General features: G+C 44.2%; 1 protein-coding gene across 1 annotated transcript; it reads right to left on the bottom strand.

Annotated features, from left to right (window-relative positions):
- Nucleotides 1-1,110: 1,110 nt before the first annotated feature.
- nudt14 (nudix (nucleoside diphosphate linked moiety X)-type motif 14) lies at nucleotides 1,111-37,531 on the bottom strand. The gene is made up of 6 exons (XM_079526119.1): nucleotides 37,374-37,531; nucleotides 16,573-16,616; nucleotides 8,147-8,211; nucleotides 5,753-5,865; nucleotides 4,292-4,485; nucleotides 1,111-1,513 (listed from the first exon to the last, which is right to left on the bottom strand). Exons 1-6 carry the CDS (start codon nucleotides 37,452-37,454, stop codon nucleotides 1,264-1,266), a joined length of 747 nt encoding a protein of 248 aa, XP_079382245.1. The 5' UTR covers nucleotides 37,455-37,531; the 3' UTR covers nucleotides 1,111-1,263.
- Nucleotides 37,532-61,442: the final 23,911 nt, after the last annotated feature.

The following is a 61,442-nucleotide window of genomic DNA, read 5'->3' as shown; positions in this document are numbered from 1 at the left end:
TCTCTCAAGAGTTATGAAGATCTAATAAGGGTCCATTTGGTTACTACCAACTCTCCATCATTTAGCTGGGGGACCACCTGGAAACCCCTCCTCAAGGACCACTGGTGGTCCCCGGCCCCACTGGTTGAAAACCCCTGCGAATAAAGCAAATTAATCATGTACTACTACAGATGAAGAGGCGATTACGGAATGACCAGAGTAATCTAGTAGGAGAGTAGCGACACGCTTTGATCTCGCCGCAAAGCGGGCACCTAGGGGCTATAGTTCCAAACATTGGAACTATTCCATTGAGATAGAATGAGCACTTCTGCATTCCATTGTTACTATGGGAGTCAACGCTAGTGTCGCCACTCTCTTACTATATTACTCTGGGAATGACCAGAGGGGAAGAGGGTGGATTGGGTCAGACCAGCGTTAGGTTAACTGACTACAGGGATGGGGGGCATAAGAGGGGGACACCCTGAATGCTTCAGAGGGCCCAGAGCTGGACAGGGGGGCCCAGAGCTGGACAGGGGGGCCCAGAGCAGAGCTGGACAGGGGGGCCCAGAGCTGGACAGGGGGGCCCAGAGCTGGACAGGGGGGCCCAGAGCTGGACAGGGGGCCCCAGAGCTGGACAGGGGGGCCCTGCAACACGCCAGGCTAATAATATAAAATTTACTTACTTTTTTTTTCTTAAAAAAAAAAGAAAAGTGTACAATTTTGCCGCTTGTCACCTGTAAATACGACTTGCAAAGAGCTGTGTTTACAAGTGGCATTGCTCCCATAACCCCCGGGGATGGGATGGATGTGTGTTTCTAAAGGGACATCTTTCCCATAACCTGGAGGGACGGACACTTTGGGACAGGCACATTTGTAATTGGCTGTTTTCGTTGTTGAACAACTGCTAGGCCATACTGGAGGTTATGATTAAGTAGTTTTTGCAAGTTCCAAAATGGGGAAAATTCTGCTCATTAGACATTTAAGATAAAATGTAATCAGGTTTTTTTTTTGCATTTTTAAAACGGCTATATTATTGAAAATGCTTGCACTCGTACGTAATCAGTGATTACACAAAAAAGAGAAAAAAAATCACTTGCTCTTGGTCATTAAAAAGTGGTATCAACACACCCCTAATTTTGTATGCGTCAATTTAATTAATATAATTAGGGGGGAACCGGGGGGGGGGCCCGGGTGTCAAGGGGGGACCAGGTATTTCTAGCCGCGCCCCTGCAGACAGACAGACAGGGGGAGTTTTTAAACAGGGAACAAGTTTAAATGTTTGGGCTACACGTTGGTGGAGATCTTGTACTTTGGCGACATGTTGTTATGGAACCAGATGAAACTAAAGATGACGCCCATGGTCTTGGGGATGGTCTCGTCATAGGCGAACGTCATGGCCTCGTGGAGGGGCACCTTGACCACCTCGATGAGCTCACCCTCCTGCGGCGCGCCGCCACCCTCGCCCACTCGGTTCTCCTCCGACACCTCGGCGTAGAACATGGTCTGCTTGGATCCCGTCACACCCACACCCGACCTGGAAGTGGAAATAGTACTTGGTTTTTATATTAGAACCCATTTTAGACTTGAGACCAGATTCTACAAAATCTTGCTTGTTTCTATGTCAGTGGTTCTCAAACTATTTCATGTCAAGGACCCCAAAAATTATATAATTAGCCGCCGACCCCCCCATCTCAAAACATGTTGTTCCAGGGACCCCCCCACCCCCCCCCCCCCCCCCCCAGAAGCAAAGATTTGAGTTAAGAACTTTCCCTCTGAAAGAATATATATTCAAAGATTTGCTTGTAGTCTCTGTGACACATCTAGGGGCCGCAATCTGCATTCAAAGATGTTCCTAGAAGCTTTGTCATTGGTCGAAAAAAAAACCTGGTCGCAATGACTAACCAATCAGGAAGCAGACAGGCAAATCGACCAATGACAAAGCTTCTAGGAAAATCTTTGAATGCAGATTGCGGCCCCTAGATGTCACAGACTATTTTTTTTGGGAGCGTTCTACCCATTGCTGGCTGTCTGAATACCCCCCAAAAAATAAAAAAGGTCATTCAAATTTTGACAAATTATTGCTTATAGCAGCTTTAACACTTCAAGTAGACCCGAGTGTGTCTGCAATTTGCTCCATAACTCTTCGACTGGAGAATTGAGCGTTGGCCACTATTGACATATTTTTATTTGACCGGAGGCAGCGCACGCTTTAACATGTTCTCAAGTCAGCAAACCTCCTCATAAAACTTCAGATAGCAAAGCACACATGTACTGTACCCCCTCTGCTCGTATACGTATCATGGATGAGCGCCCGACATGCAGACGCACACGCACGCACGAACGAACGCACGCACGCACGCACGCACGCACGCACGCACGCACGCACGCACGCACGCACGCACGCACCCCAAGCTAAGCTTGAACATTCTCCAGGAATTTTATTTGTTGTTCCAGAGAGGAGCTGTAACACTCTGTGACCTTTGGTTTCCTGTTAACAAGTGCCTCTGTCAGATATGCCTTCATGGGGGTCATGGGGGTTGAGATGATACCCTTCCATTTAATGGAAGCAACCCACATAATACACCAATGGAGGTAGACACCACCAACACAGGGAGAGGGGATGTGCGAGTCAAATCAAACGCACACTTAGGGTGAAGTTGACAGTCAATACTGTACAGGTGCTGTTACTGAATGTGGGGCGCCTTTAACCCATTTTGGGGCGGGAACCCCTTTTGGTGTTAGCATTATGATATGCTTTAGCTATTGAAAAATAGCAGATCTACAAGCTCGTAGCGCGCCACCGAGTGGCGCGCTACGAGCTCGTAGGTCTGCTATTTTTGAAAAATCGAAGAACGACTGACATAGAAACATAGCTTTTTCAGAAAACTGTCAGGATGTAGAAGACATTTATAGAATCTGATCTCAGGTCAGAATGGGTAACTGTCAGGATGTAGAAGACATTTATAGAATCTGATCTCAGGTCAGAATGGGTTAGCTGCACCTCTTTGTTTTACTGTAGACTCGACCTGTAGCCTGATTGGTTGACATCATTTACATAACTTTTCATTTCTCTCTTTTCCTTGGCATGTAGGCTTTTTTTTCCTTTTCTTTTTTTTGTCTTGCTGTATATTCATTGCTCCCTGGTGATTTAGGAAGCTTTGTTTAAGTGCAGTTTGGCTTCAGGTCATATCACTCGCATATTGATACGATGTATTCACGTTTAAGGCATGGCAATAGGTTTTGTTTTGGCTGACTGGACTAGAGCTTTTGTGGTTCTCTAGTCTACTGTATGCTGTACATCAGGGGTTCTCAAAGTTTTTGGCCGGGGACCCCCGGAAATGCTTTGGCAATGTCTCGGGACCCCCGCCCTGCCCGACCCCCAATATAAATTGACTGCTACAATAACCTTAAACCATTTTGGGCGGGAACCCCTTTTGGTGTTTTAAGCATTGTTATAATTTAGCTATTGAAAAATAGCAGATCTACAAGCTCATAGCGCGCCACCGAGTGGCGCGCTACGAGCTTGTAGGTCTGCTATTTTTGAAAAATCGTGAATTTAAAAAAAAAAATATATATATATATATATATATATATTTTTTTTTAAATAATTTGGGGACCCCCTAAAATAATTTGGCGACCCCCCGAGGGGTCGCGACCCACGGGTTGAGAACCCCTGCTCTAGTCTACTGCATGCTGTACATGATAAACGTTTGTCAGGAGTTCGTCATAATTTCCCCAACAGTACATACACAAGCAGATGGAGTTGGGGAGGAGGCAGCAGAACTCTGATGACTAGAAAGAGCAGCAGGAGAGCAGCTAGATGGGAGATTCATGGCTGAACTTGTCATCCACATTTTCCAACACCTTAACCCCTCCAAGACAAGTAAAGATGATGGATATCATGGCCACGATGTTTTACCAAACTTCAAATATCACGTAATGGCCCCTACACACTGTAGGAGTTTTAAAGTTGTCGGCGAGTCATCAGATCGTTGTTGATGTATTTCACACTACAAGAGTATTTTTTTTTTAATCGGCTGTCATATTATCTTTGTGGCTTTCACGCTAAACGATTGATCGCCGACTAGGGATCACACGTTGCAAGAGTTCACCAAGATGCAATCCAGACCCGATACATATAGGCTACATCACACACACACACACACACACACACACACACACACACACACACACACACACACACACACACACACACACACACACACACACACACACACACACACACACACACACACACACACACACACACACACACACACACACACACACACACACACACACACACACACACCTGTAAGAGGTGATCCTCCTCAGCTTGGAAACAGGGACATCGTAGCCACACTCTTCCAGGATCTCCTGCCTGGCGATCTCCTCCAGGGAGAGGTCAGGCTTGTCCACCAGGCCGGCACAGAGCTCGTAGGTCACCCCTGCCGAGGCAGGCGGCTGGGCAGTGGAGCTCTCTTCACACTCTGAGGCCGCCTGGCTCTTCTGAGGTTAGGGGTGTGACAGTTAATCAACCTAATCGATTGAAATCGATCATAATAGAGCGTCGCAGTCCCGCCCCCTTTCATGACGACGCCAGGCCCAGGAAATTAATCACAATGCATTTTCCCCATTGACAACGAAGCCAACTCCAGTCGTGACAAATCATGACAACAAACACAATATTTTGGACCAAACAAATAATTACAAAGAAGAAAAACAACAAAAAAGTGTTGTAACCTGCCGTTTTTTTCTACTTTCTAATTATTTGTTTAGCCCAAAACATTGTGTTTATTGTCATGATTTGTCACGAGTCAAGAGTTGGCTTTGTCCGTGGCGTAAACGTCTTTAAATAAATACTTTCTTAAAAGTCTTTGAGGAAACTGAACGGGGATTTCTTTTCCGGGTCTCTCGAGGGGGCGGGACTGCGACGCTCTATATTGATATATAATATGATAATTTCACTAAAATAATCTATTAAAATCCAAAATAATCTATAAATAATGTATCCCTATTTTGTGCATGACATTATGTGAAAAGTTAAAATCAAATCAAAAACCTTCACATAGTGAAAAGAGGCAATCTACACACGCTCACGGTGACAAGATCTGCCATTTTTTGCATGTCACCGCTGTGCAAAGAAGTATGCCATAATGCTTAATTATTATAACCCGCGGTGCCGCCATGAATTTAAACTTTTGCCTTTTTTGAGTGGTGTAAACCACTCCTACAACTGGCTTTTGTGTGCAGAAAAAATGAGCATGGTTGCTATGTTCAAAATAATTTCTGACGTAATTAAATCACACCCGGGTGAACTGGATGACCGTAGCAACCATGCTCATTTTTTCTGCACAAAAAAAGCCAGTTGTGAAATCACATCCGGGTGTGATTTCATTACGTCAGACATGATTTCATTACGTCAGACAGACCTTACACCACTCAGTTCACACGGGTGTGATTTTTTGTCTATCCGCACAAATACCCAATTTTGAACAATCAGGCTTTCACATCAAATATGGGTTTTTATGGAAATTGCTCTCAGAACAGGCCAACTGATTTGGTGGTACCTGTGATGTCATATGTATCGCCCTACTTGGTATAATCCCTCCCCCTCTGGCCTTTTCAGCTCCAAAGCATCCAAGCATTTCCTCTTCATTTACAATGTCCGCCATTGTTGATTTTCGCTCGTGGGACGCAGTAATATCATATAGAGGCACTTCTCGACTATTGGATTCATCTAAAAAAGGTAATGGTAACGTTGCCGCCCTACCTGAGACTCTGGGTCAGCAGCAGCAGCCTCTGGTGCCGATGCGCTTTCCTCAGCCTGCTCGGCCGGCTGCGGTGGCCCAGGTTTGGTTCTCTCCCATTCACACATGTATACAGCTGTCCACAGTAGAGGGAACGAGGGAAAAGGGGAAAGACAATAGTGTGGTTTATACAGCTGTCCACAGTAGAGGGAACGAGGGGAAGGGGAAAGACAATAGTGTGGTTTATACAGCTGTCCACAGTAGAGGGAACGAGGGGAAGGGGAAAGACAAGAGTGTGGTTTATACAGCTGTCCACAGTAGAGGGAACGAGGGGAAGGGGAAAGACAATAGTGTGGTTTATACAGCTGTCCACAGTAGAGGGAACGAGGGGAAGACAATAGTGTGGTTTGAAGATAACATTCTTTAACACATTTTGAACTGAGATCAGATTCTACAAATGTCTTCTACATCCTGACAGTTTTCTGAAAAAGCTATGTTTCTATGTCAGTCGATTTTTCAAAAATAGCAGACCTACAAGCTCGTAGCGCGCCACTCGGTGGCGCGCTATGAGCTTGTAGATCTGCTATTTTTCAATAGCTAAAGCATAACATAATGCTAACACCAAAAGGGGTTCCCGCCCAAAATGGGATAATTCTGGTCTGTTATATTTAACCCATTTAGATCTGAGGCCGATTCTAAAAAATGTGCTTCTAAATCCTGAGTTTTCTGGAAAAAAAACTATGTTTCTATATCAGTGGTTCTCAATATTTCATGTCAAGGACCCCAAAAATGACATGCAATAGGCCGCCGAACCCCATTTGAAATTACATTGTTCCATTAGTTTAAAACTTTCGCTCTGCAAGAATAAATGTGACCAGATTTGACTGAGAGACTGCCATCGCGCACATTCCAGCTTTTCACCAGAGGAGAAAAACTTTATTTTCTTCTTTTTTCAAAATGAGTTAATAGCACAGGCAGACTTTTCACATACTAGAGCATGTCTGAAATAAGTGTCAGAGCTGAAATCGACATGTAAATATGAAATAAATGCTTAAACATGTAGCTAGGTGTAATGTTAGAGACCACAGAAGTGAACCTTTCAAGCCTGTTTTCTCAACTCGCTGTTTTCTGCAAGACATTACTCTATAGAGCGTCGCAGTCCCGCCCCCTACCCTGGCCCAGGAAATGAAACCCAATGCATTTTCCTCAGACATTTTTTAAAGTATTTATTTAAAGACGGTTACGCCGCGGACAAAGCCAACTCGAGTCGTGACAACTCATGACAACACAAACAATATTTTGGACCAAACAAATAATTAGAAAGAAGAAAAAAACGGCAGGTTACAACACTTTTTTTGTTGTTTTTCTTCTTTGTAATTATTTGTTTGGTCCAAAATATTGTTTGTGTTGTCATGAGTTGTCACGACTCGAGTTGGCTTTGTCCGCGGCGTAACCGTCTTTAAATAAATACTTTAAAAAATGTCTATGAGGGAAATGCATTGGGTTTCATTTCCTGGGCCAGGGTAGGAGGCGGGACTGCGACACTCTATAAGCCATATCTCCAAAACTGGTGGGTCAAACTGAACAACCAATGTCAATTTGAAGCTATGATTCCCTGCTTTCATATGACATAAAAAACGAAAAACGAAAATTCAAAAAAATCCAATGGCAGTCCCTCAGTGAAATTTAGTCACAAATATATTCAAAGATTTGCACCACATTTTCACGATTTGAGCTTGTAGATCTGCTATTTTTCAATGGTTAAAGTATATCATGCTTAAAACACCAAACCCAGAATGGGTTAAGCATGTGCCGAATCTTCCATCTGGTTATACAGTGCTCATGAGGGGAGTGTTGCAGTTCTGTTTGGCCACCAGTTGAACCCTTGTTTTGCAGTTCCTCAGACCCAACGCTGAGTGACATTCACACCAGTCTGAACTTCTTCTACTCGACAATCCTACTACAAAATTACTACTCTGCGTACGTACATGTATGTGCAAGTCTGTCACCACCAGCGGATCTCGAGAACCGCCCCATCGATGAGGCGGTTCTATATATATGCATACATACGTACACACACTGTACTAAAGGTTCGGCTCGCATACAACAATGGAGTCTGGAGGATGCTTTGTAATGGGGTGTCTTGCAGTCTATTTATGAGTCTACATTGTTGCTTTCATCCAGTTGAATAAACAGAGAGCACTGTGTGGCTGGACTCTTTTTTTTAGAAGACAGGATATTCCAACGAACCAGATATAGCCTGGCAAGAATTTGACTCGGATTAAACAAACAAATAAATAAAAAGAAAGAAGAAAAATAGGATAGTAGAGTGCAGTCTGAGGTTGCAGAGGGTTCAAAGTAGTGACGTTCTTCTGTCTGTTGGAACTTGGAACAGAAGCAGATGATGAGTTACCTACCTGGGCGGAACTGCTTGACCAGGATGAAACAGTGTGAGGTAGTGTTGAAGATCAGCACCGATACGCTGCGAGAGAGAGAGAAACAGAGATTAACCCATTCAGGCCTGACGTCGAAATTAAAAAAAAAAGTTTTCTAAATCATGACAATTTTCGGAAAGATTTGAGGCACATTTTAACGATTTTTCAAAAATAGCAGACCTACAAGTTCATAGCGCGCCACTCGGTGGCGCGCTATGAGCTTGTAGATCTGCTATTTTTCAATAGCTAAATTATAACAATGTTTAAAACACCAAAAGGGGTTCCCGCCCCAAAATGGGTTAATGGTTAATGTGGTTAAACGCTAACGTGACATGGATGCGTTCCAGGTCTCAATGGATTAACCCATTTAGACCTGGGAACCATTCTACAAATACCTTCTAAATCCTGACAGTTTTCTAGAAAAACCTATGTTTCTATGTCAGTGGTTCTCAAACATTTTCATGTCAAGGACCCCCAGAATTGGCCACCGACCCCCATCTGAAAAAAACGTTCCAGGGACCCCGACCCCCCCCCCCCCCCTCCCAAAAGCAAAGGTTCCCACCCAAAATGGGTTAAAGTGCGGTCCATACTCCTTCAGACGTCCAAAATTCACCCATTAAGGCGCGATGCCGATTCTACAAATGTTTTATGAAAAACTGTTGTGTTGCTATACGAGTGGTTCTCAAACATTTTCATGTGAAGGACCCCCACAATTATATCTACAAGCTCAGAGAGCAAGCTGTACTTGTATATCTGCTTTTCATAGCCAACCAATGTGCTACGGTAGATATATATATATATATATATATATATATATATATATATATACGTAGCTCAAATCTAAAATGACACCATTATTAAAACGTAGGTGATATATATAACTCCAAATGGACGTCATTGCGAGCTTCGGAAGGTCTCGCAGAACTTTTCCTCTGAACATTTATGTGTGTCCACAGCCAAGGGCATTATGAATTTGATTAGCTGCAGCTGTGTTGCTTACTTACATGACCACTGTGTACTATTTGTACACAGTGATGGCAGCCTGCCATGTTTTTATTTGACCCTGCTGTAGTTTAATTCACCTGAAGTGGAAAACAAACTCAGCCTAGGCTGCCTAGGGTCGTAGAAAGCCTTTTAGTCACGGAATATTATCAGAATAATCTCAAATCTTGGGAATACATTTCTTACCAAGACATTTCTTCACCAATGTATTTGTGTAAATGTGTCTACTAACATATCCCACATTGGTTTCTATTCAACCACCCTATAGGGGAATTTTTGACAGCTGCTGAAAGTTGGGGTACCATCTTGGCCATGCATGAGAAAGTTGTGTGTGTGTGTGTGTGTGTGTGTGTGTGTGTGTGTGTGTGTGTGTGTGTGTGTGTTTTGCTGCCAGTGGCGACTTGAGGCCCGGGGTCTGTGTTGGGAAAGCGGAAGCGTCTGAGCCAGCAGGAAACCCTGCCCTGTCTTTCCCATGACGAGAAAGTGTGTGAGAGAGAGAGAGAGAGAGAGAGAGAGAGAGAGAGAATAAGCCCAATTAATTTCATATAATTGTCACACACCGGTGTTGCACGTCAAAACCGCAGTTGCATTCTTGTCCACCATTCCCACTGTGAGCTTGTGGATCTGTTATTTTGGCAAAGGGATTTGTTCTAGGGGAAAACGCACCCAGGGTGCCGGCCCGATTCCGGCCCGATTCCGGCGAGCCGCCCGGTGTCCGAAACGGTTGAGAAATGACAGAGTTACCGTGTGGGGGTCCCTCTACTGTACTGTACTGACTGTCACTGTACTGGTACACCCGAAAACATATATATACAGTTAATGTGCGCGTGTGTGTTTGTGTGTGTGTTAGGTTGCGCACAGGTGGTGAAAAACAACCATGCTGTTTTCGTGCTCAGACGCACCCACCCACCCAGCCAGCCATCCACCCACCCACCCAGCCACACACATAGCTCCGTAAGGGAGTGGTTGCACCACTCAAAAAGAAAAAGATCATTAAAATCTTGACATATTATTGCTTATAGCAGCTTTAAAACAGTGCTTCTCAACTCCTGGGAGTCGGGACACTGACTTCACTACAGGCCATTTCAATCTGTACCAACCAAGTCGTTCACTGTCTTGGGTGTCACTTTCTGATCAGACAGACAGCTATAATAAAAAAATTAAACAGTGACAGTCTGGGAGTCCCTGAAGGATCTCGGTTCAACAATGTTCATGTAACCTTCAGTGAAATTAGTTCAAATCCCCCAATCCTACCGTTCTCCTACAATCTAACTTTCCAATGTTAAAGCAAAAAATGTTAGGCAGCCAATAGCAAGATATCTACAGTGTGTGTGTGTGTGGTCCTGTTATCAGCAGCATTATACTGTGTGAGAGGAAGAGGCGAGCTGATTAAAAAGCCCCCAGTCAATTCAGGGGCCTCTTATCTGGACACGGCCAACTATGGAAACCCCTGCCTGTCACTTCTCCATCCTCTTCCTTTCTCCATCACACCGCCATTCACACAGCCTGCTCCTTCATTCACATCCCCAGCTCCTAAGAAAGGCAGTGTACAGTACCATACCCATGATGGCGTGTTTTCTCTCTCAATGTCTAAAAACAGCCCTCCTAGATCACCCATACACAAAAATATACATGTATGTTTGTGTAAAAAAAAAAAAAGGAAAATGTGTCAGTCAGCTAGCAATATACCGTCCGCAGAGGCCTTTCGCTTTTTCACATTTTAAAAGACAAAAACGTTTGATTCTTCACATTTATCTCATAGCCACCCAGCAAGTCTGAGTTATACTTTGTGGCATGTGTGTTAATGCAGGGGTTCTCAACCCGTGGGTCGCGACCCCTCGGGGGGGGTCGCCAAATTATTTTAGGGGGTCCCCAAATTATTTTCAAATAAAAAATAAAAAGTTTTACATTTTATTTTCACTTTTTTTCAAAAATAGCAGATCTACAAGCTCGTAGCGCGCCACTCGGTGGCGCGCTATGAGCTTGTAGATCTGCTATTTTTCAATAGCTAAATTATAACAATGCTTAAAACACCAAAAGGGGTTCCCGCCCAAAATGGTTTAAGGTTATTGTAGCAGTCAATTTATATTGGGGGTCGGGAGGGGGCGGGGCGGGGGTCCCGAGACATTGCCAAAGCATTTCCGGGGGTCCCCGGCCAAAAACGTTGAGAACCCCTGTGTTAATGCACCGATCTGCGATACCTTGTGAGCTACTGAGCTTGTCGATCTGCTATTTTTGGTACGCAACACCAGAGTGCAACAAACTACAAGCATGTATGAAATAGAAAAACTCTCTAATTTGTGTGACAACAGCTTATAGTGGAGTACAGAAGTCTTAGCGCCAGAACATCTTTTCTGTATGTCTCCAGTACAAGCGGAGGTACAGATCCAAGCCAGAAGTGGGGGGGGGGAACGCAGGCCTGGGGCATGGAAGTTTTCCCGCGAGGGCAGGTCTGAGCCTTGAACCGTTTGTTCCGTGCCATTACTGCTGTGTGGCCCGCTTCCCTCCCCGAAAAACCTGCGCTAATGTTTAAACCAAGAAGCAGGCTGAACGGGTGCTCGGGACATTTCACGCGCCGTTAAGCTTGGAGTTCTCTCGGCGGGGCTTCCGGGGCCGGACAGCGGGAAAAGTGTGCGCGGCAGTAGACACACACACACACACACACACACACACACACACGAGAGAAAACAGAGGAGAGGGTCTTTCCGCGCTTCAGTGACCGTGTGTTGTTTGGCTACAGTACAGCGCGCTTGTCAAAGAGGGACATTTTGGCTTGGCGGGTTGACAATCTGTTGATGTGCTTTATTTTTTTTTAAACTTTTATTCAATATGTATTTCAGAGTCGATTTACAAGTTGACTAGACAAGAAACCAAATCAACTTAGAACTATGAATAATTATATAATTTGTTATTAAAAACAAACAAACATATATTTCATATATATATATATTTGACGACACTCGATCCAGAGCAATGTAATGACATTATACTTAATTACGTAGGTGAGAGGATTCCCACCCCCTGTAAATATATGTGTATATGTTGCTGAATTCATGTGGATGACCTATTTTGAGATTTAGTGGACTGCTTTGCCAGCCCAGGACACATGGTTGTCGGTTGATGCACAGAATATCTTCTGCGGGGGACTGAGCCTCTCACCTCTCCTTAAAAAGGATTCTCTCTCTTGTGCAAAGCAACCGTGCCAATAACCAGGTTTATTCTTTAGCACCACACCAGTATGAATAAGAATCTACCATGAATTATATTAGAATGATATATAAAGAATCAAGATCCCATCTCAAAACAGTTTTAAACATTATGTTATAATTTAGCTTTGAAAAATAGCAGATCTACAAGCTCATAGTGGCGCGCTACGAGCTTGTAGGTCTGCTATTTTTGAAAAAAATGTGAAAATATTTATTTCAGAAAACTGGAGGATTTAGAAGATTTTTTGTACATTTCGAGGTCAGGCCTAAATGGGTCCATGCACCTATGCTGAACCTTTTGAATCAGTCAGTAGGGGCTAAACCTACAAAACATTTTATTGCAACTGCGGTAAATCAGCCACCTTTAGTCAATCTACGTTAAAGTCAAAAGGAAGCACAGAAGGTTAAATAGCTACCCAACAACAGTAGCATTCCAAAGTGTCTCTCTGTGGGGTGGTTGGTGGCACACATTGTAGAAAGCATCATTGAATAATGATTCTGCTACCTTTGTCTACCAAAGAGTCAAAAGAAGTGCCTTGATACGAGACGTAACAATGTCATGCCCAGAGGGGATGTACTGTATTAGCATCCAGTGACCCAGGCCTACCCCGAACCCCCCTGGAGGTGAAGGGGGAACACGGCACAGTTCAACACAGCATGGCTACTGTCGTGCCACTAAAGACATCCACATGTGCCTGCTTCCAAATGACTTTACCTTTCAGTTGGCTCCAGGCCACACACACACAGAGAACACTAACAGGTCATAAACACATACCATTATTCCAGTGCTCCCAATAAACACGTAGGTGTCAAACTAACATACATCATGATAATTGTCAGTGAGGGGGACACACACATCTCTGAAGAACCTTAACAAAACCCCGGATTTGAGTTAGTTTCAAAACTATTTTCACATATATTTCATATATTCATAATAATCATTGTGTCACACAGATGATAGATAAAGTGATTTTGGTTCAAACAAACAACTTTTTTAATTTAAACAAATTTATTGTGGGAATTATACAGCAAATGTCTCGATGTGCCAATAAGTCTCGGGTGTTACAATTTTAAGTTATGAATTTGAATGAAGAATTCGGTTCCTATCAACATAGGTCGTTGCTGTCGACCAGAAACCTTGTATATCCATATTTCAACGTTCATGTTTTTTAGCTATATCTCGTCATACTACAGTGTCACAAAAGTGGAAAAAATGGCTCATCTACAAGCTGTCATAATGCAATGTGTTGTTGTGAGCTTGTAGATTTGAAAAATGGTGAAAGTGGTTACGTGTATGTATGGGTTTTATAAATGTTGAACCATTGAAAAGTATTAAAAGGAGAATTCCATGCTAGAAGGCTTTCTTACCTTTCTTTGTAGTCGTTACGTCCCCACCAAAGAGGTCCAGGTGTTATTTTGTGCAAAAGCACATTATTGGCTATTTCCCCTACCATAAGCCCTCAATTAATTGAATTGAATGGGGCATTGGGGTGTTGTGCTAATTTGCTTATTTCCATTGCTCAAAAATCAAAGCGGCACACTTACTTACATACTTATTTCGATGGAAATAAGTGAATTAGCACAAAAACCCAACCCCCATTGAGGGCTTATATTAGGAGAAATAGCCAAGAATGCACTTTTGCACAAAATAACACCTGGACCTTTTTGGTTGGGACGTAACAACTACGAATAAGGTAAGAAAGCCATGGTATTCTCCTTTAAAGAGCTTATAATAACTACATTGGAATGTATTGGAACACAGCTTCCTTTTTCCTGAAAAGTTAACAGTTTTGTTCTGGAGATAGCAGGTTTCCCCCCCTGACAGCGAGGCCATGGCTAGGGGCTAGCCGTCATGGTAGAATTACCTCCTAAAAGGTGCAGATCTGAATGCACCTCTGGGCTATTTTCTCAGGGAAATATGGGACTGAGGTTTATTGCTGCTTGTCTCCAAGGTACGATCTGTTACAGTTAAATAAAATGCCCTCTCTTGGGGGTCTTACAGAGGAAGGAAAAGCAAGCCGAAAGGGCTCGAGACCTACCTAGGGGCATTGGGATAACCTTTGGCTAAATATGTGGGTAATATAGCAAGCTCTTGATTTGACATAAATTATGTGATATTTCTGTTATAGTGGCCCTATATATAAGCTCTACTACAAGGTACAAGCATGTGAGCTTGTATAGAGTGGTGGCTATTTTTGGCAAATGTAAGTATGCCCAGAAAAGGGACGCAGGGTGTTCATGTGGTTCACTCAAGAGTGTAGATCAGTGTAAAGAATAAAAATCACACCCGTGTGAAGTTAGTGGTGAAACTCCATGTGGGGGTCCCCGGGAACATCCAGACCCCCAGGAAGGCGCACAGGGGGCCGGCCAGGTTCCGGCGAGCCGCCCGCGTCCGAAATGGTCGAGAAATTACAGAGTTACCGTGTGGGGGTCCCCGGAAACATCCAGACCCCCAGGAACGTGCACAGGGGGACGGCCCGGTTCCGGCGAGCCGCCCCGCATCCGAAATGGTTGAGAAATGACAGAGTTACCGTGTGGGGGTCCCCGGGGGGTCCCTCTACTCTACTGTACTGTATCAACCCAAATCATCATATATACAGTTAATATATGTGTGTGTGTGTGTGTGTGTGTGTGTGTGTGTGTGTGTGTGTGTGTGTGTGTGCACGAAACGCTATTTCGTGCTCGGACAGACAGACCGACCCAGCCAGGGACCCAGTCAAAAACACCCACTCAAAAACACATGCAAATATGTGTTTGTGTTTGTTTCAACTTGATTCAGGTTATGTGGTTTGTAACTGACAATTCCCTGTTAGCATAGGACTATATAATTGCTTTTATGCTACCCCAATATTTTGCATATAGTGGTCACAACATTTATTTTATATGTACATGTTATCTCTTTGGTATGTTCCATATGGGTGTGTCACGTATACTGTCATATTGTTTGATTTACTGTATACCCTGAAATCTTGAATAAACAAAACTGTGAAAAAAAAAAAAAAAACACATGCAAATATATATATTTGCATATATAAAACCAGTCAGATTGAAAAAGGTGCCCTCTGTTTCACCGACAGAGGCGAACCTGAAGGTGACTTGCACCACGAGAGGCAACGCAAAGCAAGCTTAGGCGAGCGAGGTGCCGTGCCGAGCGTTGCGTAATCACCTTCAGTCGATTGAGCAAAGAATGAGCACCCTCCAAGTCACGTACCGATAGGGGCAGAATCGTAAATCTTTAAATCATTAAAGTTGAAAGGCTACATTTTCATTTTGCCATCGCTATTTTAGCTCCAAGGTGTGGTAGTTTGACCTAACGCTCCCCACCATGACATGTTCCATCAATCTCTGAGTAATTGCAGACAGCAACCACTCATAAATTCTCCCCAACAGGTTTATTTCAAAGGCATATGGAGTTGATGTCACACGATTCAAAACCTTGTGGTAATGCAGAGATCAAGAGTTTTTACGCTGTATAATACCTATTATCAAATACGAATTCGTATTTGAGGTTAACACCCGTGACATTTGTACGTTTTGTTTTTGTTTCTGTGTATTATTATTTTTCATTTTTTCCTTTTTCTTTCCTTTGAATGGGGGGGTGTGGAGGGTTTGTGTGTATATGATGTGAATGTTTGTAAAGTATGTATCGTCTTTAAACCTGAAAATGTATAAATAAAAACACCCGTGACATTTTCTAGGTTGTCAAGTGCATCTCAGTTGTCAAAGCATGCAGCGAGAAAACATGAGGTCTTGTCTTATCAAAGCTGTCATATCAAGCCCATGGTAGCGACAATGCTAGGTGGGGGGGCATAGAAAAACAATGGCACAGAAAGTGCTTGGCTGTTGTACCCCTCAACCTGTATCGCCTGCTTTATGCACACAGAAAACTACCCGAACAGGGTGCTTGCATTAAAATCAACATCTGAGACGTTTGTGAGTAAACCAGACCTGGATTCTCTTTAGTTTGTTTTTTTTACGCTTGCGTTGTCGCGCCCCTCTTAAGACCTGTAGGCTGTAGCAGACGTTGCCTGGATGTCGTTCATCCAGGCAACAACGTGTGCGTTCCTCGCTTCCCGTTTCAAAGGCCCTTTATGCAAATATCTTGAGCGCATGCGCGCACACGCACAGTCGCCCACACACACACACACACACACACACACACACACACACACACACACACACACACACACACTTATTTACCTGTCATGGGTTCGCATGAAGTCCCAGGATTTCTTTGTCCCATTCTGCGAATACAAAAAAAAATGAACAAATGAAGAGCTACAATTATTAGTCAAGTACGGAGAAGCACAATCACATCAACATCAAAATTATTATTACAGTACAGTACAGTACAGTACAGTACAGTACACACTGTCATTTCTCGACCGTTTGGGACACAGGGCGGCTCGCCGGAACGGCCACGTTCCTGTAGGAACTTCCGGGGACCCCCTGTGGGCCCCCACACAGAGTTGCACCACTCACTTTTTTTAATAATCTGGGGACCCCCAAAATAATTTGGCGACCCCCAGGTTGAGAACCTCTATTGTAGACTACCACAAACTCGTGCTGCTCCTTACACTACAATTGGCTGAAGGACAAGCCATGCGGGTGAGCAAAATCAGTACGTTTCATCCAGGAATCTACATTCTGCCATCCTGTGGCGCTGCTGGTTTCCAATGCTGACTCCAATGCGCTCCAATAAATCTCCCAGCTCCCTACCCGAGTCACCCGACCTCACAATTCATTTCCAAATTTCTGCCACAGCTGGAGTGGGAATGAATTGAAGCCACACAGCATATCATTCTATAGTAATCCTTCCAGTAGTGAGATACAGTATCTATCTTGTTTGGGCCCAACGAGGTGGATGGATGCATGGATGGACGGACAGACTGACATAGCCATACTTAGAGCCCCACCACTGATAATCATTACTCTAGAACATGTAGCATCTAACTCCATTCTGTTACATTGAACAATTCTGTTTATGCCCGTGTGTAGTTGTGTACAGTTCACAAAGTCAAAGTCGTACGGTTGGTCACACAGACACGTTACCGCAGTGAAATTTGTTCTCCGCATTTGACCCATCTCTTGGAGCGGTCAGCCGCAGCCAACGAGCGGTGAGCTGCAGCCGTGCCGCGCTCGGGAATCATTTGATTAGTTGATTTGACCCCCCAATCCAACCCTTTGATGCCGAGTGCCAAGCAGGGAGGCATTGGGTCCCATTTTTACAATCTTTTGGTATGACCCGGCCGGGGATCGAACCCCCGACCTCCCAGTTTCATGTCGGACACTCTAGTCTAACCACAAGGCCACTGTCTGGTACAAGCAACCCCCAGTGTGTCCTTATCCTCTGCTACATCACCATTCTAGCTCCCTTAACTTTATTATTAGTTATTAATCACTTGATTGAGCATCCCTCCGTCTTTATTATTGGCATTATTGTGTATAATTTCTATTCCTTGTACGTTCATTTACTATGTATTGATTTGACTCTTGAAGCACAATATGTGTCTACTCCGATCAGTAGGCTATCGGTCTTGTGTTTCCTACTGCTGGGCTGCTATGATCAGTAGGCTATCGGTCTTGTGTTTCCTACTGCTGGGCTGCTATGATCAGTAGGCTACCGGTCTTGTGTTTCCTACTGCTGGGCTGCTATGATCAGTAGGCTACCGGTCTTGTGTTTCCTACTGCTGGGCTGCTATGATCAGTAGGCTACCGGTCTTGTGTTTCCTACCGCTGGGCTGCTATGATCAGTAGGCTATCGGTCTTGTGTTTCCTACTGCTGGGCTGCTATGATCAGTAGGCTATCGGTCTTGTGTTTCCTACTGCTGGGCTGCTATGATCAGTAGGCTATCGGTCTTGTGTTTCCTACTGCTGGGCTGCTATGATCAGTAGGCTACCGGTCTTGTGTTTCCTACTGCTGGGCTGCTATGATCAGTAGGCTACCGGTCTTGTGTTTCCTACTGCTGGGCTGCTATGATCAGTAGGCTACCGGTCTTGTGTTTCCTACCGCTGGGCTGCTATGATCAGTAGGCTATCGGTCTTGTGTTTCCTACTGCTGGGCTGCTATGATCAGTAGGCTATCGGTCTTGTGTTTCCTACTGCTGGGCTGCTATGATCAGTAGGCTATCGGTCTTGTGTTTCCTACCGCTGGGCTGCTATGGCAACTCAATTTCCCTCGTGGGATCAATAAAGATGGGCACCAAGCCGCAACCATGGAATCACTCACAGAGAGAGCAGAACAATACATCTTCTTGGGAATTCCAGTAAAGCATGTCAGCAATGGTCAAACCGTTTTGGCACGAACTAGCAGGTCTTGGCCATAAGCAATAATGATCAATGAGTTAATGGGAAGTGAACGCTTTGTGTATCATTAACTACATCAGAGTGTAAAACAAGAGCACGAAGCCAGGGTTTGTGTGAGACAAGTAGTAGGACTCGGGTTGTGTTTACTTAACCCCATTTTGACCCGAGGACGATTCTTCAAATGTCTTCCAAACAGTTTTCAGAAATACCTCTGTTTTTATGTAAGTCTCAAACATTTTCATGTCAAGGACACCCCAAAAATATATGTAATTGGCCGCCGACCCCCATCTGAAAATATGTTCTTCCAGGGACCCCCCCCCCCCAGAAGCAAAGATTTGAGTTAAAAACGTTCGTTGTGAAAGAATATATTCAAAGATCTGCGCCACATTTTCACGATTTTTCAAAAATACCAGATCTACAAGCTCGTAGATCACAGCTTGTAGATCTGCTATTTTTCAATAGCTAAAAGTATAATGCTTAAAACACCAAAAGGGGTTCCTGTCCAGAATGGGTACTTCTGTCACATCCCTGAAATTGCCTCAAAGATGTGGCGGCCACAATGTGGGAGGACAATGTGGAGAGCAAATAAATAGCTTACATCAATTATTTCCAGTGCAGGAAACACAAAATAACACAAAATAACCCACACATAACAAGGTATCACTAGAAGACCTATGCGTTCAGGTACACAGGTCCTCCTAAGACCTATGCTTTCAGGTACACAGGTCCTCCTAAGACCTATGCGTTCAGGTACACAGGTCCTCCTAAGACCTATGCTTTCAGGTACACAGGTCCTCCTGAGACCTATGCTTTCAGGTACACAGGTCCTCCTAAGACCTATGCGTTCAGGTACACAGGTCCTCCTAAGACCTATGCTTTCAGGACGGTACACAGGTCCTCCTAAGACCTATGCTTTCAGGTACACAGGTCCTCCTAAGACCTATGCTTTCAGGACGGTACACAGGTCCTCCTAAGACCTATGCTTTCAGGTACACAGGTCCTCCTAAGACCTATGCTTTCAGGTACACAGGTCCTCCTGAGACCTATGCTTTCAGGTACACAGGTCCTCCTAAGACCTATGCTTTCAGGACGGTACACAGGTCCTCCTAAGACCTATGCGTTCAGGTACACAGGTCCTCCTAAGACCTATGCTTTCAGGTACACAGGTCCTCCTAAGACCTATGCTTTCAGGTACACAGGTCCTCCTAAGACCTATGCTTTCAGGTACACAGGTCCTCCTAAGACCTATGCTTTCAGGTACACAGGTCCTCCTGAGACCTATGCTTTCAGGACGGTACACAGGTCCTCCTAAGACCTATGCTTTCAGGTACACAGGTCCTCCTAAGACCTATGCTTTCAGGTGCACAGGTCCTCCTGAGTCTGACATACTGAATTAAACAAATGCACCTGCTATGCTGTGGGTACAAACCTAGTCCACGGCAAAATCTCTTGTTCTACATCTCGATTGTTTGTGACCATTATCTGTAAATAGTTAACCCAGGAGGGGTTCTCAACGTTTTTGGCTGGGGACCCACCGGAAATGCTTTGGCCATGTCTCGCGACACGCGCCCCCAATACAAACTGACTGCCAAAATAACAATCTAATAATAGAGACAATATATCAAAAATAAATACTGAAACCATATATAAATCATTAAGGAAAGTTTATTCATGTACTATGTGTACTATGTAAGCTCTTCATTTCCATTTTCCAGCCATTCAGGTGCAAAAAAAAAACAAAAAACACTCACAACACTCCCAACTCCTGAGGAAATATTTTGAGGGACACCGTAATGTCAACAACTGTGGAAATCTCACGCCATCGCACTACTACTACCACTACGCTCTACAAGCTCGTAGCGCGGCACTTGAGCTTGTAGATCTGCTATTTTTTTTGTTTTTATTAACTCAAATCTTTGCTTTTGGAAGGTCCCTCATGGAACAACATATTTACAGATGGGGGTCGGCGGCCAATTACATATAATCTTGGGGGTTTCCTTGACATGAAAATGTTTGAGAACGACTGACACAGAAACATAGGGTTTTTCAGAAAACTGTCAGGATTTAGAAGGCATTTTGTAGAATCGTCCTCAGGTCTAAATGGGTTACCGTATACAAACACAGTACACACGCATACAAACAGCTACAAACCACCACCAGACATGGCCTGCAGTGAACGGAGACACCGTTACCCGTTACCACGCCATCCTCGGTGTGTTCAATAGTCAAATATATATTTTATTGGATTTTCAAAACGTTATTATACAAACAAACATACAGACATGCCCTGCAGTGAAAGGAGAGATATATATATAGCCATTGCGGATCCATGCGAATGAAAAATAAATAAAACAATAAATCACTTGTGGCAGAATCATTAATGTTCTTTGCGGGAATTATGCGCTCACGTCACAGACGAGAAGCTGTAGGTCCTTTTCAATAAATCCTTCCAAACAACAAGGATATTAAATTGGTTATTATTACATCAACTTAAAGCCTGGGGAAACAGCCTGCGCCTTCATTTGATAATCACAGTACACAATAACGAGGACCTACTCACAAGCAAAACAAAATGCCTGTGCAGAATTATCTTCTGGGATTTTCAGTCAGGGACGGGACAGTACTAACCTGACTCCGCCAGATGGGGCAGCAGAGAGTACACTGGGTTCCCCCCTAACCCAGTGTACTCTCTGCTGCCCCATCTGGCGGAGTCAGGTTAGGACAGTGCAGGACGTTCTGGGAAGAGACGCACCTCTAGAGACGGACCTTCGGAAAGAGTGGCGTTCCCTCGAGGACGCTTCATCAGCTAATCCTGAGGCTGCGATAGATAGCTTAACCAAGTCAAGCAAACTCCCTGACAGCGAAATTAATTCTGCATATGCAGAAAGATCATGCTTATAGGGTCATGTTGGATGTAGCTTGTGTTGTCCTTAGGGATGCACATTTTATAGCCTAATGTAAATGCACCACGTCTCTCTCTCTGTGTGCCTGTGTGTGTGTGTGTGTGTGTGTGTGTGTGTGTGTGTGTGTGTGTGTGTGCGTACGTCTGTAATCCAAGTAACTCGAGAACCGTTCGCCCCACCGACTTCAAATTTGACACACGCGTTCCACACCACCACAGGGAGTGCGGTGCCCGACCTCGTCAGGTTCCACACCACCACAGGGAGTGCGGTGCCCGACCTCGTCAGGTTCCACACCACCACAGGGAGTGCGGTGCCCGACCTCGTCAGGTTCCACACCACCACAGGGAGTGCGGTGCCCGACCTCGTCAGGTTCCACACCACCACAGGGAGTGCGGTGCCCGACCTCGTCAGGTTCCACACCACCACAGGGAGTGCGGTGCCCGACCTCGTCAGGTTCCACACCACCACAGGGAGTGCGGTGCCCGACCTCGTCAGGTTCCACACCACCACAGGGAGTGCGGTGCCCGACCTCGTCAGGTTCCACACCACCACAGGGAGTGCGGTGCCCGACCTCGTCAGGTTCCACACCACCACAGGGAGTGCGGTGCCCGACCTCGTCAGGTTCCACACCACCACAGGGAGTGCGGTGCCCGACCTCGTCAGGTTCCACACCACCACAGGGAGTGCGGTGCCCGACCTCGTCAGGTTCCACACCACCACAGGGAACGCGTTCCACACCACCACAGGGAGTGCGGTGCCCGACCTCGTCAGGTTCCACACCACCACAGGGAGTGCGGTGCCCGACCTCGTCAGGTTCCACACCACCACAGGGAGTGCGGTGCCCGACCTCGTCAGGTTCCACACCACCACAGGGAACGCGTTCCACACCACCACAGGGAGTGCGGTGCCCGACCTCGTCAGGTTCCACACCACCACAGGGAGTGCGGTGCCCGACCTCGTCAGGTTCCACACCACCACAGGGAGTGCAGTGTTCCACACCACCACAGGGAGTGCGGTGCCCGACCTCGTCAGGTTCCACACCACCACAGGGGGTGCGGTGCCCGACCTCGTCAGGTTCCACACCACCACAGGGAGTGCGGTGCCCGACCTCGTCAGGTTCCACACCACCACAGGGAGTGCGGTGCCCGACCTCGTCAGGTTCCACACCACCACAGGGAGTGCGGTGCCCGACCTCGTCAGGTTCCACACCACCACAGGGAGTGCGGTGCCCGACCTCGTCAGGTTCCACACCACCACAGGGAGTGCGGTGCCCGACCTCGTCAGGTTCCACACCACCACAGGGAGTGCGGTGCCCGACCTCGTCAGGTTCCACACCACCACAGGGAGTGCGGTGCCCGACCTCGTCAGGTTCCACACCACCACAGGGAGTGCGGTGCCCGACCTCGTCAGGTTCCACACCACCACAGGGAGTGCGGTGCCCGACCTCGTCAGGTTCCACACCACCACAGGGAGTGCGGTGCCCGACCTCGTCAGGTTCCACACCACCACAGGGAGTGCGGTGCCCGACCTCGTCAGTCGTTCCACACCACCACAGGGAGTGCGGTGCCCGACCTCGTCAGGTTCCACACCACCACAGGGAGTGCGGTGCCCGACCTCGTCAGGTTCCACACCACCACAGGGAGTGCGGTGCCCGACCTCGTCAGGTTCCACACCACCACAGGGAGTGCGTTCCACACCACCACAGGGAGTGCGGTGCCCGACCTCGTCAGGTTCCACACCACCACAGGGTGCCCGACCTCGTCAGGTTCCACACCACCACAGGGAGTGCGGTGCGTTCCACACCACCACAGGGAGTGCGGTGCCCGACCTCGTCAGGTTCCACACCCCCACAGGGTGCCCGACCTCGTCAGGTTCCACACCACCACAGGGAGTGCGGTGCGTTCCACACCACCACAGGGAGTGCGGTGCCCGACCACCACAGGGGGTGCGGTGCCCGACCTCGTCAGTCGGTGGGATATTGTCTCGAAAACACTACAAAAGCCTCTGCCCGGGCTCTGGACAGGGCCCAAATTAGCCTTATTGATCACACCTGATCACACCTAGATCTCCTTATATGGAGCTGGCCTGTTCTGACATCACACTGATCATGTTCTGACATCTGCAGACTGCATATTTGGGCATGCCTTGACAAAGAACTCCATATATGGGCATAAAAGGGACCCAGACATAAATGCATTTCCAACTTGCATCGTTCCTCCAAGTAGGCCAGTGCTCAACGGGCACCGCTCTAGTAAAAAAGTGCCCTCTTACACTCTCTGCACGTCCCTGATATGTAGTGTAAGGCGACCCCTCGGGGGGGGTCGCCAAATTATTTTAGGGGGTCCCCAAATTATTTTAAAAAAAAAACAAAAAAAGCTTTTATTTTTTTTCACGATTTTTCAAAAATAGCAGACCTACAAGCTCGTAGCGCGCCACTCGGTGGCGCGCTATGAGCTTGTAGATCTGCTATTTTTCAATAGCTAAATTATAACAATGCTTAAAACACCAAAAGGGGTTCCCGCCCAAAATGGTTTAAGGTTATTGTAGCAGTCAATTTATATTGGGGGTCGGGAGGGGGCGGGGCGGGGGTCCCGAGACATTGCCAAAGCATTTCCGGGGGTCCCCGGCCAAAAACGTTGAGAACCCCTGGTGTAAGGGAAGCAACATAATGTTACAAAGGCACCTTACTTACTAGGGACATGCACTGTAAGGGGACTGGGATGCATTGCCTCATAGTCCCCCCCCCCCCCACCACCACCAATTGCACAACAGGATGTCCAATGTCCAAATTGAATATAGGACATCAGCACACAAACAACAACTTTCAGGTATGGGTTACACTACAAACGTTTATTAATGAAGATGACAAGTCTTTTCAACAATCACACATCAGATGGCATTCTGGCACAACCTGTTTGGAGCCGCACGCACACACACACACACAAATGGAGGGGTTCCCCTTGTTACTAGGGCCACTTGCTGGGGGGGGAGCCCTCAGGAGACCGAGAGAATCACAGGCCGACATGGATTACGACAGAGAGAGTAGTCTATGGGGACAGAGAGAGAGAGAGAAAGAAGCTGGGACAAGCTACACGGGACCTTGAAATTAATGTGGTAAACTAATGTGGTCCCTCTGGCTTTGCCTGCTCAAAATTCACGGCCTCTTATTGTGAATGCCTAGAGCCTGTGGGATGTGAGGTCTTGATCTTCCAGGTCCTTAAAGTCTAATAACCGTCATGCACGTCGCACTATGAACCTGACAGGTGCAGGCGGTAAACAATCATCTGCCCCGCTGCTGCCAGATACAATCATCTGCCCCGCTGCTGCCAGATACAATGGCAGTCTTTTAATTCCCACCATGTGCTCTTCAATTTCCCTGGATTTAGGATCAGCTGGTCTCCTGTCCAACCTAACCTAACCTAACAGACGGAAGCAAGGGAGCCACGTGGTCTCCTGTCCAACCTAACCTAACAGACGGAAGCAAGGGAGCCACGTGAACCAACCTAACCTAACAGACGGAAGCAAGGGAGCCACGTGAACCAATTCTAAGTCAAGAGGAACCTCAGTGTTATAAATGGTAAAATGGCCACGGAGAGATTGGCCCTGCTTGTAAAACGTAATGTTAATATTCTATAATGGAATAGAGGGTATGCGTGTGACATCATCATCATACCAGGAAGTTATGCGGGAACGCCTACTGAGTGACAAAAAACTACTTTCTGGCCTTGACAGGCCCTACATCCACACAGAAGAGTTTGATTTGATTGAATTAAATGATTTTAAACAACATTAAATTCACTTTGTCACTCACTTTGCCACTCGATCTGCCATTCACTTTATGCATACTCTCTATAGTCATGGACTAGTGTAAACTTCAATTTTTTTCTCCCCACCCCCCCTGCCCCTTTTCTCTCAATGCATTTGTTATGCCCAATTCCCAATTTCCCCTACAGAAGTGTAGTCAGGCCGTCACTCCCTAGTAATCCCTGTAGGTTGTGCGGGAGCTGGGAGCCTGGAAGGGTGCACCAAACTGTATCCCCTGTGATACACATGAAGTCACCAGGCACTTCTTCACACCCGACAGCTAGGACTTTCACCAGCATGTTGTACAGCATGTGGTAGTCCTTCTCCCTGCTGAACAGGCACCCAGACCAACCTGTAGGAGTGGTGGTCACTAAAGGCCTATTCATAGTCTGGATTTTCGGTGGTGAGGTGACCACCGCTCCGGTGGTGAGCTGACCACCGGAGCTGAAATAACGTTGAGCGGTGGTGAGTAAAAACAGAGAGAAGGGCTGGAGCGGTGGCGGTGGTTTTCTCTTCACCATGGCTCGTGACGTCATGTTGTAGTTCGGTGGTCACCTCACCACCGAAAATCCAGACTATGTATGAGCCTTAATGCAGACGCAGTAATAATCGCCCTCCCCACCTGGCTTAATCCCTACCTTGAAACCAGTGTTGATTTCGTCGACAACATTTTTTCACTGACGAAAACTAAATGGAAACTAAATGAAAACTAAGCTATGACAATTTCGTCAAATAAAAACTACACTTAAATGTTAGGAAGGGACTAGTGGACAAGAGATCCACTATAAGTCATTTTACACTTGGTTGCATGCTGAAAATAGCCGATCTACAAGCTTGTAGATCGGCTATTTTCAGCAAGTGTAAAATCAGCCATTACGACGGCATCAAGGCCCACCAAAACACATTTTATTCGACTAAATCAACTGTAGATTTAGTCGACTAAAACCAGACTAACACTAAAACATTTCCAGGTGACTAAAACTAACCATTCAAGAGACTACGAATAAAACTAAAATGCTGCCAAAAACCAACACTGCTTGAAACACGACCAGGTGTTACTTCGTACTGTACTACGTTGGACTGTCTGGAAAAGCCAAGAAGCGCTCCGAAATTGGACCGGCGTTATGTTGCTGTGGTGTCTAGGAAGTTAGGAACATAACAGTTGTATGACTGATCTGGTCAAGTCATTTAAAAAAAGAAGGCCAATGGCTGTAGCCTTAAAAACAACTTTAATTGGTATAATGAATAAATATAATGTAATTAGTTGTACCCAAACAAGCAACCAGTGGTTCAATGTAAGATTAGTGGGATTTAAGTCGATGAGGGGGCAATTGCCTGCTTTGTAGAATGGGGTAGGCAATGAGAGTTAACAAAAGGCAACGAAACTACAACATGAATAATAGCTCCTCTTAGGGCTGACATTAGCTCCTCTCTAGGAGAGGAGGGGGGGTGACTGTGTGAGAGATTGACAGTGGCGCCTAAAGGTGCAGATGTTGCCTCTGCAGAATTAAGAATGAATGACGGAGCCTAGGATGAGATACCACCTCTTCTCCTGCCTGAAAAAAGCCTTTGTGAGAGTCGAGAGAGGGGTGGCGTGTTCCAGAGAGTCCCTCCCCAACTCTGGAGGAGAGGAGACGCCACAGCGCTATGAAAGGGAGAGAGAGGGGTGGCGTGTTCCAGAGAGTCCCTCCCCAACTCTGGAGGAGAGGAGACGCCACAGCGCTATGAAAGGGAGAGAGAGCGCGAGTCCACCGTCCATTCTTTTGTTGTCCATCTGCTGTCTTTAGCTGTTCCGCCTCCCCTCTCTTGACAAGCTTAGCAGTGCCTCCCCCCACTCCCCCCCCCCCCGCAGTGCCTCCCCCCACTCACAGGTGTAATGACCATCACACCAGACATACAATTCCTCACTTTTCAGCAGGGGCACTCAAGCCCCACACTCCCATGACCTGAACCTGCTTTTAATTAGTACAGCAACAAGAGCTCAGTGAAGCAGTGTATTGTAGTGGATATAGTACACTTGTGAGTGAAAAGCAATTATATCCATCTGCAGGTTGATCCCCACTGCCCGGTAGCTCCTTCTAACTGCCAAAGAACACTGGTTCCCAAAGTGGGGTCCGGGGACCCCCAGGGGTCCTTGAGGGAGTTCCAGGGGGTCCCCAGCTAAATTATGGTTTGGAACCAAATGGACCCTTGTATGGGTCTGTAACTCAGAGTGTACAAATGGAACCAATTTGGTTCCATTTGTACACTCTCAAGAGTTAAATTAACATTGATTTTACAATATAAATTGGGGGTCCCAGAGATAGAAATGCCATTAAATGGGGGTCCGTGGCCTAATTCAGGTCAAACCTGGGGGTCCTTGAAATGAAAATGGTTGAGGATCACTGCTAGAGCTGTAAAGATCTTCTGTTATGGGGGTCCTTGGGGTAACAAGACAACTCACCCCTTTTCTGTTTTCCTCCCGGAATTTTCCCCAGTGAGGGGTGGGAGAGGCTGGACAGCAGACGGCTGGACTTTGAATTTATCTAACTATAAACTTTCACGACAGCAGACAGCCTAAGTACAAATATAATTTATGAAAAGCTACTACAGTGAAGTCTGTTCACAGAAGTTGTTGTAGGCTATGTGGGGATTATCTGACGAGGTACCATTTGAGTGGGAAAAATCTTACATATACTAAATAATACTAAATTGTTTATAGGGTCAATATAAGTAAAATAATATAGCCTTTCCACAGGAGTATCTTTTTATATTTGTCCAAAAAGAATACAAACAGCCAATAGCATATTACAAAGTTATCCCCCTCACTGGGGAAAATTCCGGGAGGAAAAACGGGCAAGCACCGGGGTGAGTTGTCCAGTATTCGTCCTTGGCATATATTTTCCAATGGGGGTCCGCGGGCTAATGAGTGTCATTTAGGGGGTCCACTGATCTAGGATAGTGATTGGATGATAGAGGAGTAGGATAGTTACTAGTGTCACACACACACACACACACACACACACACACACACACACACACACACACACACACACACACACACACACACACACACACACACACACACACACACACACACACACACACACACACACACACACACACACACACACACACACACACACACACACACACACACACACACACACACACACACACACACACACAATCAGCCTGCAGCTTATCTAAATCAGATTTAACCACATCTCATTCTGTTGTACGATGGTGTCACACAGCTATAATAGCCGATCTACAAGTGTGTTGTGAGCTTGTAGATCTATTGGCCTATGATATGACTCTACATAGTGTGTTGTGAGCTTGTAGATCTATTGGCCTGTGTGACATGACTCTAAATAGTGTGTTGTGAGCTTGTAGATCTATTGGCCTGTGTGACATGACTCTACATAGTGTGTTGTGAGCTTGTAGATCTATTGGCCTGTGTGACATGACTCTAAATAGTGTGTTGTGAGCTTGTAGATCTATTGGCCTGTGTGACATGACTCTAAATAGTGTGTTGTGAGCTTGTAGATCTATTGGCCTGTGTGACATGACTCTAAATAGTGTGTTGTGAGCTTGTAGATCTATTGGCCTGTGTGACATGACTCTAAATAGTGTGTTGTGAGCTTGTAGATCTATTGGCCTGTGTGACATGACTCTAAATAGTGTGTTGTGAGCTTGTAGATCTATTGGCCTGTGTGACATGACTCTAAATAGTGTTGTGAGCTTGTAGATCTATTGGCCTCTGTGACATGACTCTAAATAGTGTGTTGTGAGCTTGTAGATCTATTGGCCTGTGTGACATGACTCTAAATAGTGTGTTGTGAGCTTGTAGATCTATTGGCCTGTGTGACATGAGTCTAAATAGTGTGTTGTGAGCTTGTAGATCTATTGGCCTGTGTGACATGACTCTAAATAGTGTGTTGTGAGCTTGTAGATCTATTGGCCTGTGTGACATGACTCTAAATAGTGTGTTGTGAGCTTGTAGATCTATTGGCCTGTGTGACATGACTCTAAATAGTGTGTTGTGAGCTTGTAGATCTATTGGCCTGTGTGACATGACTCTAAATAGTGTGTTGTGAGCTTGTAGATCTATTGGCCTGTGTGACATGACTCTAAATAGTGTGTTGTGAGCTTGTAGATCTATTGGCCTGTGTGACATGACTCTAAATAGGGACGTCGTCAGGCTGAAAGTGGTTAAATACTTAAATTTAAGACAATGTAATCTATAGGCTAAACATGTCATCGGCTCAAAAAAACTTAAAATAAATCACACCCGTGTGAAGTGAGGGGCACTCTTATCATCGTACATCATCCAATAAAAAAATGTATATACTTCCTCCTGAATTAATTTGTCAACTTAATGTTATTATCTTTTAACCATGATACAATGTTAAAAGAAATATTCAATGTATTTAATGTTTGTGTTGCCACAAAAAGCCGATTTGCAACACATATGACGTAAAGGGCTCCATTTTCGTCACCGCTAAACCCATTATCCCTAAACTTCTTTGCCTTTTTTTTACTATTTTGAAAAACATTTTTGAATAGTTCAACTAGCCAATCTACATCGACACATTGTGAGCTTGTAGCCATTTTAACTATTCAGAAATGTTTTGCTAAATAGCAAAAAAAGGCAAAGAAGTTTAGGGATAAGGGGTTTAGCGGTGACCAAAATGGAGCCCAAATTCTCCTTTCATTGTCAATGGCAAATGTGACACGTTTTGAGACGAAAAGCAGTATATAGGCGTCCCTCAAACATTGGAGGCGAGGTGAGGAGGTGAGCTCTTTGGTAACCTATGGACCAGGAAATGATTCTCCGTTCATTTTCCTCATAGACATTTCAGAAAGTATTTATTTAAAGACGTTTACGCCGCGGACAAAGCCAACTCTTGTCGTGACAAATCATGACAACAAACAAATTTTTTTGGGCCGAACAAATTATTAGAAAGAAGAAAAAAACGGCAGGTTACAACACTTTTTTTGTGTTTTTTCTTCTTTGTAATTATTTGTTTGGTCCAAAATATTGTTTGTGTTGTCATGAGTTGTCACGACTCGAGTTGGCTTTGTTCGCGGCGTAACCGTCTTTAAATAAATACTTTTTGAAATGTCTATGGGAAAAATGCATTGGGATTCATTTCCTGGTCCATGGTAGGGGGCGGGACTGCGACGCTCTATAGTCTCCATTGTTTCCAGAAGGTCCCACAAAGAGCACAGCAAAACTCAAGCATGATGGGTCCCCAGACCCGACAGACATACGCACACCGTCTGTCTGCCACACAGGAGAAGGAAGGGTCAGAGCAGGTCATCACTGACCGCACCAACCACCTGTCTGTCAATAGACCATCAGGCAGGGCCAATGGAGCCACACTCAGGCCTTTGAGACCTGTCCGACGTAACGGGAGAACCCTAGACAGTGTTGTTTTTGTCGACTAAAACTAAGACGAAAAATGTCCGTCGACTACCTTTTTTCACTGACGAAAACTGAATGGAAACTAAATGAAAACTAAGCTATGTTGACTAAAACTAAGACTAAATATATTGACGATTTCGTGCCAAACATTTAAAATGTTAGGAAGGGACTAGTGGACAAGAGATCCAGTAATAAGTAAGTCATTTCACACTTGGTTGGCATGCTGAAAATAGCAGATCTACAAGCTCACAGCGCGTCGCGCTGCGACGTGTTGTGAGCTTGCAGATCGGCTATTTTCAGCAAGTGATTTCGACAGCATCAAGGCCCGACAAAATACATTTTAGTCTTGTGATATTTAGTCGACTAAAACTAGACTAACACTGAAACATTGCAGGTGACAAAAACAACACTGTTTGCCTTGTTGCACTCACCCTGCACAAATAGCACCGCTGGAAGACCAATATTACATAAATTACATAAATACATAAACTATGATGTAGTCATAGCACATCATAGTACATATGTATAGCATAGTATAGTATATATGTCATTATATAGATATGTTCTAGTTACGTTCTTAGCTTACGCATGTTTCTTGATAAATGCATTTTATATATGTGATGTATTCCCATACTTTTGTTCTTGCCTAATGTAAGTCGCTCTGGATTAAGAGCGTCTGCTAAATGCCTAAATTGTAAATTGTAAATTGTAAATTGTATAAAGCAGCACTATTTAAGTTTTGAACAACTACATCTGCACCATATGTGACGTCCCGATCAAATTATAAAGTTAAATTTTTAAGCAATAACATACATCTTTCCATAAATGTATAGACTCAGAGGGGGGGGGGGGGGGGGGGGGGGGGGTAAATGGTGCATTTATATAGCGCTTTACATAGATTGTGCATCAATTCACCCATTCACACACATTCATACACTGATGGCGGAAGGAACCATGCAAGGCACTAGCCAGCACATCAGGAGCAATGAGGGGTTCAGAGTCTTGCTCAAGGACACTTCGACACCAACTCTGGAGGAGCCCGGGTTTGAACTGGCAACCTTGCGGTTACCATCCAGCCACTCTACCCCTGAGCCACCACCGCCCCCTGGGGGGGGGGGGGGGGGGGTACATGTATGTATAAGGGAGATAATGAGTTCCATCTGGCCATTCGAGCTCTAGTGTCGCAGAGGTAGAAACGTCAAACAGGCAAGAGAAGATTGCCTACTGTATATAGACTGTTTTCCCTGGGGATCACCCGCCGCTTACATTCTGTGTCAATCATACACTGCAGTGCGTGGGGAAAATAGCAGATCTACAAGCTCACAACATGCATGTCACGCTGCGATGTGGGTTTGTAGATCTGGTAATAATTCTAGCACTGTCCCTACGTGCTTGCGATTGGCTGCAATCTCATTATTGCAATTATTGCAATCTTTGTAAAAAAATAATCGGTCCAGGAAAATAAGGCATTTCATTTGTATTCTGATCAGTCCATCGCGACTCGTGACACACTCCATATATGGCTTATGGCCGCCTCCATAAGTCAATCTGACCTCATCAAACCCTGTACACTCGAGCTATATAGGTTCATCTCAATGAATTCGAATATTGCGTAAAAGTTAATTTTCTTCCGTAATATAATTCAAAAAGTGAAACTTTCATATATTCTCAATTAATTGTGCATAGTGAGTAAAGTATTTAAAACCTTTGTTTTAATCTTGATGATTATGGCGTACAGCTCATGAAAATCTAAAACTCAACAAATTTGAATATTTTACGAGAAAAGATTTTTTAAACGATAAATGTCGACTATCTGAAAAGTATATTGTAAAGTAATCGCTTCGGGAAAATAACAGAAGACATGTAACACATTGTCTGCTGTGTTGCTTTTCGATGTGTACACTGTCATTTTATAGAGGTATGGTATCTAAAGAGCACAAAGCACCTTTCTGAATGTACCAAGTATCGCGAGACTTCCCACCGTTTCCTGTCCGTCAGTCAAATCTTGCGATACCTCCGATCCAGAAACGATACCTGCTGCTGTTTAGATCCTCAAATAAAATTATATACTGTGCACATCGAAAAGCAAGTGATTAGAAAACAACCTGTGTCGGATTACTCATGTTTCTACCATAAGACCTGATTTTGTCAATAGAGAAGAGAGGCAGATATCTCCCCTTGTGTGTATTGTACGTATATTGTCTTGTTTTGTTTTCGGTTGTATGTATTGTCAATTATCAGTTGTTTCGTTTACATGTATGTTTGATTAAAATTCAATAAAACGTAAATTGAAAAAAAAAGAAAACAACCTGTGTCTTCTTTTATATTGCTAAATGTTGCATTTATATAGCGCCTTTATCCAAGGCGCTTTACATAGATTGTGCATCAATTCACCCAGCACAATTCACCCATTCATACACATTCATACACACACCAGCGGCAGAAACCATGCATGGCACTAGCCAGCACATCAGGAGCAATTAGGGGTTCAGTGACTTGCTCAAAGACACTTCGACACTAACTCTGGGGGAGCCCGGGTTCGAACTGGCAACTTTGCGGTTACCATCCAGCCACTCTACCCCGGAGCCACTGCCGCCTCCTGAACCGATTATATGACAATTGTTCAGAAATAATGTTTGTTATGAGCTGGTCCAGCCGGCTCCATTCACTGACCTGTATTCACGGAACTTCCGGTGCGAGATTTGGCTCCCATGAAAGTGTTCGTAAAAGTGTCCACTGTCCAGTCACGTGACCTGCTGACCATGACCTTTCCTTCTCCAAGCTTCCTTGCATCTAACCTCAGCTGACACCAGATTAATAGTTTAACTCCTGCTTCTCAACTGTGCCGTATTAAGAAGCTCTGTTTCAGCATAACCTCGAGTCGCCCTCGCTTCTCGACCTCAGGGCGTCTTACTGGTTAATTCACCCAGCAGGTTGCAGGTTTTGTCTTTTGCCGATGAAAGTGGCTCCTGAGGAGCGACCATAGAGTTAAAATCAGACCCGTCTGGAGTGAGTGGTGCTGTACTGTACTCCTCCCTAGCCTCTGTGTGTGTGTGTGTGTGTGTGTGAGTGTGTGGGGGGGGCTCTACTGGCCACTTGAGGTGTTGCAGCTACGTACACATGCACACATACACACATAGCCCACTCCTGTGGGTTGGCACCACTCCGAAAAAAATAGAGAGGGCAACGGATAGAGTTGCATGCTCACCCAGTGTATATTCCCTTTTCATCCCTTCTTCCGGGTCAGAAAGTGTGACAGGCAGGGCCTATGTGGTGCGTCTCGCGTCGTCTCGCATGCGCAGTAGTGGTGTCACCTCCGTGTGCAACCCTGTGCACAAGCTCGTTGAGTCAAGCCCATGATTGGACTAAATCATTTTCACAAGTTCATCATGTGTCTGGCCCAGCTGTAATAAGCGCCTTGCAAACGGGGAGCGATACAACGCGCCTATAGTTCATTTTCAATGAGACCTGCATTTTTATTTTTATTATAATTTTTATCCCACGATTTTGCAACCCAGTGCCAATTATCTAATGTAATCCTGGGCGCTACACTTCCTCTGCCAACCTGGGGGGGCAGCGGACTGACCTCATGCCTCCTTCGATGCATGAGGAGTCCAAGCTGCTTCTTTTCACCCGACAGGGGGGAATTTCCCTGGCCGGACGTAGCGCGTGGAAGGAATACGTTATTCCGACCAGTTCCTTTCCCCCACCATCAGGCGCCCCGGCTGGCCACGGGGAGGTAGTTTTAGAGACCAGGATTACTGCATGTTTTTGTGAGGGTACCTACCCTAGGGGACACGGGGAGAACATGCAAACTCCACACAGAAAGGCCCTTTCGCCAACCCCGCCTCGGGTATGGGCACTGATGACGCGGAGGAGGAAACACGCCCCCAGCACCCACAGTGTCCCCAGCGGGAATCGAACCCAGGACCTTCTAGCTGTGAGGCGACAACACTACCGACTGTGCCACCGTGCCCCCTGAGACCTGCATTTTTGCTCGCAGAAGACAGTGCAAGCGTATTTACGTGACCGCGGTCGTGTGAATTTGTTTCGCGCGTGTGCTTGTTTCGTGCACAAACCCACGACTCACCAGACCTGGATTCGGTTTAGCTTTTTTTTTTTTACGCTTGCGTTATCACGCCCCTCTTGAGAATACCTGTAGCAGACCTGTCGTTGATCCAGGAAACAACGTGTGCGTTCCTCGCGCCCCGTTTGAAAGGCCCTTTACGCTGCAGTACCTATGATCATCCAGCAGGTCCATGGCGTTTTCAGGCGGCTTGGGAGTGACTTTCAGTGTGTGTGTTTATTCACCCTCAATGTCAAAGAGCCTTCCCTTGATTTGATTTATTGGCTATTTTATTCAGGAGGAGGATTCAGATATTGACCTGGCAAAATGTGCAGAATATCAGGAGCTTGACTAAAAGATATTTGGGACGGTCCCATCTCTCTGCCTATAACTGACCTTACAAGGACACACACACACACACACACACACACACACACACACACACACACACACACACACACACACACACACACACACACACACACACACACACACACACACACACACACACACACACACACACACACACACACACACACACACACACACACACACACACACACACACACACACACACACACACACACACACACACACACACACACACACACACACACACACACACACACACACACACACACACACACCTCCCGTCTCCTTGAGTTGTCATTGTTTGGTGCAGCAGGGCAGTGTGATCATCACTCCCACCACATTCGCTCCCTTGAGTCTCCCTGCTCACTATGCACAGCCTAGGAGGGTCTTGTTTCACCTACACTGGGATGGTCACCAAATACTTTACTACTCCAGTCCTCTACTTGTCCATCCACATTGCTAATAATTTCATCAGTCACAAATTTCACAATGTTGATTAATTTCCCATGCATTTTGTTTATATACACACAGGATTATGTGTAGCAATCTGCCCGTTTTCTATCCTTATGAGCCATTATGGGTGGAACAACCAGCACTCCAGAACACTGGACATATTTTAAATGTTTAACACAGTCAGGAAACAAGGTCATCCTGGTGGATGATTTCTGCATTGTGTTCAGGTCACTGGGTTTCTGTCACCGATGCAACGTGTTGTTCAGTCAGTGTTATTATTTTACACTTTAGGGGTAATCTAATCTCTCTTAAATTAAAAGCAGGAGGACAGACAAGCAGATTTAGGTCTCATGCACAATTGGAAAATTGCACATGCAGTGTTCCTCCCTTCCGAGGAGATTATGGGGCTGGATGAGCTATGGTGTGTGTGTGTGTGTGTGTGTGTGTACGGCTGTGCATGATGACTCAGTGATGTGACTGCAGGACTATAGGCAGACATCTCAAGAAGGTGACTTCTCTCTCTATGCAACTACAGTACAGAACCTCTCTTGGAATGGATTCTGAAACTAATCACATTTACACACACACACACACACACACACACACACACACACACACACACACACACACACACACACACACACACACACACACACACACACACACACACACACACACACACACAGTCTTTTTGATTAAATACTTCAACAGTTTGCACAAAAAAACAAAAACAAAAGCACGGTGGGACAGATTTATATACAAATGAATGCTAAAAGGATAATCCAATAATTGTACAGTGCTCGTTTCCTGTGTCACTGTCTGGAACTATTTCAACCCTGATCTACAAAACAATAAAATAATAAAGGATCCAGACTGCCTTGCCAGTTCAGTTGCCAGCCACAGTACTAAAAGTCAACTGCAATCTTGACTCCCAGTGTCGACTCTCCTGAAGTCTGCGACCTGCCTAATTTCAAACTGGTTAGCTGACCTAATGTAAAGCATGTGGTCTTCGTGATGAATGATGCTGGGAGGACCATCCTAACAACAAGCCACTAGTCACTGACTGACTGTCACTGTGCTAACCTAAATCTGTCTCCCCAATCTGCCCCGAGGCTTCATTTTTTAAAGTATATTCCTTGTTGTGATAATCGGGACAGCCGTTGTCAAAACATCACCAAAAGCCAAGGCATTATTTTATGCAGTGCAACCTAATGCGAAGCAATGCAGCTGTGCTATCATCAGCGTCCCTTGCTTTTGAGGTTAACTGACTGGTCCTGCTATACTAGCAAGATGCTAAATGAATGGGAGGGGGTTGGGCTATGTGATACATCCACAATGGTTACCTATCGAATTAAGTGACTCTAGTCGTATAGATGCAGATGCATGTCTTAATGTTTTGACAAACGGGGCTAAACACTCGTGTCAAAACAAGGCAACAAAATGGGAAGTCATTTTATTTTATTATTATTTTTATAGCAGTTGATCTAAATGGCAAAATATTTCACTATCCCCACAATTTGGCAATAAATCCCCGTCGGATGAATCAATGCACCACACAAACACCACCAACACAGCGAGCGACCTCTGGGGGGCACAGTATTCAATAGGTCACTGATTCCGGTGTACCACACGTTGCCCCGCAGTTTGACCAGTGATAAAGCTAGTGAGGGTATTTAATTGGACTCACCTGATTGTAGTGGACCCTGAACGGGGTCAGGTAGTTGGAGTTGGTGCACGGCCCCACTTCAATGTTATTGATCTGTTCCATACTGGCAGGCTTGGCGGCCCAACGCTGCTTCTCCCCTCAGTGCACTGAAAAGACCACTCTCTCCCTGGTTAGCTGCACAACTGCAAGCGCAGTGAAGGAATTTCTCTACGGAAGCCTAGAAGGGACAGCGCCGATAAAATCTAATTATATTATACGATAATACCATAATGTAGATCTGGGGTGAGTTCAAACTATATTTGGCACGCAAAGAAAAATGCGCACGGCACGGGGCTGCTTCATTCTTTAATATACAACAAAAGAAGAAGAAGGTATTGAGTTGTGCTTGAAATGTAGCCTACTGTAATTCTGCAAACTGTTAATAAATATTTCAATCAATCAATCAACAAAAAAGGACACATATCAAACACGTTTTATTTTGTCACTCTTTGTTTGTTTGTTTGTTTGTTTGTCTGTTTGATTGATCGATTGATTGAAGTAACAGATTGGAGAAGTACAGTACATTTCAAGCACAACTCAATACAACAACTGTGAACTGTGGACGACACCATAAAGCATTACACTTGGTCCACCATGTTCAATTCATCATAACATTTAGAGACGTATGGTACAAATATACACTTCTATTAAGCCAAAAACAGGAAATCATCATAGAGGAGGGAAAAAGGGAAAAAAACATATACAGTGAGGGGGGAAAAGGGGTGGGTGGGGGATTCAGATTTTACGGGGGCCAGTTTTGAATTGCAGCCGTCCGTATGGTGCCCTTTGAGAGCGGTTTTGAAGGGGTTGCATGTCTTAATGACTGTTGGTAGGGTGTTCCATATTTTGGTGGCATAGGAGCGAAATTAATTTAGTCCCTTGTTTGTGCCGAATCTGGGTTGCACATTGTTGAACTTCCTCTGGTGTTGTGGTGCATGTGGACTTCGCTTACATTAAGGAAGTGTTCAGGTACATGGGTATCTTGGTGGTGTATCGAATCATGTGGACCAGACCCATTGCAAGATGCTGTACTGTCGTCAACCCTAAGCCATTCCAGCCTGTCAAAATGGGCAGGGGTGAGGTGGGTTCGGGGAGTGAGGCCCAGTAGTAGCCTGACCAGTTGGTTTTGGGAAGTCTGGAGCCTTGTTTTAAGGGCCTTTGAGGTGCTGTGGTACCAAGAGGTGCATGCATAGTCAATTTTACAATTTACAATTTAGGCATTTAGCAGGCGCTCTTAATCCAGAGCGATTTACATTAAGCAATAACAAAAGCATGGCATACATCACATATATAAAAAGTAGTTATCATGAATCATGCGTAAACTAAGAACGTAACAGTGGAGTATCTATACATGTAAACTATACATACTATACTATATTATATATTATACATGTGTACTAAGAAACCTTGTACGAGGGCTCCTGTTAGGGTCTTCAAGGTGTTTTTGTTGACCAGTCAGGAGATCCTGTATAGGAATCTTGTTCTTTGGTTGACTTTTTGAGTGGTGTAAACCACTCCTACAACTGGCTTTTTTGTGCAGAAAAAATGAGCATGGTTGCTATGTTCACCCTGTTGTAATGACGTAATGAAATCACACCCGGGTGAACAGGGTGAACATAGCAACCATGCTCATTTTTTCTGCACAAACAAAGCCAGGTAATGAAATCACACCCGAGTGTGATTTCATTACGTCAGACATGATTTCATTACGTCAGACAGACCTTACACCACTCAGTTCACACGGGTGTGATTTTTTTGACTACGTTGGTGCCTTGGTGGCCATTTTATCACCGGAAAGATTTGCCTCCAGGATGAAACCTATATAGGTAGGGAATTTCATCTTTTCGTGTGAAAATATTGTCACCCACTCTAACCAAGAAGCCATCTGCCTAGGTGTAAAGATAGTTTGTTATCAGCGAAAAGATTATTAGAGCAATGCACTTTCTTTATCATACTACTAGCTGAAAATAATAATAGCAGCCTATATGTTATGTGATGTTCTAACTCCAGCAGTAGCCTAATGTCCGTGATGGTCCCAGACTCCCAGGTCAAAAGCAAAACATCTGGTTGAACTTGAAATGAAGGTCCACAAAAAACAGGCCAAGTTGAGTACTTGAGACTTCTTGAGGTGAGGGTATGGGACTTTGATGACCGACCCCATCTATGATTATTTATCAGGTAGGCCCACAGTACACTGCTTACAAAACATAGACACTAATCATCCATCGAGGGGGTGCCCCCTGAATTAATTAGGCAGTATATAGATGCAGGTCCTCTGTGGACCCCATCTCTCTGAGGGAAGGAAGAAAATAGGTTGTATGACCCAATTTAACTATATCTCATAGGAATTTGAAGTCATTATCTATGTAAAGCGCCTTGGATAAAGGTGCTATATAAGTACACCATTTACCATTATGTTTATGTGCTTAGTTTAAGCGTTCAAATCAAACGTGTAGGCTAAGGGTTATAGACTTTACAAGTGTGTCAAATGTTTTCTCAGTTATAGAAGATAGATAGATGGATAGATAGATTAGACAGACCGACAGAAGGTTTTCTTTCACTCTGAAGCTTAAACTGTGTATTTGGACCCAACAGTGTCCAAATACTACTTAATTTTTATTGATGAAAAGACAGAGACAACAAAACAAAAAAAAGACAATACGAAAAAATAAAAAAGGAGAAAGACAAAAACAAGGCTGCATTTTTCACATTACAAGATACATTAATTGAAATCCTCGTGCATTATTGCCAGGCTGAAAGAAGAGATCCCACTTTTCCCACTTTTTATAGAACTTATCCTCTTGTAGTCTAAAGTATGAATGTTAGTTTTTCCATAACATACAGTTCCTCAGTAATGTCCATCCAATGTTCTTTTGTTGGTGGGTCCTGTTGTTGGTACCAGCGTCGTGTGATCGCTTTCTTACTTGTTGCTAAGAAAATCTTGATTAAATAATGATCATGTATTAGAAACTCTTCAGGGATATTTCCCAGCAATAAAAAGGAACAAGTCTGAGGTATCTTAAAACACAGAATGGTCTCCAAGGTGGAGTGGATATCCTGCCAGTATTTCTGAATTTTAGGACAAGTCCAGAATCCAACAGTGTCTCTTATTACATAAAACATTAGCTTGACGAGGTTTCCCATTCATAAAATGCTGAGTAATGAATAAAATGGGTGTATAAGGGCCCTGTCTCGCTAACCAGGCCCTTAGAAGGAAGCAAGATGATGTCACCTATAGCTGCTTATATCGAACATGCTTCATAATGGAAAAGATTATGTTGAATTGCAATCTCGACTGGTCCAACTTCCTCCACCAAAGGAGCTCTGTACTCCCACCCACAACACAAGGACAGGATGTAACACTTTTGCTAGCTGATTTACATCTAACTAAATACAGGCCTAGACAAAACAATGTGGGGGCCCATAAAGAGGAACCGGCGTCTTTCTGAAGGGCAGGACCCATTTATATTGCCCAATCCGGCCAAGCTGCAGGGCCCGATAAGCTGGGAGGGAAGGTCCATTTCAAGCATTGTACTGGAGTCATTATAATTTATACTTCATTGCATATCGGTGTTGTGTACTGTGTACTCGTACTGTACAGACAGTTTAAGATAGCAGGTCTGCAAGCTCACAACATGTCGCAGTGTGACGCGTTGTGAGGTTGTAGATTAGCTGTTTTCGGTGCACGACACCGGCGTGCAACAAAGTATAATTTAAATTACCCAGAAAAGTCCCCAAAATCTCCACTATTACATAAGCTGAAAAGGGGAAATAGAAATCACACTTGTGTGAAGTGAGGGGCCCTTGTATCATCATACATCATCATACATCACATTCCGTGCTCAGCCAATCAAATTATCACATTCCGTGGTGGTACACACAGACACACAAAGCTGGGCATAGGAGGGGCTAGCACCCCTCGGCTATTTTGTCGTAACAGTAACACAAACATTAAATGCCATTGACAATGAATGGAGAATTTACGTCTATACGTGGACGAGCGTCATCGGCTTTTCTAAACACAGTGCAACTGTTTTAATTCAGCTCGGGGCTTATATATACATCACATAAATTCAGTTGTCATTTTATAAAGGCGTTTTTTGTATTGATAGGGTACAGTAATTAGACAGGAAAGGGGGGAGAGAGATGGGGAGTGACACGCGGGAAGGGCCGTGAGTCGAACCTGCGGCACGCCGTCCAGCTGGCTTGGCAGCCTAGGTGCCCAGGCGGTTGAGCTAACCGTCCGGGCCAAAAGATGAGTTTTTTAAACATTGTATCATGGTTAAAAGATAATAACAGAAGTTGACAATTTAATTGATGAAGAAGTATATTCATTTTTGTATTGGAAGATGTATGATGACAAGAGCGCCCCTCACTTCACATGGGTGTGATTTTTAAATGCTAATTGTATTTGCTAATCCAAAACCCCTTCCCTTATGTTAAAAGTAACCCTAACCTGAACCCATCACCAGAACCCCAATCTGAGAACCCATCGTCAAAAAATAAAGGAAAAACAGTGCCCTCTTTTCCCTTGAATTTGGGAGTCAACAGTCTCGAGAGACTACCAGAATCCTAAACCATACATTGTTATCCAAATCTAAAAATCCCTTTACCCATAAAAAACACCGCTTTTTTTCTCATGTCCCCACAAGATCAGTTGCTTCTGGTGTTACTTCCCAGCTATGATAGTACACATAACATACACACTACACAGACGCCAAAGAATGAGTAAGTCTATGTTTGGCTCTGTGGGAGAGATCTAGCACTCAGAAGAAACCCATGCACATGATTAATTTAGTTGCTCTAAGAAGGCAGGAACTGATCCATGATGGTTTGAGCGTTTGACACAAACCAAATGAATATTTCATGCTCTCGCATATTTCTTTTATTTTCCCCCAAAATTATCCAGATTAGATTTCCTGCAGTGCTGCTTATGATCGCAAGTAGGGGTCATCACCATGTTGGCTTGTGGCGGACATTTTTGTCAACATTCCATTTTTGCCATGGCCATGAGCGGACAAAGATATAGACAACTAGAAAAAGTGCCCTTCTGGGCACAGGTCTCCACCAGGAGGATAGGACTGTGTGAGATGTTTGGCAAAATGTTTAGTAGTAATATAAACATGTTTGCCTTGTATGGCAATTGGATGATTTGAGGCATTTTGTTCCAATCAACCTGTTTTGCAAAAATCAACCTGTTGGTGGCGCTGTAACAGGCCAATGTGAAAAGGGTGGGATATATTCCTCAGCCTAGTAAGAAAATGTGTGAAAGATTTCACGTAAATTGCATGCTGTGTTCATGATTTGAGGCTTTTGTTCAAAACGGGGCAATCTTGCAAACTGTGAAAGCCAATTATAGCCAATTAGGGTGGAATATGAAATATCGGACAGATCCGACTTGAGCACATGACCATAGAGATACTGTGTAACGATTTGTGAGATTTTTGGACAGAATCTGGAGGAGTAATATCCAAAAATGTGTTTTACAAAAGTCGGCCTCCTGGTGGCGCTATAAAAGGCAGATGCGGAAAATGCAGGTCAAAGGTTTGTCCTTGGCCTCTAGGGAGTGTGCATGCAACGTTTCACGCAGATCGGTGCAGTTTTAGGTAACAAATGTGAAAAGCTGCCTCATGGTGGCGCTATAACAGGCCGTTCTGGAAAATGCGGGGCAGAGGTTCATCGTTGGCATCTAGGGAGTGTGTGTGCAAAGTTTGGCATCGACCGGGTTAACGGTGCCGGAGATTAGTTGGTAACGGACGGACGGAAGGACACACGGACGGACACACACACACACGGACCTGTGCCCTTCTGGGCACAGGTCTCCACCAGGAGGATAGGACTGTGTGAGATGTTTGGCAAAATGTTTAGGAGTAATATAAATAAGTAATATGTTTGCCTTTGATGGCAATTGGATGATTTGAGGCATTTTGTTCCAAAAATGTGTTTTGCAAAAATCAACCTGTTGGTGGCGCTATAACAGGGCAATATGAAAAGGGTGGGATATATTCCTCAGCCTAGTAAGAAAATGTGTGAAAGATTTGACGTAAATTGCATGCTGCGTTCATGATTTGAGGCTTTTGTTCAAAACGGGGCAATCTTGCAAACTGTGAAAGCCAATTATAGCCAATTAGGATGGAATATGAAATATCGGACAGATCCGACTTGAGCACATGACCATAGAGATACTGTGTAACGTTTTTTGAGATTTTTGGACAGAATCTGGAGGAGTAATATCCAAAAATGTGTTTTACAAAATTCGGCCTCCTGGTGGCGCTATAAAAGGCAGATGTGGAAAATGCAGGTCAAAGGTTTGTCCTTGGCCTCTAGGGAGTGTGCATGCAACGTTTCACACAGATCGGTGCAGTTTTAGGTAAACAATGTGAAAAGCTGCCTCATGGTGGCGCTATAACAGGCCGTTCTGGAAAATGCGGGGCAGAGGTTCATCGTTGGCATCTAGGGAGTGTGTGTGCAAAGTTTGGCATCGACCGGGTTAACGGTGCCGGAGATTAGCTGGTAACGGACGGACGGAAGGACACACGGACGGACACACACACACACACACACACACACACACGGACGGAGTGCAAAACATACTCTCTCACCATGCCTTCGGCCTGGTGGAGACAAAAACATACTCTCTCACCATGCCTTCGGCCTGGTGGAGACAAAGATAGACCATAACAGGTCTGTAAAGTGTTCAAATGGAACCAAATGGACCCGAACACTCTCAGAGTGAGAACGACCTATAGTAGCCTATTTGTTGGACTCCTAATATGCCATAGTGATAGTAAATAATTGTCATACATATTCTGAAGAAAACCTGGAGACTTGACATTCAGTAAGTGGGTCTTATGATCAAAATAAGAACATTACTAGAAAAAGTGCCCTTCTGGGCACAGGTCTCCACCAGGAGGATAGGACTGTGTGAGATGTTTGGCAAAATGTTTAGTAGTAATATAAACATGTTTGCCTTGTATGGCAATTGGATGATTTGAGGCATTTTGTTCCAATCAACCTGTTTTGCAAAAATCAACCTGTTGGTGGCGCTATAACAGGCCAATGTGAAAAGGGTGGGATATATTCCTCAGCCTAGTAAGAAAATGTGTGAAAGATTTCATGTAAATTGCATGCTGTGTTCATGATTTGAGGCTTTTGTTCAAAACGGGGCAATCTTGCAAACTGTGAAAGGCAATTATAGCCAATTAGGGTGGAATATGAAATATCGGACAGATCCGACTTGAGCACATGACCATAGAGATACTGTGTAACGATTTGTGAGATTTTTGGACAGAATCTGGAGGAGTAATATCCAAAAATGTGTTTTACAAAAGTCGGCCTCCTGGTGGCGCTATAAAAGGCAGATGCGGAAAATGCAGGTCAAAGGTTTGTCCTTGGCCTCTAGGGAGTGTGCATGCAACGTTTCACGCAGATCGGTGCAGTTTTAGGTAACAAATGTGAAAAGCTGCCTCATGGTGGCGCTATAACAAGCCGTTCTGGAAAATGCGGGGCAGAGGTTCATCGTTGGCATCTAGGGAGTGTGTGTGCAAAGTTTGGCATCGACCGGGTTAACGGTGCCGGAGATTAGCTGGTAACGGACGGACGGAAGGACACACGGACGGACACACACACGGACGGAGTGCAAAACATACTCTCTCACCATGCCTTCGGCCTGGTGGAGACAACGGAGTGCAAAACATACTCTCTCACCATGCCTTCGGCCTGGTGGAGACAATAATGGTGTGTAAAACTAACGGACACATATACGGACATGTTGGTGTCCCCTGATCACAAGTATTCAGTCTCTGGGGGCTGCCAGTAGACAAACAGGCAGGAACATGGCAGACAGCAGATGTTTGTGAGTGTTCATGAGGTTAAACCACCTTTTCCCTATAATGTGGTTGCTGAACATAATACAAACATACACTTTTTAAAGATTTGTTTTTGGCTTTTCTGCCTTTATTGATAGTTTCAAGTGAAGATTGACAGGAAAGAGGGAGAGAGAGAAGGGGAGAGACATGCAGCAAAGGTCATCATGAACGGGACTCGAACACGCGACACACTGTCAGGCCAGAGCCTATATGTGACATGCTCCTGGACCACTAGGCCACCGGGCGCCCCATACAAGTGAGACGATTGTGACGATTTTGCATAAACATGTTCTTAATACCATGCGGGCATTTGAATGTAAATGAGTACAGCATTTTCCTTTGCCCTGCATGGTTCGCTTTGGTTCTTATCAGTTTGTTCGGGGGAAAAGCATTTGAACTCAGATGAGCCAAGGAAATGTGAGTCTGGAGGAGGAGAGTTCAACAGTTTAACCACTGATGAGTTTCATGAGCATAATTGTTTTTATTTACTGAAGTTAAATCACTCATCACATCAGGACAAAAGTTATAACTTGTAGTGAAGAGAACCTTTATGCCATGGCCTGTAATACTTTATACTTTCAAGGACTCCAGTTGAACGGCCGGGTCTCCTTTAAAAAGGGCCCAAAACCCTTATCTACTCCTGAGTTTTGGTCCTGAGGCGACCACGACGTGTTAATCCCATCCTTCCAAGAACACGTTGGTCCGGGGCCCTCTCAGTCATGCCACATTAACATCCGCAGGCGGCTGAGGCAAGCCAGACTTCCTTGGGCTTAGTCGAATGCCAACACTGGAGCTTCCCTATAGGTCATAGAGCCTTGGATCTTCTTCCTGTCTGTCTGTCCCCCCCACTTTTGTCATTCCTGCTGTCTCTCTCTCTCTGTGTTTCTGCCTCATATGTCTCTAGTTCATTCATCGTCATTTTCTATGACTGTCATACACCCATTTTATCACTCCTATCACTCCTGTCACTCATTCTATTTCTAATACATATCAGTTGATTTATAATTTGGATATTACGGCTCAGTATTGCTGTCATTAAATAATACATAACACTGATATCATTTTTGCTACTTATTTGTACAATTACAGCTGATATGATTGTAATATCATGGAGTCTGCTCACACAGGGACCATTTTCAGATTCAGTCGATATTATTTAAACTGTGGAATAACCCTAATTTTGTAGCAAAAAACAAACAAAAAATAGAAAAGAAACTTGAAGTGGTCTATCCATAGCATAGTTTATCAGCAGGGGTCAAGCAGGGATTTGGGTCGGGGCCCTGGATGAGAGCACGAGGGCCCCGGGGAATGCACTTAACCAAGGTGCCTGCTGCTCCTCTGTTAGCGGACTCGGGGTGTGGGGCGCTGCTCTTCTGTTAGCGGACTCAGGGTGTGGGGCGCGACGGCCCATTATCGATCCATCCACCATGTGGGATGCTCAGACAGTCACCACCCCACTCATCCTGGGGACGCTCCTAAATCCTCCCACACGAGCAGGGATTTGAAAATAGTACCGCTTGTCGCCAGGACGCTCGATAACGTGCCACAGATGTCTGCATGTTGTGTTGGACGAGGCGTGTGTGAGGAGTGCACGGACAATGCATGGTGCACACAACGAGTCATGGATACTCTTGAGCTGCTTCAGGTGCCAGTGGATGTTTTTGAATGACATCTCAAGAGATGTCATTTTCGACTAGTTAATTGCTATGTTCGCTATGTTCACTACACTCATGGCTTGCTTGCAACTGTGAAATAATCATTTTAGAAATATTTTCGAGCCTGTGAAAACACTGATATGATTGTGATTGATGATGAATTGTGTTATATCCCTTATGGAGGAAAGAAGCTGTGTGAAAGCCTCCACATTGCAATATCTAAAAGGACTCATTTGAAATTGAGATGAGCCTCTGAAATGACACTTTGGTAGGACAGACTTAACGTAATACTTATTCACAACTATAGGAGTAAATTCTTCATTTACAAAGTACAGCAGATCAGCTACAGGTTTAAGAGATGTTGAGTTAAGAGATTAAATAAACTGGTGCAATCATATCTGTGAAACAATCATCAAGTGCCAACATTTGTGACAGCCTCCTCGTTCATGGTGTCCATGTCACAAGCCCCAACCTTTTGTTTGAGATTCCTTCTCAGTTGAGCAGATCTGGCCAGCATAGAGCTGTGAATGAGTATCGCCTGCTCGCTCTGTTCAGATGAGGAGTGGAACCAGGGGTTCAAAAGGAAAGGTCAGCTGCTGAGAGATCGGGTGGAGTAAGATGAACAGAGCCGCAAACTGGACGTGACACAATGCGAGCAGGTGTGTGGAAAACGGCTGGACGAGGATAAAAATGGCTGCCGTAGTGCACTTCAAAAGCAGCTCTCTCCCCTGTTTCCAGGTATGGGCCTAAATTAAGGGAACCCGATCTGTGTGGAACTCATGTCTCGTGAATAGACACCCTCTACACCCCCCCCCCCCCCCCCCAGTCCTCGTCCTCTGCAAGACCCAAGTCCCAAGGCCTTTGTAATGGAAAACCTCCGCTGTTGGCCCCTCATATTTTTAGGCGAGCCTATTATTGTTCTGTTCTCTTGTAGCTATAGCGTGCCCCAGGATGTGTTCCTTCCAACAAGGTCAGAATTCCTGTTTTGTCATCATTATTCCGCGAGAGAATGGGCACCCCACCCACAACGCCTTTTGGTTCACTAGGTTCCTGGTGTACTTGTTTGTGTTGCACAGACGCAAATAGGACTAAAGGTCTGTCGTGGCAGAGACCTTGTCCATCCTTTGATGGACAAGGTTCAGATGCTCAATGCAAAACGTTGACAATGTGGCCATTGTCAACGTTGGATTGCGATAATTTACGATTTTATGTAAAAAAATGCTATATATGTTTTTGTTTTTAAACACAACACACATCACAGAAGAACAACAACAAATGCTAATGCATTTACAAAATATCAACATCGATCATTGTCTATGACTGTATGACATAATATAATAACTCCAAATGATGACTCCTGATTTGATCCCCTTTGACTTTCATTATTTTATAGTCTAAGTTAAATAAGAAGAAAGAAAAAAAGATAGAAAGCAAAACAAGGAAAATATGCATGGAGGTACTTCTTTAGCAGTACCTCCATGGTACCCCTGTGCAGGGGGGTACCATGGAGGTACTTCTTAAGCAGTACCTCCATGGTACCCCTGTGCAGGGGGTACCATGGAGGTACTTCTTTAGCAGTACCTCCATGGTACCCCTGTGCAGGGGGCGACATAGCTGAATGGTTAGAGGATCCTCCTGGGATCGAACCCCAGGCCTGGCCAGCAATGTGACTGGTCGAAGTGTCCTTGAGCGATTGATTGATTGAAAATTTTATTCACAGTTTGTAGAATGGGTACAGTTCAAACGAAGGTCAATACAAAATCTGCTACGAGGATAAAACCAGAAAAAGACTTGTTTACATCAGGGTACTCCATTTTCAATTCATCAGAACATTAAAGACGTACAAATATACACTTCTATGAAAAAAAGGAAATCATCATAATATACAGTTAAATAAAGTAAAAAGGGAAAAACATGTACAGTATGGAAAAAAGGGGAGGGGGAGACTGACTTTTTTTTTTTTTTTTTTTTACAGAGGCCAGTTTCGAGTCTAGGGATTCACATTTCTTAATGGCTGTTGGTAGGGCGTTCCACATTTTAGTGGCATGGGAAGCTAAATTAATTGAATCCCTTGTTTGAGCTGAATCTGGGTTGCACGTGGTTTGTTGAACTCCCTCTGGTGTTGTGATTGTGGACTTTGTTGATATTAAAGCACTTAAACACTGCTCCACGTTCAGCTGGATCGAAGCTGTTAATTCAGCACATATTGAGCATGTTCAGCAGTTTCAACTGGCTTGAGCAGAAACTGAATTTCTCCCGCAGGAGCAAGTAGGTCAATATTAAATATGACCTACTGAATATCGGCCAAGAGGTTTATGAGATTTGCTCTGGACAAACAGACAGCTATAGTCTCCTAAAGAACAAAAAAATATTTCCAAGAAATCTGACACCTACATTTTGTAGGATGAGTTCAGGGCATCTGTCTCTGTCTCCATCAGGTGGTCCATTAAGAAATGTAAAAAACAAAACAAAAAAACTACATAACTATAACCTTTAGAACATATATCATATGTTATAATCCACAAGTAATTGCAATAAAACATTATAAAAAAATCAATTCAGTAAGGAATCAATCATTTTGTCTATGTCGCACAGAAACCGCTGACATCAACAAACCAACGTACCATATTATTACTATGCGCATATAAATCAGTGGATTCATTACTACCATTTCACACGAGATTCCCCTCCCTGCGGATGTCACTCACTGACCAGCCAGGCAAATTAAAAAAAAGAGGAAATTCCTCAAAGAATTCTTCCTCTATATGACTCTGATAATGAGCACCCTGAATAAGTTTCACAACCTCTGGATTACTGGCTCCCGAGGCTGACGGATCCATTGAGCCTTGATCTCCCACTCTCAATTTACTATGGGACAGCTGCCCCTGCTGCTCTGTGCCCCTGCTGAGAGGGAGCCTATTTTAACAAGCCAGACCCATTGTCTTTTCCCTGTAATGGTCAGGGAATGTGGCTAACTCCTTGGGTCACATTGTCTTTATTTGTGTGCCTCTGTGTGTGTGTGTGTGTGTGCCTGTGTGATTGTGTGTGGTTACGTGTGTGTGTGTGTGTGTGTGTGTGTAGAAATGAGGGCGAGTGCGTCCGTCCCTGTAATTTGCATCGCTATGGGAACACACATGCCACCAACACTAATTACCTGCCTGAAAGGCTCCGATTGAGACGGTGTCTCATGTCACGTAACGTGATAACCCTTATAGCTTCTGAGCCGCTTCACAGCTGTGGGCGTGACCTGTGGGCCGGTTGGCGAACAAAAACAAACAAGAACTTTATGATCAATGGCTTTATATCAGAAAATAAAGCAGATTGTATTATGAGACCCAGCCGGACCAGACTGCCCCCCCGGGGGGCCCCTAATGTGATATTCTGGTGGCAGATCCCTGAACAGTGTTTGTGCCATGAGGTTTGGTGAGGATTGGAGCGACGGTGCACCTGTGGCACACGTGGCCCCTGGTGTGGCTACTCTGGTGGCAGATCCCTGATCAGTGTTTGGTGTGGATTGGACCAAGGGTGCACCTTGCAACTGTGCATGTTACGATTGTGATTTTCACCTGCCTGCCCGCCCGCCCAGCCACTAGGCAATTTTAATATGGGATATACTATATGTATATAGTGCCTTTAAAAGTGCTTTACAATGTGCATTACATTCACACATTCACTCACATTTACACACAGACGGCAGAGGAAACCATGCAAGGCACCAACCTGCTCGCCCTTGCTGCATTAGTCACGGTACTTTGTCTCATATCTTATTGTCATGTCATTATGATCCAGCACTATATATGTTCCTATTTGTGTAATAAACTTTGTGAACCTTTAGCGTGATACTGTCTGGTGTCGCGTTATTGTTCTCCCGGGCCCGTCGCCGCAGTCGCCGTACCAAAGGAATACTTCAACTGGATTATCACACACCACCCAGCCTGCACACACTACCTGTCTGTCAGAACCACACACCACCCAGCCTGCACACACTACCCGTCTGTCAGAACCACACACCACCCAGCCTGCACACACTACCAGTCTGTCAGAACCAGACAAGGGTCCAGTTTAAAAAAATACAACAGTCGGGAGCAAAACATATGGAAACTAGAAAAAGTGCCCTTCTGGGCACAGGTCTCCACCAGGAGGATAGGACTGTGTGAGATGTTTGGCCATTATTTTTGGTAAATGGTAAATGGTAAATGGTGCATTTATATAGCGCCTTTATCCAAGGCGCTTGTTGGCAAATGTTTAGGAGTAATATAAACATGTTTTTTTGTTTGTTAGTTTTTTGCAACAATTTTCTTCATTTTGTTGAGGAAAATCAGAGTGCCTGGTGGCACTATAATAGGCCAATGTGAAAAGGGTGCCATTTCTTCATACGCCTTTAATGGCAATTGGATGATTTGAGGCATTTTGTTCCAAAAATGTGTTTTGCAAAAATCAACCTGTTGGTGGCGCTATAACAGGCCAATGTGAAAAGGGTTCCTCAGCCTAGTAAGAAAATGTGTGAAAGATTTCACGTAAATTGCATGCTGCGTTCATGATTTGAGGCTTTCGTTCAAAACGGGGCAATCTTGCAAACTGTGAAAGCCAATTATAGCCAATTAGGATGGAATATGAAATATCGGACAGATCCGACTTGAGCACATGACCATAGAGATACTGTGTAATGATTTGTGTTTTACAAAAGTCGGCCTCCTGGTGGCGCTATAAAAGGCAGATGCGGAAAATGCAGGTCAAAGATTTGTCCTTGGCCTCTAGGGAGTGTGCATGCAGCGTTTCACGCAGATCGGTGCAGTTTTAGGTAAAACATGTGAAAAGCTGCCTCATGGTGGCGCTATAACAGGCCGTTCTGGAAAATGTGGGGCAGAGGTTCATCGTTGGCATCCAGGGAGTGTGTGTGCAAAGTTTGGCATCGACCGGGTTAATTAGCCCAGGGGGATCTTAACCCAGGAACCATTCAATTCCCAAGCGGTGTCCCTACCACCTGAGCCACTGCTGCTCAGGTAGCCTCTGGAGCTGGTCTATGTAGATCCGACTTAGGTCACATTCCCACCTAATACTTCGGTAGACTTGATGCGAATGGGCGGAGAAGTTGGGATTCTTGCAATTGGAAACGCAGCAGGGGGGACCTTTATCAATGTGTTCCATTCATAAACTAGCCTACACAGTGAAATCTATGGTGATAAAATTATACTCATAACGTGCATGTGTAGTGCCGTCTGGGACTGGACCCCCCCCTCTCCCCCTCTCCCCCTCTCTCTCTTCTGACAATGCGCAGGATTCGTTTTAAATCGCAGCAAAGCTTTCTGGTGTGAATGTCACCTTATTTTCCCCTTGGAGGCTGTGCCCTGCTTTGGCTTCCACAGTATAGTCGAACACAGTGGCCGGCCAGCAAGCTTCGGATGATCGATGCTCCTTCATCTTGTCTGTTGCTCTCAATATTCTGTCGTAGAGGGCAATGTTCCATACGTATGTGGTCCTGCATCAAGACGAGGGTCACTCTCAGTATGTCAATATAGCAGTCGTCAAGCACAAGGTCGTCAAAAGGGGCATATTTCAGGACCTCGGTGAGTGTATAAAGAGCTGTGGAGAAGACAGGGGTCTTCTCCACAGCTCTTTATACACTTCCAGTACTAATGGTCAGGAGCGTGTTGGCTCCTGGCGTTGTTGATTCTGAACCGTTGGTTATGTTCAATAACTTGTCCTTTGAATTCACATACCGTTGATGGACTGGTGCTCTCTCCGGGTCACACGGGAACAAACACAGCGAGCTTCAGAACGCTTCCCTCACACCCCGGACAACCAAAACTATCCTTACACACGTCACCTGCACACATAAGAAAGATGGACATGACCACAGTCCTTGTAACTCTGTATATTACCATTTTATATTTCTTGGTGCTGTTTTACTAAGTTCGGTGTCGGTTTGTGTTGTCAAGTTAAAAACATGGATCAAATGGGAATGGTGTGGCTTCATGTGGATCCTGGACTCCATGTGACCATCCTGTGGCGTGATGCGTTTGTACTGAGGTTCAATTATCTAAAGTCCAATAAAGAAGCTATAGTGTAGAGTAGACATAAGTTCAATAGAACCTATTACATATTTAATGAATACAAGGGAACATCTCCTTCATGATATGAATATGAACAGCAAATGAACATGAATAAAAGCATTTACGACCTGTTATATGTATCTATTGAGATTCACTTCATATCAGTCCGTTGGTCAGGGCGCCACTTGAAGGGGCAGCCAGAGGTGTCATGTCTGTCCTGGAGAGCTCTGACGTGTCTTTACTTTTTCAGACACTATATAGAAATCTCTCTGCAGTGACCTTGATAAGCACAGCTAGTGTGCACACTCTTTTAAGTAATGGTTGATGGACCAAAGGTACACCAAAGGTCTACTTTGTACCATCAGGCGTCAGTGACGTATGATCTATGTCTATGACTTCAAATTTGTAATACTATGACCTATAGACAGCTAGCTCCCTACAAAACTATGCTGTAAAAATGGCAACTTGGACAAGGTATTAGTTTCCATTGTCCTATAACTGTTAAGGGCCCCCATCTGCGTTTTCAAATGGCTCGATAATCCCTCGAGAGTCATCACGAGCACAAACAATTGAGTCAAACAAGGCCTTGATGACAGAATCATCCGTGCTGTACTGTGTATGTGACACCTGGCATTCAATGAGCAATACATAATACATCTGATTCCGGGAGGAGCGGTGTGTAATAATATATTTAGAAATGTTACGATTATCAAAATAATAATAATTAGGGATGTCCCGATCGGATCGGGTGATCGGAAATCGCCATTTGAGATTTTGTCTCAAATGGCATTTACTATGTGTTTCATTGTGTGTGTGTACAGTATGAAGGGGTGTACTGTACAGTAACATGACAGGCGTGTACAGTGTATGCACACATGGGGAAAGCAATGGGGCTTTCCCTGTGGTACTTCTCATGCTACACACCATCTTATGAGCCCATACCATATTGTGTGTGCAATGTCTGAACTGTGAAGAATGAATCCATTGTGTGCGGGCTACAATACTGGCCCTTCCTTTGGGCATTCTGCTCTAGAATGACCAGCACTTTATTTAAACAGCGCTGCCTTTATCTTTCTCTGAGTGTATGAGTGAAGCTGTCACAGTTGGACCCCACCAGTACCGCTAGATAGTTATGATAAGCGTATGATTGGGTGGTGTTTCGATGTAGAAACATAGCCACCAAGGCACAGGGGGGAGCCCAGAGGAAGTAAGGGACAATGGGGGGTTATTACAAAAGACGAGTGGCTTTGGCAGTCTCTCAGAGTCAGGACTATTACAGCAGCATGTTGTGGGATCAGAGGAAAAAGGCTTTTCCCAAAATGGCTGATCTTTACCAATTAAAGTCTGACACCGAGCGACTTACAGTAAGCAGGAACAAAATACATGATAATACATCAAAATAGTCATCATGAATCATACGTATGCTAAGAACCTAACAGTGGAATATCTACTGTATATAATATACTATGCATATAAGTGCTATATCTACATAAAATGCTATCTAAGTTACATAAGTTGAGCCTTTGCGTACGCCTGCAAGGTCGTCGGGGCAATGGCAAGTGCAAGGGCAAAGGCAATGGCAAGTGCTACGGGCTAAGTTGGAGCGTTGTCCCGGTGTTTGGAGCGTTGTCCCGGTGTTTGGAGCGTTGTCCCGGTGTGTGGAGCGTTGTCCCGGTGTTTGGAGCGTTGTCCCGGTGTTTGGAGCGTTGTCCCGGTGTTTGGAGCGTTGTCCCGGTGTTTGGAGCGTTGTCCCGGTGTTTGGAGCGTTGTCCTGGTGTTTTTTTAGTGAAGGGTAGGTCCAACATGCAAATGCATCCAGCAGGTCTAGGCCAATTAAATGACTAAATGACAGCTTAAAATATGAATTGCCAGGAGGACTTTAATTTTGGGAGTGATACCCTATATCAAATTGACTCACTGTTTGTTTTGCTGCAGGTATTACAAAAGAGTACACTCAGAAGAATTCTTTGAATTCCTTTAAAGAACAAATGTGACATGTGGTCACGATCTCTATTGAAGTTCTGTTCAAGTTCATAATGTGAACACGTCTGCCGCAAAGTGCTCTGTGTGCACACATGTTTGTGTGCGTGTGTGCGCCACTTTAAATTTGTTTTGGGTCATTATTGTATGATTACCCTGCCTGCAGAAAGGTGTGGCAGCAGGGTAATCATTTTCTGTTGAGTTGAGTTTCTGTAAATTTGTTGGACCTTTAGCAAAATAAAACGAGAATGGATGCGTGGATTGGCATGACATTTGACGTAATGATCAGTAGGCTGCCCTGAAGAGATGATTAATATTTAGGTAAAAAAAGTTCAACATCACAACTAATTTGTGCTATCTCAGGTATAGAGCCTTATTTAGTTAATGAGGCACTGCTCTCATTCTGGATCAGAACTACTGTCTGTAATTAAGACGAATCTTCAATAGGGCCCATGGAAATGCACGTAAAGCCCCAAATCTATAATCAGAAAATAGGAAACAGTCCTGATAAACTTTGAGATCCTTTAACTAAGAGGACAAACGTTGTTGTATGTTGCCACTTGCCAGCTTCCCTCTTTCAAGGATGGTGTGTCTTTCATATGGTTGAACCTCCAGTGCTACCTGTAGCCTCTATTGATTTAACCGATTTAGGCCTGACGTCGAAATTTAAAAGAAAATCTGACAATTTTCTGAAAAAATCTCATGTTTCTATATCAGCGGTGCTCAATATTTAATGTCAAGGACCCCAAAAACTATCTGTAATTGGCTGCCGACCCCCCATCTCAAAATATGTTGTTCCAGGGACCCTCAGAAGCAAAGATTTGAGTTAAAAACGTTCGCTCTGAAAGAATATTCAAAGATTTGCGCCACATTTTCACGATTTTTCTAAAATAGCAGACCACTACGAGATTGTAGGTCTGCTATTTTTCAATAGCTAAAGTATAATAATGCTTAAAACACCTAAATGGGTTCCCGCCCAGAATGGGTTAATTCCTAAACCTCAAAGCTGCCTGCTGCCAGCATGGCAGGAAAGTAACGCTTGTACCTGCAGGTACCCGATCACACTTTCACTGTCAGCGGGTGACACTGATGAGGTTACAGAGGTGAAGCACTACCCTCTGTTAACCCACCATGGCTCCAGGGCCTGGAGCCATGCTGGTTAAACAGATTGGAGCTGGTCTGCTGGAGGCTTAATGTTCCTATATGACATTACGGCCTTTGTGTGGTGACAATGTGTCACCCAATTTGATAATAATCAATGTGGAAAGAACAACCGTTTTATTTCACTTTTGATACGTGATGATGTACTTTATGTCACGGAGGATCAGATGCAAGCTATGGACATTTACAACAAAATAATGTGTGTGTGTGTTACAAGTGTAATACGCTTTATGGTGTCATGTACAGTTAACAGTTTTGTATCGAGCTGTGCTTGAAATGTACTGTAATTCTGTAAAGAAAAATATGAATAAATACATCAATCATGAACTTTACTGTCATGTCTTAGCCAGGATTTGAGCTGGAATTCTAACCACTTAATTAGTTAACAGAGGGTAAAAAATGAATTATGGGTTTCAGGCAGTACCACTTTGGTCCTACAGGACCATAGGACAACATTTTCTCAATAGAAGAACAGGGAGACCAAATGCAGCCACTCTGTTATATTATATTATATTATATTATAATATAATACAATACTCTACGATAGATTGTTCCATCAAAATTTGGACGAAATGTAAAAAATAAATTGTTACATAGTGTAGGTTTAACTTTAGTATTAGTAAATTAAAAGTAGGGGTGCATACTTAGTTTAGACAGTTTTTGGTTTAGACTAGTCATTGGTTAGACCAGTCATTAGTCCTACAATTACAACCCATCTCAAACCCTCACCCTAAACCTAACCTCCCACAGGGCAGCACACCTAAACCTAACCTTAACCCATGTCTAACCAATGACTAGTCTAAACTAAGTATGCACCCCACGTAAATGTTTACAGTGTGATAAGAGAGATAACATTGATTATAGAGGCTATTTCTGCATGAATATGATCACAGGTGTGCCGTGAAACTTGTCCTTTGGTGTGCCAAAAAGTTTGAAAACCACTCACTGCCGTATGTATATGTTTTGACAGGAAGCGCTTTCCTGGGGGAAAGAGATAAGATGAACATCCCCCCTGATGGCTCACTTGTGGGCAACGGTGTGGAAAGTCCACTTTGACCCTTGACCCCGGGAGACTAGGGAGGGGAGTGAAGGTCCTAAGCGCTACACTGCCCTGCCCCCCTCGGCGCCCTGTCTCTGACCATTCGACCTCTCAGATGACCCTGGGACACTGTCCTTGTCAGTCACATCTTGCTCCGGAACGGTCAGGCACGAAAGGAAGGTTTGGAGGGCGCGTATATGGTTCACTCTTTTCTGTTAGTATGGCTGTATATGCTGTGGTCCAGCTGTGGCCACACTAATGTTTTGTGATGTTTTTTTTGCCTATGACTGTACCTCACAGTAGTTATCTATCTGTAACTTAGACTTGCGTTGCCAGACTGTTGCCTCTCGTAATTTCCAAATGCTTCCATCATACAGTCTGGAGCAACGGTTCAAGTTCTATCAAATATAAAGCAGAAGTGGAGCCTCCTCCCCACTTCCGTTCTGTGTTTACAGTCGCGCAAATTTATCCCAATATAAATCAAAATCATCTGAGCATATATAGCTTGCTACTACAGAAATGTAAATGAAAAAATCACACCCGTGTGAACTGAGTGGTGTAAGGTTTTATATAGCATGATCAGCTGTGGTCTGACGTAATGTCTGACGTAATGAAATCACACCCGGATGTGATTTCACAACTGGCTTTTTTGTGCAGAAAAAATGAGCATGGTTGCTACGGTCATCCAGTTCACCCGGGTGTGATTTAATTACGTCAGAAATTATTTTGAACATAGCAACCATGCTCATTTTTTTCTGCACACAAAAGCCAGTTGTAGGAGTGGTTTACACCACTCAAAAATAAGCGATATAAAGACATTTTAAAATATATTTTTGTGAGCGGAAATGGCAGCTTCCTTACTCGGATTAGTTCCAGACTCTATATAGCATTCGGAGATTGTGGAATACAGTAGTTGTCTGGCTATGCGAGACTATCTGTTACTTAACTGCTGTGCTGCCTCTGCCACCTGAATTCCCCTCCGTAGAACCAATAACAGCATATTGTATTCTGTTCTACTCTATTCAATTCGAGCAGTGACAAAAGGTACAAAATTACCAATTGTGTTCATGTTGCAGCTTCCACTGAATGACTTGTAACCTGATGATTGTCACCTAGTGACAGGGATTGTTCTTAAAGTTAACCGTGATATGTTGAGCTTGTAGGAAAAAAAAAGCTTGCTGGCAGAGCTGTCTGGGCACCTTGGCTGGTAATCTAGTCTGGCAGTGTGCCGCGGGTTCGAAAATGTTCTTCGACTACCTTTTTTCACTGACGAAAACTGAATGGAAACTAAATGAAAACTAAGCTATGGTGATTAAAACTAAGACTAATATATTGACTAGTGGACAAGAGATCCAGTACAAGTCATTTTACACTTGGTTGCATAGCTGAAAATAGCAGATCTACAAGCTCACAACGCATCGCGCTGCGACACGTTGTGAGCTTGTAGATCGTCTATTTTCAGCAAGTGTAAAATCAGCCATTACGACGGCATCAAGGCCCGCCTAAATAGATTTTAGTCGACCAAATCAACAAATTAGTCGACTGAAATCTTATGACATTTAGTCGACTAAAACTAGACTAGACACTAAAACATTCCAGCTGACTAAAATGTGACTAAAACTAAATGAAAACTATTCAAAAGACTAATGACTAAAATCAAAATGTGCTGCCAAAATCAACACTGGTGCATTATCCTTAAATCAAAAGACGGAACATTATTCTCCCTCTCACATCGTTGAGTTTTGGTAGTATGTGATTGTGATGTAATGTTGTTGTAGGGCAGGCCATTATTATCATCCCCAGTGACTGCTTTGTGACAGTTGTATTGTTTCACAGGCCTACAGCGCCCCCTAAAGCCGAATAGAGGGTATGCGCATGCTTAAAGTGAATGGCACATCGAGTGGCAAAGCAACATGCAAATGTGAGTTTAACATTGTTTAATGTTGTTTAATGCAATCAGATAGGACTTTTCTGTTTGGATGTCTGGGCTGTCAAGGCCAGAAAGTAGTTTTTTGCCACTCAGTAGGCATTCCTGCATAACTTTCGGTTTTGATGATGATGTCACGCGCATACCCTCTATAAAGAGATCCATGGAAATGGTAACAGGTACGGTAGCCCCTTTTCCATCTCGCCCCACTACTCCACCTAGCTGTAAATAACAAACATAAATTCATGTTGGTGATTATATAAAAGGTATTATATTCATTTAAAATTGTTGAGTTCACTCTGTATATCCATGGGCATAATAGCATGATGATGCCATTACAAAACATGGGCTACATATGGAAGAAATGTGTTTAATAAAACAAAATGAACTGCTAGAAGGTCCTAAATTAACTTAATTAAGCAGTCTCTGTCTGTCTCATGTTATTCTTCCTTGATTTTACAGAGTATAGAGAACGACCACTACACAATCAAATAAATCTGTATACAAGATAATGTCAGGGAGGGAAATACTAAATTAACTGTTAACTACATTAACACTTTGGTGGCGGCGAGTTGGTAAAGGGGCGAGTCGTCTGGTATTCATGGAAATTACCATGCCTATAATTATATGTACTTTTAGGTCTACACCAAGGCCTGCTTTATTTTGAGCCTGGAAACAACAAGAAAGACAAATCTGCCACAGGACCAAAAAAAAATAAGTGCCCTGGGCAGATATTGGTCTGGCACTCCTCAGTTTTAATTACATTTCTGGAATGGAATCCGTTTGTAAACCGCCCCAGCCTTGGAAATAAATCTTGCACACCGAAGTTCCAGACTAATATCTATTCTAGGCAGTTATATTAGTCTGGTCTGGTCATGCCAGGCTACTTTATTTTCACGGGCAAGTAAGGACATTAGAACACTTTTTTTTTTGGGCAGCAAATTTTGATTTTAGTTTTAGTCATTAGTCTCTTGAATAGTTTTCAGTTAGTTTTAGTCACATTTTAGTCACCTGGAATGTTTTAGTGTTAGTCGACTAAATATCATAAGATTTTAGTCGACTAAATCTACAGTTGATTTAGTCGAACAAAATGTATTTTGGCAGGCCTTGATGCCGTCGTAATGACTGATTTTTCACTTGCTGAAATAGCCGATCTAATAGCCGATCTAATAGCTACCAATGCGCGTTGTGGGCTTGTAGATAGTCTATTTTCAGCATGCAACCAATTGTAAAATGACTTGTAGTGGATCTCTTGTCCACTAGTCCCTTCCTAACATTTTAGTCTTTTTATTTGTTGACGAAATTGTCAGTATATTTAGTCTTAGTTTTAGTCATCATAGCTTAGTTTTCATTTAGTTTCCATCAGTGGAGAAAGGCAGTCAACGAACATTTTTCGTCTTAGTTTTAGTCGACGAAATCAACACTGCTATTGCCCTTTAGTCGACGAAATCAACACTGCTATTGCCCTTTAGTCGACGAAATAAACACTGCTATTGCCCATTTAAACCTGGGAATAACACCTACACATACAGTAGCTGCACCAGTGGTTGCTTAGAAATGGAACTACAATGGGACAATGTGTAAGATTGGCCAGTAGGTGGTGATGTTGGATAAATGTATCCCATTTATAGACCTGTGAGAACAGATTCTACAAATCTTCTAAATCAGTTTCCTGAAAAACCTATGTTTCTGTGTCAGTGTTTGTCAAAGTTTTTCATGTCAAGGACCCCAAACATTATATGCATTTGGCCGCCGACCCCCATCTGAAAAAGATTTGAGTTAAAAACGTTCGCTCCTAAAGAATAGAATATTCAAAGTATAACTTTAACCCATTTAGGCCTGACCTCAAAATTAAAAAAATCCTGACAGTTTTCTGAAATACCTTATGTTTCTGTATCAGTGGTTCTCAAAAATTCATGTCAAGGACCCCCAGAATTATCTGTATTTGGCCACCGACCCCCATCTGAAAATATGTTGTTCCAGGGACACCCCAGAAGCAAAGATTTGAATTAGAAACGCTCTGAAAGAATATATATTCAAAGATTTACGCCACATTTTCACGCTTTTTCAAAAATAGCAGACCTACAAGCTCGTAGCGCGCCACTCGGTGGCGCGCTATGAGCTTGTAGATCTGCTATTTTTCAATAGCTAAAGCATAACATAATGCTTAAAATACCAAAAGGGGTTCCCGTCCCAAAATGGGTTAAACACCCAAAGGGGTTCCCGTCCTGAACGGGTCATTCCATCTCACCGTGTACAATTAGAGATGTTATTAGACATTATCAGATATCATTGTCCTGCTATTGTCCATGGAGGGTTTTGTGATGAATACGGTGTTATTTCACCGCAATCTCAATCAGGCCACTTT

This window comes from Electrona antarctica (genome assembly GCF_951216825.1).
Source record: "Electrona antarctica genome assembly, chromosome: 17".
NCBI classification, from domain to species: domain Eukaryota; kingdom Metazoa; phylum Chordata; class Actinopteri; order Myctophiformes; family Myctophidae; genus Electrona; species Electrona antarctica.
Note: the sequence above shows the minus strand (reverse complement) of the source record. Positions and strands in the feature narration are given on the sequence as shown.

Coding starts and splice junctions, on each gene's coding strand:
- nudt14 (XM_079526119.1), bottom strand. CDS start 37,454: ATGGAACAGATCAATAACATTGAAGTGGGGCCGTGCACCAACTCCAAC. Junction 5,866..8,146: donor GGTCAAGCAGTTCCGCCCAG/GTAGGTAACTCA, acceptor TACTGTGGACAG/CTGTATACATGTGTGAATGG. Junction 1,514..4,291: donor AGGAGGATCACCTCTTACAG/GTGTGTGTGTGT, acceptor TTCCACTTCCAG/GTCGGGTGTGGGTGTGACGG.